The sequence below is a fragment of the Gavia stellata genome, unplaced genomic scaffold (genome assembly GCF_030936135.1).
Source record: "Gavia stellata isolate bGavSte3 unplaced genomic scaffold, bGavSte3.hap2 HAP2_SCAFFOLD_34, whole genome shotgun sequence".
NCBI classification, from domain to species: Eukaryota; Metazoa; Chordata; class Aves; order Gaviiformes; family Gaviidae; genus Gavia; species Gavia stellata.
The window spans coordinates 2,256,674-2,328,762 of record NW_026776320.1 but is presented as its reverse complement, the minus strand read 5'-3'; the positions used below and the strand labels follow the sequence as shown (position 1 = coordinate 2,328,762).

Genomic DNA, 72,089 nt, shown 5'->3' with positions numbered 1-72,089 from the left:
AAATTCCGTGTCCAAACCCCAGTAGCCGTTCATGCAAATGGCAAACAGACAAGAACAAGATAGTACTCCTCTTTGATCTTCTACAAATATACCCCTTTGATTCATATCTAAAGACAGAATAACAGAATGTTGTGCTGTACGTACAGGGCTCTTCTCTTTTTCAGGATAGATCTTTTTTACTTTTTCTGCACCTAGACAACAAGTTTCTGAGGAACTTACTAACTTGAGTACCTTCCGCCGTTTGAGATTGTCTTGCACATTCTGCTTCCTGTCATTTCGAGTTCCTCCTGTTCCTATTCCAGTCATTGCGCTGTGTTTTGGCAGCTGTTTTCTGACAATCTCCTTTGCCTCAGGAGCAGCAGAGGTATGCTGGTCTTTAAAAAAAAAAAAAAAAGTCTTACCTTCTGTGCATGTAGGTGAGCAGGCACTTCTTTATTGCAGTGCTGGACGCACAGGGGATCACTCCACCTAGTGTGCGTGCCTAGTTTCTCTGCTACAAAAGTTATATACAATCAAAGTATACATATTCATCATATTTCCAGGAAACAATTAACATATTCATACGATTTCCAAGAAATTGTTAATATATGTAAATGCTCGTGAGGCATGGGCCTCCAGGTACAGAGGTGGTCGTCTGACGTCCTCTGGTGGTCGTCCATAGTCTTCCTCATGGTGTCCTTTAGTTGAACCCCATCTTTGCGCATGCTCAGGTTGGTTGCAAAATTCCATTCTTGGAATCTTCTTAAGTTTTCCCCGGTTTACTGACCAGGCCTACAACTTATCCTTCTCTTGACAAGCAAATCCTACCTATTCACAGTGCTACATTGTTCATAGCTAGTTTATGATTAAATCGGGGTAGCTCATACCTAGTTACCCTTATACAGAATATATATATATATATAAAACTTTAGATCTTTTAATAATCACTTTCTAGCTTATAATTTTCTGTCAATTTCCATGCCTATGAATAATCAATGTTTATTTCTATTAATATCTATCGATTGGCATTCTTGATATTCATATAAAGATGGGAGGGTAAGGGGATTTTCAAGCAGCATCACTGGTGCATATCAGGTCACACTGTCACAGGACTCAAACAACACTTTTCTATTCAATTCTTCATCGTTCCATCTCGTTACTGTTAGTTCCTCAGTATGGAACAGTGACTCCCTGGTGAGGTTCCTATGGTTATTGTTTCTAACATAACAATCCTAACTTATTTATTTATTAATTAAATTTAGCCTTTTCTATATATCATATTTTGATTACAAATCAGAATATTTACAACAACTCTGTCCTGGGAGGGGGCCAGGGAATCCAGTTTGGACTGGGAATGATTCCAGCGTGTCCTGGGAGGGGGCCAGGGGATCCAGTTTGGACTGGGAATGATTCCAGCGTGTCCAGGGAGGGGGCCAGGGGATCCAGTTTGGACTGGGAATGATCTCAGACTGTCCTCTGAGGGGGCCAGGGGATGCAGTTTGGACTGGGAATGATCCCACTCTGTTGTGGGAAGTGGCGAGCAGATCCAGTTTGACTGGGAATGATCCCAGTCTGTCCTGGTAGGGGGCCAGGGGATCCACTTTGGACTGGGAATGATCCCAGTTTGTCCTGGGAGTGGGCCAGGGGATCCAGTTTGGACTGGGAATGATCCCGGTCTGTCCTGGGAGGGGGCCAGGAGATCCAGTTTGGACTGGGAATGATCCCAGTCTGTCATGGGAGGGGGCCAGGGGCTCCAGTTTGGACTGGGAATGATTCCAATCTGTCATGGGAGGGGGCCAGGGGATCCAGTTTGGACTGGGAATGATCTCACTCTGTCCTGGGAGGAGGCCAGGGGATCTAGTTTGGACTGGGACAGGGCCCACTCTGTACTGGGAGGGGGCCAGGGAATCCAGTTTGGACTGGGAATGATCCCAGTCTGTCCTGGGAGGGGGCCAGGGGATCCAGTTTGGACTGGGAATGATCCCATTCTGTCCTGGGAGGGGGCCAGGGTACACCGTTTGTACTGGGAATGATCCCAGTCTGTCCTGGGAGAGGGCCAGGGGATCCAGTTTTGACTGGGACAGAGCCCACTCTGTACCGGGAGGGGGCCAGGGGATCCAGTTTGGACTGGGAATGATTCCAGTCTGTCCTGGGAGGGGGCCAGCGGATCCAGTTTGTACTGGGACAGGGCCCAGTCTGTCTTGGGAGGGGGCCAGGGGCTCCAGCTGGAACTGGGGATGACTGCAGTCTGTACTGGGAGGGGACCAGCGGCTCCAGTTTGGACTGGGACAGGGCCCAGTCTCTCCTGGGAGGGGCTCAGGGGATCCAGTTTGGACTGGGAGAGGGCCCAGTCTGTCCTGGGAGCGGGCCAGTGGATCCAGTTTGGACTGGGAATGATCCCAGTCTGTCCTGGGAGGGGGCCAGGGGATCCAGTTTGGACTGGGACAGGGCCCAGTCTGTCCTGTGAGGGGGCCAGGGGATCCATTTTGGACTGGGAATTATTCTAGTCCATACTGGGAGGAAGCCAGGGTATGCGCTTTGGACTGGGAATGATCCCGCTCTGGACTGGGAGGGGGCCAGGGGATCCATTTTGGACTGGGAATGATCCCAGTGTGTCCTGGGAGGGGGCCAGGGGATCCAGTTTGGACTGGGACAGGGCCCAGTCTGTCCTGTGAGGGGGCCAGGGGATCCATTTTGGACTGGGAATGATCCCAGTCTCTCCTGGGAGGGGGCCAGGGGATCCAGTTTGGACTGGGAATGATCCCAGTCTGTCCTGGGAGCGGGCCAGGGTCTCCAGTTTGGACTGGGACAGGGCCCATTCTGTACTGGGAGCGGCCAGGGGCTCCAGTTGGAACTGGGAATGATCCCAGTCTGTCCTGGGAGGGGGGCAGGGGCTCTAGTTTGGACTGGGAATGATTCCAGTCGATACTGGGAGGAGGACACCGGATCCAGTTTGGTCTGGGAATGATCCCAAAATGGACTGGGAGGGGGCCACTGGATCCAGTTTGGACTGGGAATGATCCCAGTCAGGACTGGGAGGAGGACATTGGATCCAGTTTGGACTGGGAATGATCCCACTCTGTTGTGGGAAGTGGCCAGCAGATCCAGTTTGACTGGGAATGATCCCAGTCTGTCCTGGGAGGGGGCCAGGGGCTCCAATTTGGACTGGGACAGTTCCCAGTCTGTGCTGGGAAGCGGCCAGGGGATCCAGTTTGGACTGGGAATGATCCGAGTCTGTACTGAGAGGGGGCCAGGGAATGCAGTTTGGACTGGGACAGGGCACAGTCTGTACTCGGAGGGGGTCATGGGATACAGTTTGGAGTGGGACAGGTCCCAGCCTGTCCTGGGAGGGGCCCAGGGGATCCAGTTTGGACTGGGAATGATCCCAGCCTGTCCTGGGAGGGTGCGAGTGTATCCAGTTTGGACTGGGAATGATTCCAATCTGTCATGGGAGGGGGCCAGGGGATCCAGGTTGGACTGGGAATGATCCCAGTCTGTCCTGGGAGGGTGCCAGGGGATCCTGTTTGGACTGGGAATGACCCCAGTCTGTCCTGGGATGGGGCCAGGGGCTCCAGGTTGGACTGGGAATGATCCCACTCTGTCCTGGGAGGGGGCCAGGGGATCCAGTTTGGACTGGGACAGGGCCCAGTCTGTCCTGGGATGGTGCCAGGGGATCCAGTTTGGACAGGGAGAGGGCGCAGTCTGCCCTGGGAGGGGGCAATGGGATCCAGTTTGGAGTGGGATAGAGCCCAGTGTGTCCTAGGAGGGGGCCAGGGCATCCAGTTTGTACTGCGACAGGGCCCAGTCTGTCCTGGGAGGGGGCCAGGGGCTGCATTTGGAACTGGGGATGATTGCATTCTGTCCTGGGAGGGGACCAGGGGCTCCAGTTTGGACTGGGACAGGTCCCATTCTGTACTGGGACGGGGCCAGGGGATCCAGTTTGGTCTGGGACAGGGCCAAGTTTGTACGGGGAGGGGGCCAGGGGATCCAGTTTCGACTGGGAATGATCCCGTTCTGGACTGGGAGGGGGACAGGGGATCCATTTTGGACTGGGAATGATCCCAATCTGGAATGGGAGAGGGGCCAGGGGATCCAGTTCGGACTGGGAATGATCCCAGTCTGTCCTGGGAGGGGGCGAGGGGATCCAGTTTGGACTGGGAATGATCCCAGTCTGTCCTGGGAGGGGGCCAGGGGATCCAGATTGGACTGGGAATGATCCCAGTCTGTCCTGGGAGGGGGCTAGGGGGTCCAGTTTGGACTGGGAATGATTCCAGTCCATACTGGGAGGAGGACACTGGATCCAGTTTTGTCTGGGAATGATCCCAATCTGGACTGGGAGGGGGCCACCAGATCAAGTTTGGACTGGAATGATCCCAGTCAGGACTGGGAGGTGGATATTAGATCCAGTTTGGACTGGGAATGATCTCAGTCTGTACTGGGAGTGTGCCTTGGTATCCAGTTTGGACTGGGACAGGGCCCAGTCTGTCCTGGGAGGGGGCGAGGGGATTCAGTTTGAAGTGGGAATGATCCCAGTCGGTCTTTGGAGGCGGCCATGGGATACAGTTCGGAGTGGGATAGAGCCCAGTGTGTCCTAGGAAGGGGCCAGGGCATCCAGTTTGGACTGGGAATGATCCCGGTCTGTCCTGGGATGGGGCCAGGGGATCCAGTTTGGACTGGGACAGGGCCCACTCTGTACTGGCAGGGGCCAGGGGATCCAGTTTGGACTGGGACAGGGCCCAGTCTGCCCTCGGAGGAGGCCAGGGGATCCAGTTTGGACTGGGACAGGGACAAGTCTGTCCAGGGTGGGGGCCAAGGGATCCAGTTTGGAGTGGGACAGGGCCCAGTCTGTCCTGGGAGGGGGCCGTGGGATCCAGTTTGGAGTGGGACAGGTCCCAGTGTGTCCTAGGAGGGGGCCAGGGCATCCAGTTTGGACTGGGAATGATCCCAGTCTGTCCTGGGAGGGGGCCAGGAGATCCAGTTTGGACTGGGAATGATCCCAGTCTGTCCTGGGAGGGGGCCAGGGGATCCAGTTTGGACGGGGAATGATCCCAGTCTGTCCTGGGAGGGGGCCAGGGGATCCAGTTTGGACGGGGAATGATCCCAGTCTGTCCTGGGAGGGGGCCAGGAGATCCAGTTTGGACTGGGACAGGGCCCAGTCTGTGCTGGGAGGGGGCCAGGGGACTAAGTTTGGACTGGGAATTATTCTAGTCCATACTGGGAGGAAGCCAGGGTATGCACTTTGGACTGGGAATGATCCCGGTCTGGACTGGGAGGGGGCTATTGGATCCAGTTTGGACTGGGAATGATCCCACTCTGTACTGGGAGGGTGCCACGGGATCCTGTTTGGAATGGGATAGGGCCCAGTCTGTCCTGGGAGGGGGTAATGGGATTCAGTTTGGAGCGGGAATGGTCCCAGTCTGTTCTGGGAGGCGGCCATGGGATCCAGTTTGCACTGGGACAGGGCCCATTGTGTCCTGGGAGGGGGCAGGGGATCCAGTTGGGACTGGGAACGATCCCAGTTTGTCCTGGGAGTGGGCCAGGGGATCCAGTTTGGACTGGGACAGGGCCCAGTCTGTCCTGGAAGGGGCCAGGGGAACCATTTTGGACTGGAATGATTCTTGTCCATACTGGGAGGAAGCCAGGGTATGCACTTTGGACTGGGAATGATCCCGTTCTGGAGTGGGACGGGGCCATTGGATCCAGTTTGGACTTCGAACGATCCCACACTACTGGGAGGGGGCCAGGGGCTCCAGCTGGAACTGGGAATGATTGCAGTCTGTCCTGGGAGGGGGCCAGGGCATCCAGTTTGGACTGGGAATTATCCTGGTCTGTCCTGGGATGGAGCCAGGGGATCCAGTTTGGACTGGGAATGATCCCAGTCTGTCCTGGGAGGGGGCCAGTGGATCCACTTTGGACTGGGAATGATCCCAGTCTGTCCTGGGATGGGGCCAGGGGATCCAGTTTGGACTGGGAATGATCCCAATCTGTCCTCGGTGGGGACCAGGGGATCCAGTTTGGACTGGGACAGGGCCCACTCTGTCCAGTGAGGGGGCCAGGTGATCCAGCTGGGACTGGGAATGATTCCAATCTGTCCTGGGAGAGGGCCAGCGCATCCAGTTTGGACTGGGAATGATCCCAGTCTGTCCTGGGAGGGGGCCAGTGGTTCCAATCTGGAATGGGGCAGGGCCCAATCTGTACTGGGAGGGGGCCAGGGGATCCATTTTGGACTGGGAATGATTCTAGTCCATACTGGGAGGAAGCCAGGGTATGCACTTTGGACTGGGTATGATCCCGGTCTGGACTGGGAGGGGGCCATTGGATCCAGTTTGGACTGGGAATGATCCCACTCTGTACTGGGAAGTTGCCTGGGGATCCAGTTGGGATTGGGACAGGGCCCAGTGTGTCCTGGGAGGGGGCAATGGGATTCAGTTTGGAGTAGGAATGATCCCAGTCTGTCCTGGGAGGCGGTCATGGGATCCAGTTTTGAGTGGGATAGAGCCCAGTGTGTCCTAGGAGGGGGCCAGGGGATCCAGTTTGGAGTGGGACAAGGCCGACTCTGTAATGGGAGGGGCCAGGGGATCCAGTTTGGACTGGGACACGGCCCAGTCTGTCCTGGGAGTGGGCTAGGGGATCCAGTTTGGACTGGGAATGATCCCAATCTATCCTGGGAGGGGGCTAGAGGATCCAGTTTGGATTGCGACAGGGCCTATTTGTACTGGGAGCGGCCAGGGGCTCCGTTGGAACTGGGAATGATTGCAGTCTTTACTGGGAGTGGACCAGGGGCTCCAGTTTGGACTGGGACAGGTCCCAGTCTGTCCTTGGAGGGGGCCAGGGGATCCAGTTTGGACAGGGACAGGGCCCATTCTGTCCTGGGATGGGGCCAGGGGCTCCAGTTGGAACCTGGAATGATTGCAGTCTGTACTGGGAGGGTGCCAGGGTATCCAGTTTGGACTGGGAAAGGGCCAAGTCTGTACGGGGAGGGGGCCAGTGGATCGAGTTTGGACTGGGACAGGGCCCAGTCTTTCCGGGGAGGTGGCCAGGGGAAACAGTTTGGTGTGGGAATTATCCCAATCTGTCCTGGGAGGGGGCCTGGGGATCCCGTTGGAACTGGGAATAATTGCAGTCTGTACTGGGAGGGGACCAGAGTCTCCAGTTTGGACTGGGACTGGTCCCAGTCTGTCTTGGGAGGGGGCCAGGGGATCCAGTTTGGACTGGGAATGATCCCGGTCTGGACTGGGATGGGGCCAGGGGATCCAGTTTTGAATGGGAGTGATCCCAGTCTGTCCTGGGAGGGGGCCTGGGGATCCAGTTTGGACTAGGACAGGGCCCAGTCTGTCCTGGGAGTGGGCCAGGGGATCCAGTTTGGACTGGGAATGATCACAGTCTGTCTTGGGAGGGGGCCAGGGGATCCAATTTGGACTGGGACAGGGCCCATTCTGTAATGGGAGCGGCCAGGGGCTCCAGTTGGAACTGGGAATGATTGCAGTCTCTACTGGGAGTGGACCAGGGGCTCCAGTTTGGACTGGGACAGGTCACAGTCTGTCCTGGGAGGGGGCTAGGGGATCCATTTTGGAATGGGATTGATCCGTGTCTGTCCTCAGTGGGGGCCAGGGGATTCAGTTTGGACTGGGACAGGGCCCAGTCTGTCCTGGGAGGGGGCCAGGAGATCCAGTTTGAACTGGGAATGATCCCAGTCTGTCCTGGGAGAGGGACAGGGCATCCAGTTTGGACTGGGAATGATCCCAGTCTGTCCTGGGAGGGGGCCAGGGGATCCATTTTGGTCTGGGACAGGGCCAAGTCTGTACGGGGAGGGGGCCAGGGGATGCAGTTTGGACTGGGAATGATCCCGGTCTGGACTGGGAGGGGGCCAGGGGATCCAATTTGGACTGGGACAAGGCCTACTCTGTACTGGGAGGGGGCCAGGGGATCCAGTTTGGACTGGGAATTATCGCAGTCTGTGCTGGGAGGGGGCCAGGAGATCCATTTTGGACTGGGAATGATTCTTGTCCATACTGGGAAGAAGCCAGTGTATGCACTTTGGACTGGGAATGATCCCGGTATGGACAGGGAGGGGGCCAGGGGATCCAGTTTGGACTGGGAATGTTCCCACTCGGTACTGGCAGGGTGCCAGGGGATCCTCTTTGGACTGGGAGAGGGACCAGTCTGTCCTTGGAAATTGGTCAGGGGATCCAATTTGGACTTGGAATGATCCCAGTCTGTCCTGGGAGGGGGCCAGAGGATCCAGTTTGGACTGGGAACGATCACAATGTGTACTGGGACGGGGCCAGGGCATCCATTTTGGACTGGGAATGATCCCAGTCTGTCCTGGGAGGGGGCCAGGAGATCCAGTTTCGACTGGGAATGATCCCATTCTGTCCCGGGGGGGGGTGGGGCAGGGCATCCAGTTTGGACTGGGAATGATCCCAGTCTGTCCTGGGAGGGGGCCATGGGATCCAGTTTGGACTGGGAATGATCACAGTCTGTCCTGGGAGGGGGCCCGGGAATCCAGTTCAGACTGGGACAGGGCCCAGTCTGTCCTGGCAGGTGACACGCGGAAACAAACTTCACAACTCACACAGTTATAAAGCTGACATTGGTTTATTGCGGCGCCGGGTGCATGGGGGATTTCTCCTCCTAACATGCACACCGGGTTAAAATCATGACAGGTATTTAAAACAGTTAACAAAGTTAGTTACGCCTCCTGGTTCTACCCCTTAATTAACTCTTGGTTAATACTTTTCTTACTTCATCTGAAAGTTACAGTTCTCTTTTAATTCACCACACATGCTCAGAGAGTAGGGGGCTAAATTGGGTTGGGGCTTTTCTAGCTGGGAGGTGTGTTCCTTAGCATTAGAATGAGAATATAATGAGACAGGTTAACTCTAGGGCACTATTTTGGCAGTCTTTTCTATATTTCTACTATTCGTCCTTGTGCTAATCATTATTGCTAGTTAGCAGAGAGTCAGTGAAGACAATCTTTATCACAGAGAGTCAGTGCAGACAGTCTTTATCTCTAATATGTCTAAGTACCGGGTGCAGTTGTTACAAAGTATTTTCTCTACATTTTTCTTTCTTACTTTTAGCCCTTGTTTCTCACGATGCCCTGTAACATTGTAAAGTTCCCCCAGGATCTCGTAAAAATCCTCCAGGATACTATCTTTTTGAATGTGAGGTATTGTGGTTGAAGTTGTTATTTTTAATTAGCTTAAGCAGGAATGTGTTCATTACTTGTAAAACATGCTCTGGAAGCTAGGCAGTATGCAGAGCTGAAAAGTAAACCCTCATCAGAGAATGTTCTGAGGGCCCCACAAGCTGTACCACGCACTTTTCAGAGTACTAGAAGTTGGGAAACTATTTGTCAAAATCCATGAAATACTGCCCTCTTCGGATTAAATTTGGTCTAGAGGTAGCTGCACTTGCAAGGAAAGAAAAGAGATCTGAAGAAAGAATAAAGGGACAAAAGATGCGGCTTGGCAACTGGGTGAACCTTCTACAGCGGTTGTTCATTGGGGAACCTTCATAATTTCTGAGTGGCAAATACAGTGACCCCCATCAAAGCGAGAGATATGGGTAGCCTGAATAAGAGCAACACGCAATGTACCGGTGTATATTAGGATAATAGCGTAATGAAAAGAAAGGTGCCATGAAATGCAAGCAGCAGATGGATGCCTGAAAGTAAGCAGGCGGTGGTTCTTGGTGTAATTAAGCAATGGAACTTCTTGCTGCTCAGTTTTGTGCATACTAAGCTTTTGAAACGTTCAAAACCAAGGAATCCAAGCCCCCAAAAGAAAAGCCCATTGGAGAGCTTTCACACACAAAGACACATTCAGGAAGTCTCTGAGCTGCAAACTGCTGGGTGAGCATGCTGCAAAAGTACCACCATTTGCTTGCCTCTGTCTTATGCCCTTTCCTAGGTATTCTCCCCTGGCAGCTCTCACTGACTCACTTCTAGTACCTTCAGTGCTCACCTTAGTGAAGTATTCCTCCCTTAATGGCAAAACTGACTTGCACACTCGCCACTAGGTAAGGCATTTTGCAGACCTACAAGCAGAAGAGGGTTCAAAAATAAGATGAGTAAGATGCGCTCATACAGAAATTTGTACACGCTGAACCATTTGTCTGATTAGTTTGACTGTTTTTATGATAACTTCCTCACACAGAGTTGCACACAACTTTGTTTCAGCTGTAAGTCACCACACACTCTGAAAATCTGATTGCTTTTCAGACCTTTTACGAGAAAGATGGGCACAGCAGGATCTGAACCTTCACTGAGCATCTGCACAGCTGAGGGTCCAGGACATCGCTTTACCCTTTCACAAGATGAGGCCTAATCCTTCTCGCACGTCCTGCAACTTCTGCTGCAGAGATGAAAAGTGCTCTTGTTCATCCCTTCCTTTTTTTGACCCTTTGAGACTCCCGTGGAGAGAACTGAGGAAGTCATCCTTATGCTCCCATCCTGGTAAAACCCACAACTCCATTCAGCTTTCACACGTCTCAAACAAAATGGAAATCACCATCTAAGGAAACTGCTGCTTTCTCTCCACCATGGTGGACTGACGTGAATGCCACTTCCATTTTGACACAGTTTTACAAGTGAAAGAGTTCTTTAAAACGCTGTAATTCCTTCAAATGCATTGTAAAATACTTCTGGTATAGAACATCTTTAAATACGTTCAGTGTATGAACAACACAAATCTTTTTGTACTGAAATATTTTATTTGTATTTCTTTAATTAATGTTGAATTGTAAAAATACTTGTACGTAACAAAATTTAAAAATGTACAAATTGTGTCACATTTTAATACCTGTCAATTGCAGTGCGTTTTTGTGCAGAATGCATAAAACAAGATGATCTAGTATTAATGTACACAGTTCTTAATTGTATGCTATAAATTTAAGTGTATGCAAAACTCTTCACACTAGAAAGAAAAAAAAAAAATAAAGGAAGATTTTTTGGCAACCGATGGGTTCTGTTGTCACCAAGGGATGGACTGAGACGTCCCCGAGAGACAGACTGTGATGTCACCTAGTGACGGACTGTGATATTCCCAAGCGATGGATTGTGACCAGGCGTCCCCCACTGCTTATATCTGGGCGCCGAGTCGCACCCAGCCAGCTCGTGCCAGCACTCCAGCTGAGCGAGTTCGCGAGGTTTGGAGTGTTAAGCGAGGCCTTTGGTGCTGGTGTCGTGCTCAGGGAGTTGTTTGTTGCAGCTCTCCGTGTCCAACCCCAGAGCCGTCAAAGGATTTTCCCGGCCCTGCCAGCTTCAGGCAGCCGGGGCACCCAGGAGGCACCCTCACAGCAGCAGAGGTGAGCTGTGCGGGGACACCTCACCCTGGGGAGCTGGGAGGGTTTCCTTCTTGAGGGACCTGGGCATTTCTTCCACCCCTCGCCAGGCCACCCAATGACCGTGGCCTCTCTTCCTTTTCTAGTGTGACACCCGCTGCTGCAGCACCGGTGCGAGGGAGCCTCTTGACATCGCCAGCTCCCCCCAGCCCACCGCAGCACATAGAGAGCATGGCCACGGAGCTGGAGAACTGCTGTCCAATATGCCTGGACAGCTGGGACAATGCCGCCTATGTGATGCCATGCCTCCACCAATTCTGTTACGGGTGCATCCTGCGGTGGGCTGAGAGCAAGCCCGAGTGCCCCCTCTGCAAGAGGAGGATCCTCTCCATCGTGCACTCGGTGCGGGCAGACGACAACTTTGAGGAGCATGTTGTCCCACCTGTGGCTTCATCCGTCGTCAGCCACCAGGCAGGAGGAGTTCCTGGCCTTCCAGCTGCCCACAGCCCTGCAGCGACACGACCACAGCCTGTGGGGATGGTGTCCAGGGCTTCTCTGGGTGGCCTCCAGCCCAACACCTGGGCATCCCTTTTCCGGGACCACCCAGCTCTCCTCCAGCCCCTTCTGACCTGGGTGCGTCAGGAGCTGGGACGGATCTTTGGGAACCGGCGTTCGCTGGCGGCCATCGTGGAGGACCTTGTCATGCCCCTCCTGGTCCTCTTTGGGCTGGATGAAGACCTACTGGTCCAGCTGCTGGGGGCCTCCCTCCAAAGCCGTGCGGCAACATTTGTGCACCAACTTATTAATGTTGCTGTGCGATGGTGCAGTGGGGAAGCCCACCGTCTGCTGGGTCTGGAGGATGGCCATGCTGCCGGGGAGCGGGAGGGCAGCCCCGTGGCTGCCCCCAGCCCCGCTGCCTCCCGAGGAGGGTCTCCCACACCTGTCCCGGCCCCCTCCAGCAGCTCCGAGGGAACCAACGTGGACGACCTCCCCAGCACCTCAGCAGCTGCCCTTCGTGGGGGTCCTGGCAGCCCTCCCTCTGCCCCCGTTCCTATTCCTGGGGAGCAAGAAGAGCCCCCGGAGGATCCCGAGGAGGCCATGGCACATCCATCTACTCCCAGCCGGGGCAGGGACCACTCCCCTGGGGGGCCACGGCGACCCCCGAAGAGGAGGGCCGGCAGCCCCGAGGCTTCCTCTCTAGCCAAGAAGAGGCCACCCCGCCGGCAGCACTAGAAGAATGCCCCAGGCACTGCCGAAACCGGGGTGGGCCAGCAGCTGGGGCATGTGCCGGCCCTCAAGGGCTGCCAGCCCTCTAAGTCTAATTATCAGGCAGTAAAAGAAAATAAAGGCTTGAAAATTGCCAAAAAAGTCTTGGTGTTTCTCACAGTGCAGGTGGCGTTGCTATCCCCACCCGGGCTGCTTTCTCCCCCTTTTCCTGGGGCTATGCCCACCATTTCCTGGGTGGTCAAACACTGGAACAGTCCTTCTTAGAGCAGTAGTCGATGCCCCCTGCCTGTCAGTGCCCCAAAAAAAGACATTTGGACAGTGCCCTCCACATGCTTTAACTTTGGGTCAGCCCTCGACTGGTTGGGCAGTTGGACTAGATGATCATTGTAGGTCCCTTCTGACTGGAAATATTTCCTCTCCCCTCCCCTCCCCTTCTCCCCCCCCCCCCCTCCCCTCCCTCCCCCCTCCTAATAAATAGTGTAATCCTCCTCAGGAAGAAAAAGGAGCTAAAGGACCTGTTTGACCTTTCACTTACCATTTGAATCTCCGTCTTCAGAACTTGCTGCTATTTGGGAATCTGGCATTTCACTGTCCTCTCTTAGGTCTGAATGTTCAGAAAGCATGACACTCTTCTTTTCAGAAGCAGATTTAGCCACAAGGAGAACCCTCTCTCTTTCGTTTTCTGACCCAGATTTATTTTCATTCCCATTTTTCTGTCGTTCTTGAAGTACGCTTCCATTTTCTTCCATAGAAGAATCCTGTGTGGACTCAACTTCCGTGCAATCCATGTTAGAAACATGTTCTTCTGGAGACTCTTCCGCACTCTCTACTTCATTTTGGTCTTCTGGAACTTTATTCTCTTTATTGAACTAAAATTTCCTCCTCTTTGCTGCGATACTTGAAGACGCTTTGTTCTTTCTGCGTTTCCTTTTTGACATCTCTACAAAGAGATATCAGAAGAAGTAAGCCAAAACCTTACCAAAACAGTTCTTCCTTCAAAATCCAGCATCCTCATCTTACTTGACTTACAAGGAAAATTATCAAAGGAGCTCAGGTAACATTGTCTGTCTCCCTACATATGTCTAGAGAAAGAGTTGCAAATTAATGAGGTCAATTTGCTATTAGATTTTAAAAAGTCAGCTACAGAATTTCACTCACAAAACCATCAGCTTCAAGATTTTATGAGCAGAAAATTCTTACTTTAGATAGGAAGTATTACCAGAAAGCAAAGTTATTAGGTGAAGTTGCTTACTGTCTTACTACGTGAACTAATATAGATGAACAGAAAAGCATTTGGAGACGAGCCCTTCTTCAAATCGGTTATAAAGCTGTAAACTTCAGAAGCTAAACACATGTTGGGCAGAGTTAAAGAGACAATTTTAAGGGAATATTTGCTGGAGAAAAATTTGCCTGTGAAGACTTACACCTCACACGCTTTCTGTTAACCTTGTTTAAAACAAACTTAGCATTTTTGCCTTCCAGAAAAACCCACCGTTCTTTGTATCGACGGAGTACTGCACAAAGCGCATGGGTGAAGTCAATGGCAAAATTCCTAGTCCTGTTATGGAGACCAGGAAAGTTCACCCCATGTCATGCGTTTTAGCCGAAAGAGACCCAAGTCCCTTTGTTCTTTCATGTCCTTTTCACAGGAAAAGTGAGGAAATAATTGTCTTTCCTTTACATATCTATTATTATTGCTCCCCTATTTTTCTGCCCTTTCCCCCTTCAGCTGGAAATCACACTAAGAGGTGGCATAGATTTTAGCATTTGAGGGCAGGGAAGGGAAAAATACTGTTTCTCATAACTAAAAGCTAGTTGAGTATTCAGAAACTGCCATGTACAACATTTTTGACTTCAAGAGAGAGCAATTTAGGAGCCGTTAAACATCAGTTGGGTCATCAAGTCCAGTGTCTTACAATGTAAACCATCCAATGTACTTGAACTTCATAACTCTATCGAATGAATGACCTCTGGATTTATCTCACGTTTTGAAGCAAATTAAAAACACTGAACGCGTCTGGCACGAAGAACCAGGCATCACAGAAACCTGTTATGTCACAAAACCAGAGAAGGTATCAGTGACTTTAGCACCTTCTCCAGGAAAGTCTGAATAAAATGCAACTTGCCTTCAGAGCACGGTGTACTGGAATCTACAGGCGCTGCTGGCATCTTCATCTTTTCGTTACACTTTGGGTCTGTTTTCTCACAGCCAGGAACATAGTTCTGCTTTGGCATTACACGGTAGTAAGGCGGAGCATACTTTGAAGAGCTACAACCTTGCAACAAAGAACAGATAGCAAAGAATTGTGTCTTGCATTGTTGGTTACAAATACCGAGACAAGTCTTAAAATCATTAGCGTCAAAAACCATACCTCTTTTCTTGCGAGATTCTTGAATTTCTTCACAGCGTTGTTCAAAATCTTCATCCATTTCCTCTCTCACGATGGCATATGCAGTATCTCTCAAAGCACAAGCTCTGTGCCTAATGAGACGATCTGAAATTTTACAGTCAGAACTGAGTCTTTTCTACCAGCCGATGAAATCCTTTGTTTTGATTACTTATCGAAAGATTTTGCTCTTTTCATAGATAGGTTCTGAAGGGTTATCTCAGTGAATATTTTCAGCATAACAACATAAAAGTTAATCATTAAAGCAAAAGCACTAGTTACTGATCAACACTTCTATCACAATTTCTTGTCCAAGTAGTTTAATGCTCCAACATTTACAACCTGGCAAGAAATGCTCTCTGTGGATGTTTAAAATGATCTAATCCCAAGTCTACTGTCCACAGACGACGTTTATCAATTTATACATTTTTAATTTTTCCAAATTAGGGATCAAAACACATTCTTACCTCCAGGGTCTTTATCTGGGTTGTACTGTAAAGCATTGCTGCAGATTAGATCGATGTCTTTTAGAAAATCTCCTGCAGTTAGGTACTGGTGCAAGTCAATCTTCGAGAGAACTGCCGAAAGGTCCATGGGCTGTTTAATGACTGTGTCATAATCAGGTACCTACAAATGAAATATGCGTGTTCAGAGATTTAGCACAGTATCTACCAACATTAATTATTTTAATAACGTAAAATAAAGGACTTCTTCAAAACCCCAAATATTTATGACACATCCAAAGATATGGAAATTAACCAGTTAGTTGCTTGAAAATAGAAGGGCTATTTCAACTGGCTTTGAAGAGACAGACCAGAAGAGGGAAAAACAAGGAGCAGGGAGGTCAGAAGCACGTGTGGGGCAGAGAAGGGAGCAGACACCCAGGGTGGGATTCATTTCACTTTGCTTCAGAAAATCACAGCAAAGAAAGCTTTCTCAGTAGAGTCACCCGAGATTCTCTTTGTTGTTGGCGGGAAGAAAAAGGTGCAGGAATGCACCTTTGAAGTATCTGTCCTAGGCATCTACTTTTGCATGAGATAACTGGACCGAGAGGTGCCGATTTCTTTACTCAGACCATAAAAGGAGCCTAATGACTAGTAGAGATGAGGACATCTAGGTTTGTTTAGGTTATTTACATCTCAGAAACTAGAAGTAAAGGGAAAGACAAGTCAGTGGATGTTTAGGGGAACAGGACTTTGCTGAAATGCAAAGCTCTATTAAAACGACAGCTGACTTCGAAGTATATGCCCCTGGCTTAGACTTATTCAATACATTACATGAGAAAAAAAAAAGACAGAAGCGTATGGGAGGAAGAAGAAACCACACAGCCCTTATGGTTGATCTTATACGGAGGAGCCCCAGACGAAACAGAGAATAGAATCTTAGAATTTATTTTAAAAACTGCTGTTCTTACTCCTGTTCTCACAGAAACTACTGACAGTCAATTAAAGAGCTTTAGGCTTTATTAAAACAGTCCTGTAGATACTGTTTATAATTATAAAGAAAGAGATCTCTCTGCTTTTCAGTGCTGTAACATGCCTACATGTCAAAGCCTTTTCATGAGTGAACTGTGTTGGCAGTTGGTCTAACTGGCAGTCGGTCTAGATGGTCGTTATAGGTCCCTTCCAACTGAAATATTCTAAAGTTCTGAAGGCATTGCAGAAGGAACCTGGGGCTTTCAGTGAAACTCAAATAACAGACATTTGAGGGCCTCAAGGAGTCAGCAAAAGTAAAAGCAAACTTCCTGCTTCTTGAAAAATCAGAATAGTACGGTCCTAAAAACAAAGACAAACCTTCCTATAAAGAGCACACAAACTCTGAGAAATATAAACACGCAGAAATTATGAATACACGCAGATAAAATGGTATTACAGATCAACACTAATTTACCTCCTCTGGGTCGACAGGCTTTGTAAATGCTCTGAAACGTCTGTCACCGGCAAGTCTACGAGTCACATCCCTTAAGAAAATCCTAAGTTCATGCAATATATCCTCCTCCTGCTCCTCCAGCTGTCTTATTTCTTCCTCTGTCAGCTGTGGAGGCTTAGGCGGTGGTGCTACAGGCAGTACTTCCAATGTCTGCCAAGCTTAAAAGAATCAGAAACTTTTAGTCAATTTACGATACTCAAATACAAGCCTATGAAAAATTATTGATAGAAAATTACCACCAAAGCAAATGCTGTAGAGCTGTTAACTTACAGTTAGCAAAGTTTTCTATGTAGAATATCCTCACCTGTCTTAGTTTTTGATGCAGGAGGTTTAGCAGTTTGATTTACAATTAAGTCCTCAAAAAATGTTCTTCTTTCTTCCTCATTAGGCAACTGGATTTTGAACACTTCATCATCATTAATAAACAATTCTTTTATCTAAAGCACGAGGAGAAAAGATATTTCAGAAGTAAGGTCACACAAATTCATGTTCTGTTCCAAAAAGATGAGTGCCTTTCCAAATTAAACTGAATAATCAACTTGATAAGACAAACTGTGAAAAGGTATCTTCTTGGCCTTAAAAGGCTGGATTTTCATAGGTTAGCATGGCAAATTAAAGTATCTTCTCTAAGGAACACCTCTAGAGTTAAAGCTCAATGAAGGGACCCTATGATACACTGATAAAGTGCTGACATTCAGCACCTCCTAGACTGCTTATTTTGTATTTACCTGCCTTGCTGTCCTTTAGTTTGAATCTTTATGGCAGCTATCGAAGGAACAGGCAGGATTCAGGAGACAAGTGTGGGCTTTTTTGGTAAGGTGCTGTGGGTTTTTTTTAAATTAATTTAAATGAGGTGTCTAAAGCTGCACACTTCCAAGTTTTACTCCATTTTTCAATCTCTACTACCAGAAAGTATGGAAGGAATTTCAATACTTATTTTAGAAAGAATTTATTAACCGTAGAAGAATTTCTGTAGAAAGTTAAGCCCTTTCAAAGCATTTGATGATAAACACATCTAGGCAACTCCCTCTCTCCCCCCAGTAAATGAGACAAAATAACCAGAGCAGCATATTCACATTTTGAACACCTTCCTTTAATGCACACTCTCAGATACCTAGAAAGCTAAGCACATACTCTTACTGAATTTGGTTAAGAAATACAACTAAAAATAGATTTCCAAGTTACTTAAACAGAAGTTGGAACTTAGCTTTCTGATTTGTAAAGCTTTCACCGATATGAAGAAAGAAATTGAAATTTTTAATAAAGAATTTAAATTTGAAATTACATTCCATCATTAAGAGTGTGACCATCGTACTTTCTCTGTAAAACTATCTTTCACTTTTCAGTAAAAGTATCTTTTTCCCATGTACATTTCAAGCACCGTATATTCTTGACTAAGTACGTACCTAACAATCTTGAAGTCACTGGAATTATTGTCTGAAGTAAATGTTTATGTCTGTCTAATGAGCATGAGTGTGTGCGAAGGGGGAAAAAGTTGGGTCAAAGTCAATCTCTTTACTCAGAAAACACTTTAGGCAAATGCTTTCAAGCATTGTTTTGTCTAAGCAAATTTTAAGAGACCTGGTTAGGGTGCCTGAGTAATAACAGTATGAATTTGCTTAAGAGTGCACAGTACTCCAATGTTTAAAGGATTTATAAATTAACAAAAAACTGACTAAAAAAAGTAAGAAGAGTATCAACAGAAATACCTCTTCTGGGAGATCTGCATGACACACATCAGATGTTGCAAGCAGCAAAACTGGAGCAAATGCTGGAATGTTCTGCAGTAGTGTTTTAAAAGTAGCTCTCAATGTAGCTCCAGCAGCCTCCCACCACAAATGGATATGTGGAATATAAATGATACTTGGTGCTGTTCTTTGTGCTTCTCGCATCAACTGGTAAAATGAAAGCTTGGATAAGAAAACTAAACCATGTAGAACAGGCTAATAAATAACTACGTGTCAGTCAAACTGTCTTATGAAATAGGAGCACATGCAGCCAAAACATCAAAACAATCCAACAAAAAACAACTCCTTAACAATAAGGTAAAATTTTCACTTCACTCAAATATGGACATTGCTACACAGACAGAAACTGACCTGAATCTCTGCCTGATTTCAAAACTACTTAGGTGTAAGGTAATGCCTAAAGAGCCTTACAACTCAGCTGCTGTGGTGGTGTGCCTGAAAAAACAAGACTAACCCTTGAGCAAGATGTATTAGCCTGGGTAAATCACTACACGACTCTGACTGCACCATTTTCAATTCAGAGTGCGCACATATCCAAGTCACTCTGAAGCACAGTTTGAACAAGCAAAGACCTATGTGAAAAGATGAGGGCTGACACTGTGAAAGAAGCCTGGTTACAATTCATAACTTCACGTACATTTTATAAGAGGTGACCAGTCTGAATAGCTGCCTGAATAGCTAAATCACTCACAGCCTCTCATTATCAATCAGACCAGATTACGTGCTTCGGAAGACCACAAGCCATTGCCTACAGATGGTACCTCGATCACAGAAGAGGACATGCATCTACCACATGAGGGAAGCGGCAACAGTCCTTTCACATGACAAATTTCTCCGTGCACCCTTTCAGATTATCAATATTCAGGGAGTTCCTGTCACAAGATGGGAAGTGCACGTGGTATATCCGGGCAGTGACTACACATGCTAGTTATATGACCGCAGGTGCAACCATCACATAACACAAAAGGAATTGTTCCTCTTATGTGACAAATGAGTCTCCAGTCATGTAACATGTCCATCCTTACTTGTAGAGCTCTCAAATGCTGCTACTAAAGGTGAAAATATTTTAATACAGTGATGTCAAACAACGAAACGGATTTCCTGCCTAAAAGTAAAAAGGAAAACAGCACTAAATCTGCTTATGTTTAATCTATAGTATAAGAAAAACAAACGTAAGTGTTCCATGAATTTTAACGCTTTTACTGCATATCCTGCAGCAGTACAAGCTGTATATGTATATATAAAAAAAGAAACACTTCTTTTCCCCAAAAGCTTGATTGCCTTACAAATATAATGAAAATGAAGGTTACAAAAAGTGCATGACAGGCAGTCAGGCTGCTGCAGAGCCATCTACTGGGAGCACAGATTCTTAAGCAGCAATGAAAACAACTTTCTGGATCCCACCAAGATGGGGAGGACTTCTTGCTATAAAGAGGGGTTTATTAGCAGCACCTCCCAGCTTCCCAAGCTGCTAGCAGCATCCTCACTTTCCATTCCTTTGGAATGAAAGATATGGCCACATGTAACATCCTCATTTGATATCATTTGATCTAGCAGAAAAGTGGCTTTTCAGACAGAAGTAAACATAACAGCACATTCAAACCAGGCCACCTCCATTAACAATGAATTTTGCTTACTTTACTAGTTTATATACAGTTCATGAATCCTATGAGATTAAAGAGAAAAAAAGGTACCTGTGCACATGTTTCTTCCGATGATGTGATGCTAACAAACAAAACGGATAGGTCTAGTGTATAGACTGGAAACTTTTCCAGGGCATGTATTACTGCAGGTGCCAAATGAGAAGCTTGCCCGTATCCTGGCTCTCCAACTAGTAAGAACCGTGGCCTGCAAGATGTTGGCTGGTAATAAGCATTTCTAGAACAGGAAGAAGAAAACAAGTTTAAAAATGAGGTGATGAATAGGCACACAGATGATAAGGTTTTTTCCTATACACCTTTCTTTCTTTTTTTTTTTCCCTTTCGGTAAATACTCTCCATGTTCCAGCAAATAATAAGCTGGTCTGTGATCAGGAACACTGTCAAAGCCCATTTTCTTTTTAAAAAACTTGTACCATACCTCCCTTAAGAAATCCTGCCAATCCCCAGCATGTCTGCTGTTCCTTTGGCTGGGTTAAGTAACGGCTCTTAAATCATACAGGGGGACTGTCCAGCCAAATACACGTGTGACAACTCATCAGTAACCCGATATGGGGGAGAATAACAACTCTATCTCTCAGCACATGCCAATCTGGATCTCCTCACTGCCCGTAGACACTGATTTTCAGTAGGTCTTGAGTTTAAGTAGCTGTGAGATCTCTACATCTGTCTAGTTTAGCTGAAATTTGGCCATAGTTACTGGAGATAGTGGGAAGGAAGGAGTAGAACAACATTTCTAGAAAAAAATTAACGTGGGCACTGAAACACATTAGCTGTATCTGAAGAAGTACACAGATGGACTGGTTAAATTACAGCAGTACACTCAATATGTATTAAGATGTATATTTATTTTATTCAGTCATTCTAATGTTTCATCTTTGAATTGTCTATTAATTTCCTAGTAATCCTGCTTTACTAGCATGAAACACATTTGTGAAGAGCATTCGTTTTTTTCCACCACAATACTATTGTACCTTTGCTGGCTGAAGTCAAAGATCTAGAGACCTAACCAAGCTCAGCAGGTCAGAAGATTTTCTGGACAGCGCAGCAATAGAAAGTGAGAAAAATAACTGACCCACCAGTGACGACAATAATCTGTTTTTTCAACTGTCAGCTTATATGACTTCCACATTAAAATGTTAAAAAGTTAACATAAACTTAGTCGGTTAAAGGTACAAAATGCAGACATTGTGTTTTAACAAACCGTTTCTCAGTTCTGTTTCTGCTACATAATTCGCTGCTGGTTTAACAGTCTTGGAAATTAGAAGGGCAAAAGATGTCTACACGAATCTGTAGGGGTTTTTTAGCTAAAAGGACAGGCAGCACGTTTCTTTGGTCTTGAGTCTTTCAAGGAATGCCATGGATTAAATCAACACATTCTAATAGTCTGTGGACCACTTTGACTTAGGAAAAGAGGGCTGGGCCATTCAGTTTGATGGGTTATGGCAGTGTATTCCATTAGAACCTCAGTACCCAGCTGGATCTTCACGCTTACTTCTTGCAAATATTGATCACCCCCCCACACCCCTCCCCTCTACTTCTTCATCTACCACCCCTCACACCAAAACTGTTTACAGACACGGCCATCTGAATAATGCAAACATAAAGGGACAAATATGTACCTGCTAAAATTGAGGAATTTTTCCTTTTGTCTACCAGGCATTTTAGGAGTTGGCTTATCTTCAAAGATTGGTGGTGATTCCTCATCACTGTCAATCGCATAATTTCTTAAAATATGATTTAAACTGTCTGAAAGACAAGAGAGGTTTGTTAACTTTCCTGAATAGTCCATAGCTTGCTCTCACATTAATACAGCTTCTAAATCAGTGCTGGAGACCCCTTATATTGTATTTCTTCATTTGAGGGCACATGCAGAATGTTATTTTATGAAGAGTTTATCCTACCACAGATCTAAGGAGATTGCACAAGTCTCTACAAAGCTGTCCTACATCGCATGATTTGCATAAGGTATTCTCTCTCTGTTGGTGAAAACAATAGGAGGTTTCTTCCTTAGAATAAAGATGATTAGGAACTTCTGTAGTTCCTAGGCACCTGAAAAACCCAACAAGGCCACTTCTTTCTGGAGCAGGTTCCCCCACTGGATGTGGGGAAATTAAGTGAACATGGTGGCCACAGACTTCCCTTTGTCTAGGACTAGTGAGTCAGAATATACAGACCAACACATCTTCTAAATAAGGCTCCTCAAAGATCCCCGAAGGAAGAGATCATGAAAGGCCGACAACGGAGACGGGATGCAATTACCAATCCCTTAGCCTCTCTGCTTTTATATTGTTGGTGGGTTTCTGCCTCTTTTACCAATGCAAACAATCTACCAGCTCTACTGGGAGTAATACTGGTAGAATATTCTCCAGGGATTAGGATAATAACTAACTATTCATGGATCTCCGTTAATCAGGAGTGCAGCGAGTTTATCAATTTATTTGCTGTCACCAACCGACAGACAACTTGGTCAGGGCTGATGCAGTCAGGAGTGTGAGCTCACATACGCTATGCAAGCCAAGCCCCAGAGTATACGTTACTGAAACATTCTGATCTCATGTGCAGGCGTACAGTGTGATCCACAAACATTCAAATTAAGAGACTATGGTTAAAAATCACGATAGCTGTAACACTATTTAGCTTAAACCACTTATACTTGTATTGTGGTTCCGACATTCTTCACAGGAATTAGAAGCATTCATGTAAAAATGCCCTCTCCCCCCATTTAAACATTTATTTTGAAAGAGGTGCCTCACACATTAAACCTTAAATCCATCTCTACGAATGATAAACACGATATTAGCTACTGTCAGAAACAGGGTGCTCTAGGAGAGAATGCATAGTTCTCTCCTATGTATTGCGAGTCATTCACAGCTCCCATCCAGCACTTCAGTTTAGAATCCAGAATAAAAACTATGCACGATATTCCTGAAATAAAGGCGTGCATGTGCATATTATAAAATCCTACTGTCATTATGGCTGAGAGGTTTCTGTATGTTGATTGCACAAATCGGAAGTTTTTGCTTTGGCAGAAGTTTAAAGAAGCGGCTACTGTTGTTATACCTTGCTGTTGGTCCTTCTTTAGAGCAAGCTCTGCGTGGGGAAATACTCCCTGCAAGGCTTGTAAAATTCTTGCTAGTGTGTTTTCAAGCAGTGGTTTTGAAATAGGTGATAGTGCTCGCCCAGGTGAAGCCACAGCCCTCCGTGAAGCTGGAACAGTCTTCTGCATAGCCATGACAAAATCCTTCGCTGTTATTTTAATAGAAGCAATATCTAACTGCAGTTTCTCACTGCTTTTGTATATTTGAGGGTAGCGGCGGCGCAGAGCACAGAGGGCAGCTTCAGCACATAAGCATTTAATATCAGCACCACAGTATCCTAATAAACAAAACAAGAATGAAATGTTATGTCAGTCTCAGGCAACACAGAAGTCAAGGCCAAGGTTTCCAAAGTGCAACACTGAAAGACTTTGAATGCAGCTAAAAATTAACAGGCTAAGAGATAATCCAAAGCGTTACCGAACTGCAGAGAAGTTTTGTTATGTGGCTCACAGCCTGATACCCTGCGCTTATGAAGTGGCCTCCTAATCAGAACTTTAGTCCTGAGGAAGATGCCCCAAAGCTCTTTAATGTTCTGAGAGACAAGAAGAAAATGACAAGAAAAGAAGCATCTAACTTTGTTTGCTCCCAAGGCGTGTCAGCTGCCTCACTCTGCAGCAAGGCACAAGAGCTCGGGTGCTGCCTGGTACAAGCTCAGATTCCTTAGGACTCAGTCACGTGCAGTGACTGACTTTGTTTTCAAACTTACCAACACATTTTTCAGCTAGCTCTTCAAGAAACATGTCCAGTGGCTTAGGGGTCCAGTCTCGTGTGTGAATCTTGAAAATATCTTTTCTAGCCTGGAAACAAAATGGTTGCATTTTGGTTTGTCCTAAGTTTTCTCTTAAAAATAAAAAACAAAACACAAAACCACCTCACATTAACAAAAATACTTTTTCTCTCCAATTCAGCAAAATCTCATGCTGACAGGCTCATTAGTTCATCAAATTTGGTTTTCTGCCAGTTCATTCAAGGAAGACAGTCCTAGCACTACCTTTCAAATTGCTACAGTTACTACAAAGAACAATAATTATGACTCAAACTCCTGTCATTGATCCAGAAAATGTCAAATGTTGCCTGTCTTCGTGTCTGATCTTAGCAAGACTTTCATTTAAGTATTTCCTGGTACACAGATCAATTATGGCAGATTTCTAGAATTCTTCCACAGTAGGGAACCGTGTATTATATCCGTTTCATGGCACCTCCTCTCCTGTTCCTGAAAGCAGATAGAAACTGGAGGCAAATGTGTGTGTTAACTACACTGCTCAGTGCACTTTTATTAGCCTTCACTCCAATAAGCATTTTATCCTTTTTCCAAAAAGTGCTACTAAAAGAAAAAGCAATATCAGCGGTAGCCAGAGAAAAACCACAAAAACAGGGTTCCAGTTTTGCACACTATCGTCCCCCCAATATGTTTTTGTTGCTATATACCTATTTTTTCATTGCTTAGCTATTGCCATTGAACTAGAAGCTTCCCAAGCCCTGCACCTGTGCAGTGTACTTCACATCTTTGTCCAAGTCGCTGTTAACGAGTACCAGTAAGAATGTCAGATCCCCAAATACTTATAGGTAACGCCCAGGATACCCAGCCTGGGAACAGTCCAACACAGGTACGTCCACTATCCATTCATAAACCAAGAACTGAGAGCAAGAGTGCTTCAGGGTGAAAGTGCCTAATTGGATTAAATAAGTAAGCAAACATGAACCACTTTGGGAATGAAAAATCTTAAGTTGCTCCAGCACCAGCCTTGGTAAAAGTTGTTGTTAGCAAAAAGGCATTCTTGCGTGCACACCATTTCTGTCATTTTCCAGATGAGATAGCAGTAATTTATAGCTAATTCAGACATTGATCCTTACTTAAACATTTCAGTGACTAGCAGCATCCCCTTTTCTTGGCTGGTCACAGTGAAACCAAAATTAATTCTAGAACTACCTACTTGTTGAAATCATCTTAGTCATATATATTCAGTACCAGATCTGCCCTCCACAGCACAACGCAGCTCTCTCCAGACATCCCTCTTTTGTCCAAGTTGTACAACACTGATTTCGACTTTAACTGCTCCGTGATACTGCACTGTTATGTGATTTTGTTACAAAGAGGGACTTTGCCACATTAGCATTAGGGTTGAGTTTAAGTTCTGACCTCTTTATTTGGCAGGCTGAAGAGGAACTCTCGATCAAACCGTCCGGGTCTTCGTAAAGCAGGATCTATAGAATCCAGCCTGTTGGTGGCTCCAATTACCACAATCTCTCCTCTGCTGTCTAACCCATCCATAAGTGCCAGAAGTGTTGATACAATAGAGCTAACAGAAAAATGTAATTTTCATTCACTGGTTTAGTAAATTTTGTTACGTTTTACATGACCTTCTCCAATGACCACTCAAAAAGGACAAGCTTTTATTGATGAGATGCTCCTTCCTGAAAGACTCGTTTTAAGACATAAAAAACCAGACAAGGTAACACAGGTCTTGTGCTGCTCTCAAGCTTAGTGAATTGTTTTCAATTATTGTTTAAAAACCATCTGAAGTTTAGTAGCATTGAATTACTAGTTTTCAGGACAAATGAATGTGTCACATGAAGTTAAATAGGTTGTGGTCTTCTTTTCACAAAGATCTAGCAGCTTCTATGTAGGTACAAAAAATGTACTACCTATGGATTTCATCTTGTTCACAGGACCGCACAGGAGCAAGACCATCTATCTCATCAAAGAAAATAATTGAAGGTCGCATCTGGTAGGCCTAGAATGAAAACACAGGAATACTGACATAAGTAAATCAGCACAATTTTAAAGAGAGAAACGTCATGGTTGGAAAGTCACTGGAGCTAGATTTTTCCAACTAGCATCAGGGATCTCTACTAATTGAGCTAACGGAGTAAGTGGCACGAGTAACAGAAGACAGCAGCTATGTCAACCCACTGAGACTGGGTGACAGGAAACAAATCATACCAGTAGTTTTTACAGCTATTTGGCAACCACCGAGAACAGAGCCAGGACTTAATTCAATTACAGGTTCTGGAAGCAAGCTTCTGTTATGAATTTAAATGACCATGCTTGCAGCCTGCATCTGTTTCCCTCTGATCTAAAGCCACCGTCTCTTGCCTCTTGAAACCTTTTTTGTGGCTGTTTGATGTTTTTTTTTTTTGGGGGGGGGGTGTTGCTTTGCGAGGTTCTCTCATTTGTTTTATTAATCTTTCCCAATACATCTCAAGATTTCAAGCCCCTAAAAAACCCACTGAAAAAAGAAACACTGACAATCCCGTTTCAGTGGAAGGAACTGACAAAACCCAAAAAAGAGTGAGTTCTTAAAAATATTGACCACAGAAAACTACAGTTACAACTCGGACAGAACACATGGCACGTTTCCACCTTACCTGATCAAACAATAAACGAAGCTGTCGTTCAGATTCCCCCGCCCATTTACTCAGGCAGTCGGCACCTTTTCTCATAAAAAAGGCTATTCTCCTGTCACCTTGGCTACATTCATTAGCAAGTGCACGAGCAACCAGTGTCTTCCCAGTCCCTGGAGGGCCATAGAAGAGACAGCCTCTGCAATTAAAAATACCAAAGATTCACATAAGAAAAAAACATCATGGCAAAGTACCTATTACAACCCTCATCCCTACAACACACAACTCTTCTCTCTAGCTTACACTTCACGTGTAAGAGAGCGGTAACAGCTGAAGCGTGAGAAAAGTCAAACCAGATGGAAGTTTTGTGTTCCTACACAACTCAACAAGGCAGTAAACAACATGAATAAAGAGGATCATGCAGATGTACAGAACCTTGAGAAATGATCGTAGTGTCCCAGAACAACACTTCCAAAACTGCTGACAAACTAACAGGGGTGGTTACAGCACAGTGGAGCCAAACAAGAACAAACTTCAGCACAGAATCTAAGACTGGGCTAACTTATGAATCACCGGTTCATGCTTCAATGATACACGGCACATTCATTCTTGTTTTCACAAAAGGCAAGATTTGATAGTAAAGCATTTAATTCTCCCGTAAAAAGCTTTAAGTTAGTGGACTTGGTCTCCCATTGCTGATGATAAATGAGGAGGAAGTCTGAAGCTGGGATATATAAATATAGCCATCAGATAAATATAGCCATCAGATAAATATAGCCATCAGCTAGAAAAGCCAATACACTGCTGTTTCAAAAAGAATTTAAATGAATAAAGAAGCAAAACACAGATTTTGTTGTCGTTCTTTGTAATACTTTTAAAGTTACTGAAAGCAAAGGATTAAAAGTCGTATTTCAATATACCATGATTGAGTTTTGCTGACCAAGAATATGTAAAGCTAACTAATAATTTCATTTCATAACTAAGTACAACAAACGCTGCAAGGTTCTAGTTGCAAGTCCTATCAATTGTAAACTTGATACTTGAGCACTTGAAAAAAAAGAGAGTCGGTGGGAGAGACAACTGGACTTCCAAGAAACAAATTACAGTTGACTACCAGTAGGTAATTCCTTCTTCCTGCTTATAAACTAATGAAGTTGACTTGTACGTAGAACTCAAAACAAAAACACTCCAACCCTGCCTTTTAAAGGCAAGACACTTTCAAAGTATATTCTCCCCACACAGTACATCTTTGATCCTACATATATTCTGGATTCTATCCATTTTTAAGAAATTACTTTTTACTACTGCTAAAAAACCCCATCAACACTCCTGAAAATTTTGAAGCATGGAAACATATTGATACCTCAGTTGAATATTCTCATGAAAATGGGGGACCAGCAGGTCGAGGGAGGTGATTCTTCCCCTCTACTTCACTCTCATGAGACCCCCCCTGGAGTACTGCGTTCAGCTCTGGGGCCCCCCACGTAAGGACAGGGACCTGTTGGCGCAAGTCCAGAGGAGGGCCACAAAGATGATCAGAGGGCTGGAGCACCTCTCCTATGAAGACAGGCTGAGAGAGTTGGCATTGTTCAGCCTGGAGAAGTGAAGGCTCCGGGGAGACCTTAGAGCAGCCTTCCAGTACCCAAAAGGGGCCTACAGGAAAGCTGGAGAAGGACTTTTTGCAAGGGCATGTAGTGACAGGACAAGGGGTAATGGCTTTAAAACTGAAAGAGGGTGGATTGAGATCAGCTATAAGGAAGAAATTCTTCACCATGTGGGTGGTGAGGCACTGGAACAGGTTGCCCAGAGAAGCTGTGGACGCCCCAACCCTGGAAGTGTTCAAGGCCAGGTTGTATGGGGCTTTGAGCAACCTGCTCTAGTGGAAGGTGTCCCTGCCCATGGAAGAGGGTTGGAACTGGATGATCTTTAAGGTCCCTTCCAACCCAAACCATTCTATGATTCTATGAAACAATGTCTGTTACCTTGGAGGTTGAATTTTGAATCGCTCAAAGACTTCTGGGTAAAGCAAAGGAAAAACGACCATCTCTTTTAAAGCTGAAATGTGGTCAGAAAGACCACCCACACCATCAAACCGTACCTAAAGAGAAATTCAAAAGAACACATTTTATATGTTAAAGAAAGCTGCAACCTTGATAAGGTTCCATCAGAAATTGTATGTCAGCACAAAGGAAATGCTCTGGGCAATTTTCAAACTGCTTGAGAGAAAACTGTAAACCAAGGTAGCTGTAGACAGCACGTTATTGAAAGCTTTCATAAACACTGGAAACATCTCACTGACACAATGAACTAAAAATACTTACTGAACAATCTGTTTGCATTGGATCAACGTCAGCCAGACGTGCTCCAATTTTCATTCGATCCTTGTGAATTCCCTTCAAATCGTCTTTCCGAAAGTTTAGTGGAAGACACCTGATTTGAATTAAGGAGAAAGAGAAAAGCGCTTTCTAACTTAGGATGCAGCTAGAAGGTTTTTGCTTTTATAACAATGGCAAGTGAATGCAGAAAACCTTACAAATGAGCTTAAACTTCCTAAATAGTTAAATACGTGTTCAAATTGTTTTCTATTTAATGTCTGTGAGTAAATAAAGGAAAAAGGTCACTGCAGGCATTAAACTGGGTTTACTTCAACAACTCTTAGCACTTACGAATAGCCACACCAGTCAACACAGCACATACATGAATGCAAGCTCTCACTACTTAAAAATTAGATCAAATGTTCAAGGTTTTTATAGATTTAAGAACAAGCATTTGAGATTTGCAAAAATACACTGTTTTCAGGTTTATTTTCCCTCTCGGTGAGCACAGTAAAAAAAATCCATTTAAGCAAGAGAAAAATAAGAATTCTAAAGATCATAGTAAGACAACAGAAAGAAATTATGGCAGTTTATAATAGCACTTAAGTTGTTCTGCATGACAGCATTAAGTAATTTTCAGTTCACAGCCTTCCTCAGACAACAGGCTGCTTGTTCTTCTCTTAACTGTAATCTAAGTTTTGTACTGGTTTTCCATGACTATACATGCTGGAAAAAACATCCCACTGCTGTTACACTTGGCAAACCTTTCTGAAAACAATGTCCATTTGGGCTTCACAAAGAGAATTAAGCCATGGACAGACAGGCAGAAACACTGGGACTACTTCACTTTGGCTTTATCCAACTTTCCTCAGTATCTTAACTCAACCAAGCATTATAAGAACATTCATAAGCATGGAAGAAAAGTTAATTAAAAGTGAAGGCAGTTCTGATGCTAAGAAAATTCATTTAGAGGGCAAGTACATAAAAGATGCTCTGGTATGAAGACCTCTCTGCAACTGGCAATCCCAAAACAGAGACACCAGTGGCAAATTTCAACATTGGCTGTGCCCAAATTCTTTACACATGAAACACCTTCCAAATACATCCTCCCGCACATGCTCTCAGACCTGGAAGTCTTAAGCAGCCACAAGCACCTATTTCCAAAAAACAGGTTAAACAGTTTTGCTGCGAAGTACAAAGCCCCACACCTTACACAAATCAATGTATTAACAATAATTCACAGAATCACAGAATCACAGAATCACTACGGTTGGAAAAGACCTGTAAGATCATCAAGTCCAACCTGAAAAAAAAAAAAAAACCAAAAAAAAAAACCCACACACAAACAACCCACGCAAGCCAACCACCACACAACAACAACAAGGCACAACACACCAAAAACCAACCCACCCAACACCACACAGCACCATGTCCATCAAGCTACATCCCACAATGCCACATCCACACGCTCCTTGAATACCTCCAGGGAGGGTGACTCTACCACCTCCCTGGGCAGCCTATTCCAATGTTTCACTACTCTCTCGGTAAAGAACTTTTTCCTAATATCTAGCCTGAACGTCCCCTGGCGCAACTTGAGGCCATTTCCTCTAGTCCTGTCATTAGTCACTTGGGAGAAGAGACCAACACCCACCTCTCTGCAACCCCCTTTCAGGTAGCTGTAGAGAGCGATGAGGTCTCCCCTCAGCCTCCTCTTCTCCAGGCTAAACAACCCCAGCTCCCTCAGCCGCTCCTCATCAGACTTGTGTTCCAGACCCCTCACCAGCTTCGTCGCCCTTCTCTGGACATGCTCCAGCACCTCAATGTCTTTCTTGTAGTGAGGGGCCCAAAACTGAACACAGTATTCGAGGTGCGGCCTCACCAGCACCGAGTACAGAGGCATGATCACCTCCCTGCTCCTGCTGGCCACACCATTTCTGATACAAGCCAGGATGCCGTTGGCCTTCTTGGCCACCTGGGCACACTGCTGGCTCATATTCAGCCGGGTGTCGATCAACACCCCCAGGTCCTTTTCTGCGGGGGAGCTTTCCAGCCACTCATCCCCAAGCCTGTAGCGTTGCCTGGGGTTGTTGTGGCCCAAGTGTAGAACCCAGCACTTGGCCTTACTGAACTTCATCCGGTTGGCCTCAGCCCATCGATCCAGCCTGTCCAGATCCCTCTGCAGAGCCTTCCTACCCTCAAGCAGATCAACACTCCCTCCCAACTTGGTGTCGTCTGCAAACTTGCTGAGGGAGCACTCTATCCCCTCATCCAGATCATCAATGAAGACATTAAACAAGACTGGTCCCAAAACTGAGCCCTGGGGGACTCCGCTTGTGACCGGCCGCCAGCTGGATTTCACCCCATTCACTACAACTCTCTGGGCTCGGCCATCCAGCCAGTTTTTTACCCAGCGAAGAGTGTACCTGTCTAAACCACGGGCCGCCAGCTTCTCTAGGAGAATACTGTGGGGAACAGTGTCAAAGGCTTTGCTGAAGTCCAGGTAGACAACATCAACAGCCTTCCCCTCATCCACTAGGCGGGTCACCTGGTCATAGAAGGAGATCAGGTTGGTCAAGCAGGACCTGCCTTTCATGAACCCGTGCTGGCTTGGCCTGATCCCTTGGGTATTCTGCACGTGTCCCGTGAGCGCCCTCAAGATGAGCCTCTCCATAACCTTCCCCGGCACCGAGGTCAGGCTGACAGGCCTGTAGTTCCCCGGATCCTCCTTCCGACCCTTCTTGTAGATGGGCGTCACGTTGGCAAGCCTCCAGTCATCCGGGACCTCCCCCGTTGACCAGGACTGTTGATAAATGATGGAGAGCGGCTTGGCAAGCTCCTCCGCCAGCTCCCTCAGCACCCTTGGGTGGATGCCATCAGGCCCCATAGACTTATGAGTCTCCAGGTGGCATAGCAGGTCGTTAACTGCTTCCTCCTGGATCATGGGGAGCCTATTTTGCTCTCCATCCCTGTCATCCAGCTCAGGGAGACGGATACCCTGAGGATACCTGGTGTGGCTGTTAAAGACTGAGGCGAAGAAGGCATTAAGTACCTCAGCCTTTTCCTCATCCTTCGTGACAATGTTCCCCGCCGCATCCAGTAGAGGATGGAGATCCTCCTTGGCCCCCTTTTTGTTGTTAATGTATTTATAGAAGCTTTTTTTGTTGTCACTCACGACCGTGGCCAGGTTGAGCTCTAGCTGGGCTTTCGCCTTCCTAATTCCCTCCCTGCATGACCTAACGAGGTCCTTGTATTCCTCTTCACTTGCCTGCCCCTTTTTCCAGAGGTGGTAAGTTCTCTTTTTTTCCCCGAGCCTCAGCATAAGCTCCTTGTTCAGCCAGGCCGGCCGTCTTCCCCGCCGGCTCTTCTTACGGCACAGGGGCACTGCCTGCTCCTGCGAGCAGGACATACCAGTGCAGGCAGAGGACGAGGAGGAGACCCTACCTGATCAACGACCACGGAATGTTAGCAGAGGTTGCCAGTAACAACCCAGAAGTTCCAAGCTGCACCACCCTGTTGGAACTCTACTATGGAAGGCACCTGCAGCCCAGCAGTTGTCACACGGATGTACCGTATACGTAAGGGCACGTAGGGAAGTCTCAGCCTGACCACTGAATACATTTAGCTCTTGCTGCCAGGAATAACAATACCTTTTTCTGTTGTCAAAAGAAGGAGAAAGTCCCTAGCCAATATTATGCCATAGCAGAAAGGCTTGCTAGTAAGGCTCATTTTAGTAGCTTTGTAAGATCATGAAAAAAACCCACTTACTTTGTTATAAGTTTGTCGAACAAAACAGATTGATTTGTAATGGTGTAACGACTTTGTTGAAGTCTGCAGCTTCAGCGGACCTCCAAATCCCCGTTTTCTTCATGGACTTGTTGTGCAGCTTTTGCATCAGCTCCGGTCTTCAGTGTTCTGGTGACTACATTGCATTAATGTATAAAATATTTTGAGACAGAAAATACGTTAGTCCCTTTATTTCACCGTTGCTCTAGTAAAATGTAAAAAAATCTGCAGTGGCTTGATTTTTTCTTTAAATACTGAATTGGAAGTTATTGTCATCACCACAGCATTCAACTTAAATTAATTATGTTTAAACTACCTACCTAAAAGCATGACTTGTATAGCAATTTTTTAATAGACTGGGAAGCCAATCTGATGAAAACAAACACGCAGCTTTTGTTCCATGCAGGAAGCAAGTTCATTCCAGTTACTTCTTTCTGGAAAAGTGAAAGCAACAAATACCTCTCTCTAAGGTGTTTTTACTCCATTCATGTCAAATTGTATCGAATAGTTTTTTTAAAAAAATATTTATGTGGGAAGTCTCTTCTTAAGATGCGTGGTTTTAGTCCATTGTTTAAGCATGCATCACTCATTTTCTGCATCCTGACACAAAAGCTCTAGAAGATAAGAAACGTCTCAAGATAAACTCCCAAATAGCAAAGAACTCAAACGCTTGCCTGCTTTAAAAACGATCTGCCCAGTATTTACCACACAGCATCCTTTGCCACGGGTCTGTTACTTGCACTATCATTAAAACAGTTAAGAGAGGTCAGTGAGGAAGTAGTGCACAATTAGAACTTGAATTACTACACACAAAGCGCATTTCAGGCCCCTTCCTGCGTTCAGCCCATCCATGGCTGGCAGGACGCTGCCTGGAAATAACACATTTTCCCAGCTGCCAGCAAGCAGCCTCACAGCACCAAGCCTGCTTGTGTACTCAGCACAGTGATTCAGTTCCAAGGTGAATCACTGAACTTCAGTGACACCTTCCCCACATCAGCGGGTTTGTGCGCCTCATGACTGAATTACTTTTTAACTCAAATATTACCTCCTATTTGCAAGAACGATTTTCAATTAATTTGTGTCCTGCAGACTCCAGAAAATCCGTGTCACAAAGAAACCTGAGCTAAGGAACAGATTCTCAGGCACTAGTGCCTAAGAGCAGGCTGGAATTCAAGCTGTGTTCTCCCCAAGCCTGACAGGAATTAATAGCATATCCTTCTATTCTCACCTACCTCTTTCCTAAAACTCGTAGGAAATTCACTATCTTTTCACTATCTATTTTCACAACTTCAGCTGCTTTGGGTTGATAAGTTCAGCAGTTTTTGTGGCCAAGTTAAATAGATGGAGTGACCCAACACAATCCTTCTCAGAAACCAGAGTAAAAAGGAATCCTAGGGAGTTACCACTACTTACCTTCTTTATATTCTTATTTTTTTTTGGTCTGACTTTGGCTTTGCCAACCGCCTACATTAAGAAAGAGAACAGAGGAGAGAAAGAAGAAAAGAATTATTGTATTAGAATATTGTATAGAAGTCTTGTATTGTACTGTTCCCCATCAAGACTAGGAAACCTGACCAAGTTTGTAATCCAGTGCTCCACATCATGCAAAGAAAAGCCTGTGGACCACACTGAGGATTCAGGTCCCAAGTCTGCTGCGTACCATATGCAGACAGTTCGGTAAGGACGCAACTTTCCTAACCGGCTAATCTTGAAGTCTCAATAGTGCAAATAACATCTCAGTAACCAAAGCGGAGGAGAGATCTCAAAAGAGTTGGGAAAAGATGCACGTTTTTTATACAAGCAGAAGACTTTTACTAAGAAGAGTGATTCTCGTTCTAAGACACTGACACTGACATTAACATAATCATACTGCCCCGCAGATTTTTAGCTGTAGATTTATCATGACATGACTCATTGTGCATGCTTTCACTTTTCCTTTTAATTCTATGAATTGAACAGGGATTGGACATCTAGAAATACAATACCTCGTAAAGTGTCTTCAATTGACATTTTCACTTAATATTTCCATGCTTTTGTCAAAGCTAGAGTCTGAACAGGGCGGCATGTTTTTTCTCATTGATTTCAAACAGTGTCCACTGAAGCATTCAATTTTGCCAGAGGAAAATTCCTAGGGAAAGAAAGAAGGAAATAAGAACATATTAATCTGAACCATGTATGTTGAGCTAAGAAGGGAATTCTCCCTCCTTTAGGCAAGTTTATTCTGTAAGTCTCATGACTTGATAGTGGTGCAACTCATGGCAGGTAAGCCTTGAACCACTTCGGCACCAAGAAGTAGCCCTCAGAAAAAAAACCCAGCCAACCAGCTTTCAAAGCTAAAGCTCCTCTCTGCCACACCTTTCTTGTGGACAACTTGAGCTTAATAGCCTTTGAAAAAATTATTGCGGCAAAACCTTTCAGATAAACTTAGTGTTTCATGAAAAAAAACCCACCTTTTATTTCAACATTGGTTCAGAGAAGCAGCCAAGCTTGACCTTGCATGTCCTGGGATTAAAATCTAGTTAGGAGAGTTTTTCTCCTCTTTCCGTTCCATTTGTGACCTCATTTGGAGGGATATTAAAAGATTTCCTTCAGGAGGATGGCATTTATCCACAGGAAGCCAAAGGGAACTCAAGATACACTTCTTTTATTACCATTGATCTTGTTCACATTGGTATTTCTGCAAGGAGGATGAGTACTATCACTTCTACTATGTGAGGAAAGCTGTGATGACCATGAGAGGTGGCTTGTTCAATTTACAACCCAAGGTTTCATTAGGAATACCCCAAACTACATCTCACACTGAAAAAGGCAGAAAAACGACCAGATTCTTCTACTTCTTGACACTAACTTTACCAAGAGGTACTTCCATTAGTAGTTGATGGAGATGGTGACAGAAGCGTGAAGAATGTCACTACAGGAGGGCAGTGATGCATGCGTAAGGCCCATGCAGGGCCATGCAATGAGAGCTGTGGCCACCTGCTGCTGAGGGGTCAGCCCTGAGCCACAGAGCTGGGCAATCCTGTAACTGTCTGATGGTCTTCTCCTCAGTCAACCTTGAACAAGTCATCCCCACCGTTCACCTGACAACTTCTCATGATAAGACAGACCTTTTGCACGAGGAGGATTTCCATCACCTTTCCTTCATGGCTCGTTTTAAGGAGCACCTCCCTTCCAGCAGTCCTCTGGGCTGGTGGAGCAAGGCCTCATGAGACGCCTCCCGTAACTGGCTTTTGAATTGGGGCATCTGAGATGAAACCCCTGAAGACATTTTCTGCTTCTCAGATCCAGCACAGATGGATGTAACAAGACCTAAAGCTTAACAAGAGGCAGTCTGATATGTCAGAGTCACCCTTAACATTTTTCCTCTCAAAGGTTTAAGAAAGAAATCATAACAGAAAGCCTTTCAACTATTTTTCAATTTGACAGAGCCCTAGGTTTATTTGAAGAAGGCAGGGCTTTGTGCACACTCACACACAGGAGCATGTAAAGACTTAAACCAATACATTCAGTGTTCATCACTGAGACAACTAGAAAAAAAAGCCTAGACCAAGAAATAATGATGTTCTCTTACCTGCAAACACACTCAATAGTATTCCTACAGCTGGTATGACTATGGCTTTTCTATCATCCTATAAAATCTACAGGCACGCCTGGGAACTACCTAGAATGTTAGGTGACGTGATTAAAGGCTAATCTGCACAAACAAAAAGCAGCGAAGCACTGGCGGGCAGAGGCACCCCGGTAACTCAGCGCGGGGGGAACAGCCGGGCCCCACTCCTCACAAGGCCATGGGTCAGCCCAAGGCCTGGCTCCAGGGTGAGGGACCCCCCAGGGGCGTGGGCAGGAGAGGCCTCAGGGGTCACCTCACCTTGTAACAGGTTCTGGGTGTTCACTTCCAGCAAAAGCTGGAAGTTATAGTCATTTCTGCCCTGTTTTCATGAGAACTCTATTTCAGGAATATGACAATCAGCAAGTAAAGGAAGAGGTCATGTGTCAGCGGGGATGAACTTTTGGGGAGAGTTTAATCTGTGTTAGTTGTGGTGTAAGTTGTGAAAAATCACGACCACTAAATACTACAACTGTACTTTGACATAGAATGTTTATTTTCCATAAAAATCTGAAATTGAGCATCACATAAAATATTGCAATAAATATTACATAATATAATTAACAGACATTGAACTGAAGTCTACATGCAGTGCTTGCGCAGTATTTTGCTTCTGTTTCTGTCTGCCCATTTTATATTTTATTATTGCCTATGACATTATTCATCTACTCATTTATGCGTTCTAAAAGCAGAATCAGTATGATGATCTAAAGGAGTGAAATATTCAGCTAAGGTAAGATACTGGTGGCTTAGGCAAAAATAATTTGAATCGGTGAGAAGTGTAAAATAAAAATTTGCATGTGTGAGCACTGGAAGTAATATGAGCAGATGCAGCGCAGCTTACACAATGCACATAACTATTGTGGCTCTGTCTTATGAAGAGGTAAATTCTATCACATTAAGACTAATTTGATTATCTTGTGTTTTTAGAACAAATTATCTTGTGTTTTTAGAACAAATAGTGCATCCTGGCTTTTGTTGAAATGATTGCAGGAGTATACTTGACATTTACTTTCTGTATTGTAGTTTTATTTCACAGAATCACAGAATCACTACGGTTGGAAAAGACCTGTAAGATCATCAAGTCCAACCTGGGAAAAAAAAAAAAAAAAAAAAAAAAGCCAACCACCACACAACAACAACAAGCCACAACACACCAAAAACCAACCCACCCAACACCACACAGCACCATGTCCATCAAGCTACATGCCACAATGCCACATCCACACATATGCTTTATAAACGTATTTCACCGGAAACCACATTCTTGTATAGCTCTCTTGTCCAAGGAATATCGGAATGTGCAGGCTGATGCATGAAGTACAGAGGTTCAGCTATAATTTCTGGATTAAATCCTTCATTCACCAGATGCATTTTCTGATGCTTGAAAGTTGCAGTGATTTGCATAACATCCTAACAAAGAAGTAATTCAAGTAAAATGCAATGTTCCATTTCAGCCTGTGTCAGTGAAAATTGGATGCAATTACTGAGTAAAATGAATCATACCATTTTACTATGGAATGTCTTCAGTTAGACAGAATGATCTGATTCACAGGTACAGTGAAATCTCAGTCTAAATGCAGCATTTATTTCTTACTCATTTCTCTATCAAAGCCACATGCGAGCTTGGAAGTTTCTGTTTCAAAATAAGAATGTTCTTTAACTTTCATTGGTGCAGCTGATCACAAAATCTCTAGTTCATGGGACACTTGGCGATGCTCTGCAGAGAGCTGGCTGATTTTATGGTACTGGCTCTCCTCTCATTTCCAGCTGTTAAACTTCATTTAAGACATTAAATACAAATACGCTAAACGCCTTCCTGTGTTATTTTTCTGTGTAAGCATTTGCTGTACAGCAGTGACTCAAATGCCAATTCATGAACAAGTTGGTCTACACACGATAGTCAGTGTACGAGAGCAGAAGTGGTATATAAAATAATCTCATTTAAAAGGTGGCTTACATTAAGGGAAAAGCTCAAAACACACTGTTTTCAAGCACTGTTATTACTTGTACGGTGTTTTCAATGTAGCCAACATTTTCTTTCACTTCTCTTGCTGAAACAGGCCACTTTTCAGTTCTTGTTTTTCCGTCTTGATCTGTAATATGATCTGTAACATGCCTGATTTCCTCTTCACACTGCTACTCCATTTCCACAGCTCCCAGATCATTTAGTCTTTGGCTTCTGAGCTGAGACTGCTAATAAGTTTGCCAGCTCCTTCTCTCTTTTGGCAGCACTTAGGACAGGATCCACGCTTAGACCACCAAGTCATTTCACACAGGCACCGAATAGCTGCCAGATGGTAATAATGTTCAGTCATTACCAGGTGGGATTGCTTCAAACTGAATAGCTAGCATGAATGTGTCTTGGTAATTATTTAAAAAGTTGTAATGATAAGATTAAAAGTTCAATAAAGACAGGTACTAAATATTTTAAATGTGTGTTATGAATACAGATTGCTGAGATTTTCTGTTTAAATGATCCCTTGATGTTATTTTAATAAAGTCAGATTTTTCTACAAGGAAAGATGAGTTTTGGAAAAAAAAAAAAAAAACAAAACCAAAAAACCCCTAAAAACCTCAAACCAAACCAGAGCACAAATAATGCAAAACTGAAATCACTCCCTGCATGCTCTTAGAAACCTCTTCCTAATATCCTTCTGCAAACAAGAAATAAAGCTAGCAAAAGTCAAGTGAAAAACCTACTATCTCAGAGCCTCGGAGTACACTGGTTCTATGCATCATTGTCCCTGGGCCCCTGCTCTTCTTCTAGAGTCAAGTCAGGGAGGTTGAGAAGAACAACTCTCAGCCTGTCTGGTTTTCACAAAATCAGTCAACCATGGTTGCAAGTTATATTAGAAAGAGCCTACGTATGGACTGCTGAAAAATTTTCAAGATTGATTTGATCTTAAATCCAATTTTGCATGAGAATTTCATATTTTTGTTTGTCACTCTTGATTAGGATGAACTCTTTCTCAAGACACATCTGGTTTTTTCAGAAGGGACTGAATTATCTGTCCACTCAGAAAATTGTGAGTTCAGCATTCATCCTATTATCCTCCCCTAAGATGTTTTTTAAAGTAACGATATGTTTTTTTGTAATTTTGAGGGTTTTTTCTAAGATTGTTTTTATCTGCTTTAATAAGAATTTACACATGTGTAGATGTTCATCAGTTAGTACTGATAGTATCTTTGGTAGTAAGCTAGCTAAAAAAAGCTTTAGTCAGAGAACACATAAATGCAAACAGGTTTAATCGCTTCCACATATATAGACCCTAGAGCTCCATATAGATTTTCTCCATCTAATGGAACCATAAAGACAAGTCTGTTCCAAAGGTTTTTCCGAGAAGAGGGCACTGCTGTCCTGAGGCACCGTAGATAACCTATGCTAACTGCATTTGAAGATACATTTACTTAGTACAGTAACCTATTAGTGAAAAAATAGCTTTCCTCAATTCTTTAAACTATCTAAAAATTACACTTCTCTCTAAATGTATACTCTCTCTGTGTGCTTTCTCCGTTAGGTTCCCATCTTGTTCGCAGTCAAATTTGTGCCTTTCAGGCAATTTGTCAGTATTTAGGGAGAGGCAAAACTGCCGAATGCCTCTCGGCATCCCCTAACAGCACAAAACAGTCTGCTCAAACTTTCAGAAGATGTAATGTGGGGCCCTTTCCTGCTCTCTGCAGATGATACTCTCCTGACCTGTTGCAGAAGGTCATCCTGTGGGGAGTACACGAGGGGTGTATTCCTTGCACTTTTAAGGTGCCTTTTCCTATCCCTTTTGTGTTTTGGTTAGGCAGCAGCAGTCTTGGGATCAGTTGCTGTAGCCCAGCATGCCTGCCCATGCTGTTCCCTAAGAAACAAAGCACTGAAATGGCTTTTAAAACAGTCCAGGTGTATACTTAGCATACCAAAAACCAGCATCTGGGCAAGACTCTAAGGACAGGACAGGAGGACATACCTGAAAAAACACCTGGTTGCTAGCTCTCTACAAATAACCCCCCTTATCAGAATCCAAAGGGGAGGCTCCGTCGTTCTTCCTTTCCTTCCCTTTAATATAAAGAATCCAATTCTGTAGGTGTTACTCAAATATGTGACTCAAAAAGCTCCAACACAGATTTAGTTGACCTTCTTCTGAAGGTTAGTTAAAGCTTCCGCAATGCATTTGTCCCTTCTGACACTAAAAATCAAGCCTGACTGCCGAGATGCCTATGTGAATGCCCTTTTAGACTTTTGGTACAGGATACAAATATGATTCTAAGTTAAACCTGCAGAACATACGCAGTGGTATGAGCAATACGCAGACCTCAAGTCATGTTATGGTGGATCTATGTAACGATTGGCATCTGTTCTAAGCTTCAAAAACTAGGCATGTATCTTAGATATTGTTTGCAGACCGTAGAAGGTGATAAAAATGAGAAAATGACACAAGTCTATTGGTAGACATAATATTTGAGTTACTCACCAAACGGAGATACTTGCCAAACAACAGAATGTTACAGCATTCTCAAGTTAATGAAAATTCACTAGAAGGCAAAGATTGCCTAATTCAGTGCATCCACTGATGCCGAGAAGCACTCATGTGGTACAAGGGAAGAGTGAGCTTCAGAATATGCTGAGAAACTGCATCACACTGAGTAAATGCTAAGCAGGCAGATAGAGCTCTTAGATGAGTGATGATAGCGGCTTTTGGGAAACCTGTCAATGGGAGAAAAGCAAATAATTATAAATGTACTGCTTGCATTAATAATTTTGCTGCAAACAGAATTATGTTTGGAAGGTAGAGGGAGAATTGTCTTTTCTTCTGAGTCTTTGTCTGTCCCGTCCTTTAGTCTTTACCTCATGAGTACATCTCCTTAGTCTCTCAGCTTCTTTAGTCTTTCTGCCTGTAAGGCTATTAAATCCTCTCATCTGCTGTGTCTGTGGGAGAAAGTCCATACCCTTCACAGGCGAGTGCAGACCGACCGCGCACACAGTGTTCCCTCGCCACAAAGCGAGAATGGGAAAGCTTCTGAAGAGCCGCTGTGCTGCTCGGCTGCTATTTGCAATAGGAAAAACTTTTACAAAGTTGATTGGCTTGACAAGAGGAAGGATTCCCCTTTGCTTCCCAGGGAAGTAAGGTGAAGCTTCATTATTCAGGTCAGTCTCAGAGGAACACTTTTCTCCCAAGGCCCAAGCACTTGTACTGCCCATATTTCTTTTTAGTATAGACCTGTGAAATTCTGTCACTATGGAATCTGAGCAGCTGTTAGAGACTGACTTTATTGGCCTTATGTTTAAGAAATAAAGTTCAGCCATGGAATAGCTATGTGAAAGGTCACTAACTGGAATTACGCCCTTGTTATGCCAAGACAAAAATGGTTTAAAGTGTACTATGCTTTTAACTAAATGAATTTCTCCCTATCTTGGCTTAAAAATTCAAGTTCTGTCTTTTTGTGCACCTGTTTTGTTGCTAAATTTATACCAGCTAAATTTTCAGAGAGCTGCAGTTGTACTTTGTTAGCACACATCCTCACCTGTACTTCCCGATGTGAAGATACATGAAGCAGTGTTTCTTGTGTTACTGAAAACTTTACGGTGAGATGGAACGGGGTGATCTGGCACCTTGTCGAATTTGTCTGGCGTAGTGTGAAGATGCTGGAAAGGAGAGCTAGTGCTCATCAGCCAGACAGCAACATTATTTTCCAAGAGATGAAAAAGAAAGTCTTTCTCTGTTGATCCCAATCAATCTGCCAAGTTAAAGAATTTATATGCTTATTATTAAAATAAGAACAACTACAGACCCGATAAGCTGCATTGGAATGATAGACACTACTGCTGCGTACAGTGAACCTGCGTACAGCAGAACTAACCCATCTATTCGACAGTGGAAAAAAAAAATCATGGTTTAATGTCCCTCTATTTATCTTGTGGATTTAATTGTAGTAAGTAAAACTCCCTGTTCTAAAACAGACAAAAGACTAAAGCAGGCTACATGAAAGAGTTTTGGTCTTCAGAGTTGTTTCAGGATTAATTTAGGTTCACCCTTTTCACACTTGAATGTGCACAGGAAGGCCCACCAATTCCTTGTTTCAGAATTGTTTGAGCGAGGTACTGTCTATGGGGCAGAAACATTAAATACAAGCTAAAGAGAGGAGATGAAAGGAAAAACGTAGGATATATAGATGGAGAAGAAAAGGAGGGAATATTAGGAAAGAGTGACTCCTAAGAAAGAGTATGTGTCTCTCTGAGTGAGACTACAGGCATACAGTCAGCTGCAGTCCAGAAGCCATACTGCCATGACCTCCCCTATGCCTGGAATGACAAGCTTGATACCTGCTTTTGGCTGCAGTATCCTGGCGGTACCACCTCGCTTGCTTCTGATTACTGGACTTCAGGATTCTCCAAAACATTCACAAAGGCTACGTGCCCAGGAATTTATAACACACTCCATAAGAAGGAGCTGCTCAGGACAGTGAAGCATTTTCTTAAATCTAGACAAACTCAAGGCACGCTGGAGAAAATAATTATTCATACACTGATGAATAACTTGGGATTTAGCTGTAAATGCATACAACTCAGTTGTTCCCCATCTTACCCAGTGCATGCTTAATTGGCAGTCTCAGCAAAGCCTTTGTATTCTTCTTACAGTATCGACTAACGGTGAAGTTTTGGCATGGTTTGGTTTGGGGTTTTTTTGCCAAGGCCCTCTGTCAAAGTAAGAGGTAACTGCTTGCAATGTGACTGTGTTACTTCTCCTTTGCGTTCTTTTCACCAGGTTTCACAAAGGGGCATTTTGCTGCACGTGTATCCAGATTTGTATCTCTGCGTGGTCAGAAATAAACTTACTTGTTCCAATGAGTCGGTAGACTCTGGTGTATTTTCCCTGAAGGCAGGGAGGCAGGGGAAGTCCTGGAGAGAGAAAGAACACATGAAGCATTCAGTCAGTTAAAGAGCAGGTAAGACTCTCCAGAAATGTTCTGCAGTCCTAGGGAAATGTAAACAGCCCTGTGTGTGTTGGCCCCGACGTCAAGTTCATGTCCTACTTCTCTGAGGTATCTGAGATGTCCCTGAGATACCTGAGGTACATAGCCTTTAGGTAATTGCCCATGTAGTTAGTATTACAACGAGCCTAGAAGTGCGTACAAGACCAAGGATCTCTCATGCAGACTTTGAATAGTGATCCATCAGGCTGCCCAAATGTCCACTGTGGGAAAAAAAAATTTTCAGGATAGAGCTGGCCTTTTAATAGCCTTTTAATAGCCTTAGTGTTTTGAACAGGTGCTACATAACCTCTGCTCTGAAATTTGGAAAATTTGCAAATTGCAAGTTGCAAAATTTGCAAAATTGCAATTGAATTCAAGAAAATTGGTCACCAAACTCCCTGGCTTTGGTTTGTCGGGGTTTTTTGGTGCTATAGAGTCAGAAAGTGGGGAAACCCGGAGTTTTGTTTACTTACTCTCTCTGCTTTGCTCCTCTTTGTTTCTTTTCAGCTTTTCCTCTGCAGTCACAAGGATCAAAAACATTTCCTCGTAATGAAAACTGAGATTCTTAAGCATCTCTGGGTGTTCAGAGCCTGAGCTTGAAGTAAAACACAAAAGGCTAAGACAGTAGTCAACGGCATTGAAATGCACAATTAACTATCTTCCAGTATTTAGGCAACCACAGCACTAATGACAAACAGGAAGGCTTTCCAAACACAGTGAGCCCAAACATTCACTAAGAATTCAAGTGAAGGTTCTGTTTTCCAAGTCATCTGCCAGCTTTTTCAGTTACACAACATGCTACCCTTGCTAAAAGCAATCTAATCAGCAGGCAGCAAAAGTTCCGTTTTGAAGCTCACCCTACTGTCTCGTTAATAGGAATAGGTTAAGAAGTTTATCTGATTGAGGCAGAGAGGCACAGAAGACAGCTTCAGAGAAGTGTAAGGCAAGCAAAGAAAGGAAATAATCTAATCTGACTTCAGCTACATACAGTGGGTGTTGTTCTGTGTAAGTACTGAGAAATTACCTATAAAAGACATGAGAACATTATAATTTAGCTAAGTGTATAACCAGTGCTTTTTCCAGCATCTGAATGATAAGTAAACACATATTTTCTTACCAACTTTTTGATTTTGTACTTTGATTAGTGTCCTGTATTCGGTTAGATCCTTTCTGCCCCTGTGCATCACTCATAGGAAGGTTGCGTGGGTAATCTGAACATACTCATTTTATCCAAGCAGATGCTCTCCTGAAGCTCCACACCCGTAGTGTTTCACTGGTGACTGCATGCCCACACATACAGCTGAAGCCTCCTTTCTGTCTCCTGGATGTCCCAGGTCTCCTGTTCTGTAGTTCCTCAGCTTTGCAGCTATCTTCAAGCATCTGACTGAAAGGGAATCGGACGTTGCACCTTAGAACGCAGTGTGTTTGCTGACTGTATGGAGAGTGAATTGTTAAAAGCAAAAGCAGTCAATTACGCTCTGTTAGTTTATGTGCTTAAAAGGACCATAAGCAGCAAGGCAGAGCGTTGTACCAAAGGAAAGGACTACTCTGTTGAAACGACTGTTTCAGTGTAATGGAAGAAGTGTAGTGATGTTGCTGTGTACTCCTAACTCCAATACATTCAGTATACAGCAAATGTTTCCATAGCATTTCTCTCACATTGTCGTATGTTCTCTGCAGTAGGTACAAAGGCCTCATTAGGTTGAAGAGTATTTTCTGACAAACACATTTTTTAAGCTTAGTCATACAAACCTCGGAGGACAGTCTTGTTACAGACTGTAAATGCTGAAAAAGGACACTATACTATATGCCTCTGGCTGCCTAATGGGTTGAAGAAGTAGGCAATACTACATGAATACAGGAAGGCATATACACTGTTGGCTAACAACTTAAATCACACGGACTAAGCCTTTCATTTCTAAAAGTCAAAATCACAAGCTGAACAGCTTTTGAAAAAGGTTGCTAAATACACATGGGTGTGCTGCATTCCTGTTTGTGTACTATTTAATTTTTCATAAGAAGGATCTTCTATCACTGTATGAATGTTCTCTGAGGCATAATGATGGTGTTCGGATTTTAGAAAAGCTGTAGGCCATTACTTTTTTCCCTACAATTCATTTTACTGAATAATTAAGAGATTACATTATGTCACCTGATTAGAATATATTAATTAAGCTTAGAGACTTTGTTCCGTTCACATACTAAATATTTCATTTCATTTGCTGTGTTTGGAGGACATAATTCTGGGCCGGTCGTATGGTACATTGGCACATTATGGAAGGATTGGACTCTCACCCTGACTGGAGGAAAAGATTAAAGAAGCTGTAAAGGAGACCACATGACTATGGAGTAGGTTGTCTGAAAGCATGAATGGCCTGTCAGAGAGCAAGAAAAACAGGAAGCTAATGGCTAGGAGGGAGGGTCAGGCAGAGGAACGGTTTGGTTTATTTCTAATAATGGAAGTAGAGATGTGTGATTTTGCTGTTGCTGTTCCCTTGTGAAGAATGTATTTTAAAGGTGGGTTTTTCTGTCCTTGAAGGCAAGGACAACACTGGGAAGTACACACAAAGTGAGGTCAAGAAGACTGAACAGTCTCAGCTGAAATAAAAATGACAGGATCAGCAGAAGAGAGAGAAAACATTTATCCTAGAGCGTAATATGGTTACGGGTCTTTCCTAGCAGTCCTAGATTTCAGTCCATTTACTTAGTAGCAGAAACTGCACCTGTGTCATACATCCTGGTATGTGTCCTGAGGAACTCCCTGTTCCTACTTGGTGATGCTAATATACAGGATTTCATTTAGTCGGTATGTTAGAACATTTGTTTTATGTCTTGGTACACATACCAACTAATGAGCCCTCACGGGTTCATATGGAGTTATGGAAGTATTGCCAACCTGTATGAAAGATGGGAAAAGAGGAGTAGAAAGGTTGAATAAATTGCCCAGTATTACCTAATATGCCAGTAAGAGGGCCAAAATTGCAGCTCAACATGCTGTACTCTGCTCCAAGCAGCGCTACCTTGGGACCACCACTTTAAAAGAGTTCTGAAGTAACCATAAATTTGTATGTGAAAATACTGAGCTGAAGGAAATCACCACTAACAAAGGGAATCTGAGTCTCCCTGTAGTCAGTGGAGTTGTAGCTACCTAAGCCAATAAATAGAAACAGCAATGAGATGATGCTAAAGCATCTGCCCAGGCTGTTCTCTTGCTGATGGATGATTGTTTCTGCTGGTACATTGGAGAGTTTCAGATCTGAGTCCTTTATTACACTAATTAATTCCACATATTTTTGGTGCTTATGCATTTGATATTTAAACAAGACTATCGCTTTCCCCTCTTTTTTATCCAGCATATGTGTATGTCTCTAGGAAGTGCTTGCAGCTTGGAATGGCTCTGATTTCCTGTTTTTGAGCAAAAGCATGAAGCAGTAGAAAGTCAGTAGTAAGTCAAACACAGTACAGAACTTACCTTCTCCTATCACCGCTGCTTTTGCTGCACGTGTATTAACGCAGTGCAGGAGAGATCTAGGGTGGATGCTGAAGCTGAGAAAAGCCACCACACAGCCCAGCTTGGCCAGCCCGAAGCAGACGTAGATGAGGTCAGGTCCATTACCCATCAGCAGGGCCACTGTGTCGCCTTTTTTCAGATTCCCAGAGTGTAGGAAGACCTGCGCTACACTGCTGATCCTCCTGTCCGCATCCTGGTAGGTGTTCACCTTCCCTTCGGAGATGAGGAACAGCTTGTGGGGAATCTTTCCCACTCTCTGCATGAACAGGTCAATTATGGAGAGAATTCCACTGCTTGCCCACTTCTTTGCTCTTGCTTTTAAGCTCTTGCGCCTCAAGAAGTAGATCAGATCTTCCCAGAAAGATGGGAAAAAGGTCTTCAGAGACACAAGCAGCAACACTAGTCCTCCAGCAACTGTCAAAAGCCACGTGCATAGCCACGTGCAAAGTGACAGCCCCGTGCAAGCCCATATTATTTCCTGGGGGGGGGGGGGAATAATAGATTAGCTATTTCAGAGGTATAAAAGACATTACTATAATTAATAATGAGTTTTAAGACAGAGACTGGGAGTTAATAAGCTAATTACAATTCCACCATTTAATTTGAGAACTTTTAAAAATACCATATTGGAGTTCACCAGAATACAAAGGCCCAGAACAATATAAAAAAGAAAAAGGGAGTAAAGAGTGAAAAAGATTGTGCAGTTTGTCAGGGCAGAGGAGTTCATCCAGAGTAAAGAATGTGGCCAGGGTGACAGTAGAATGAAAAAGACACTGGCAATTAAAAACAAGTTGGAAGTTTAGAAATGTAAAAAGGATCCAAAAACCAAATGAAAGAAAACGAATTCAGGAAGCAATTTGACACATTTTTTTTTTTTTAAAACTTGGAGTCATAATTTTGTCTAGATTGTTTTTGTACCCTGGCAAATCCCCAAAAAGTTGGAAACAAACAGTTAATTCGTATGGTATCGTATGTGTATTATGGATGTATGCTAAGTATTGTGCATCTGTAAGATGCGCCCAACATGCTCTTCTTCGCTGCCTGCGTTGTTTTTGTGGTCCCATGGAATTTGAGACCATCATCTAATCCTCCACAGGTTTGAGCAGTCTGATGAACATGCACACGTTTCAGGCAATACACTGTGTACCTTCTCAGGTAGCCAGGTTTCACCTCAGGATTTTCTGGCATTTGCAATACATGGTGATTCATAACTTTGCATTATTTATCATTTTTTCAGTATTTAGAACAGCACCCTGAAGTCTCAAACAACATCATGCACAAGCACGTACTAAGATTTGGAAAAAAACCTTTCTAGCGTCAGTGTTATTAACTTTGTTAGCGTATTTCAGGCAACCAGTAATTGCCATCTCTTGAAACGGTCATCGAGGAGGACTTATGAAGATCACACAAGATCCCTACAATCTGATGTGCGTAACATCGACCGGTCTCCTTTTTGAAGTTTCAGCCATGATTACTACAAATACTTGAAACACCTTGTGTGACAATCTAGGATTCAGGAACACTTGAGCAGTCTGGGAGCCTTTTCTAAATGATGTGGCCTCCACTCTGCAGTTTAGAAATATTTTACTGACAAGCTGGACTTTTGGTATGTTCATCAAGATTGCTTACATTTTTAACAACATTCCGTGACTATACTAACTTGTGGACTTTTTTGCCGCAGGCAGGGTCTTGTATGTACCATAAAGCATAGGTAAAGTTGTGTGGGTAAAAGAGCAGGTAAGACTCTCCAGAAATGTTCTGCAGTCCTAGGGAAATGTAAACAGCCCTGTGTGTGTTGGCCCCGACGTCAAGTTCATGTCCTACTTCTCTGAGGTATCTGAGATGTCCCTGAGATACCTGAGATGTCCCTGAGATACCTGAGGTACATAGCCTTTAGGTAATTGCCCATGTAGTTAGTATTACAACGAGCCTAGAAGTGCGTACAAGACCAAGGATCTCTCATGCAGACTTTGAATAGTGATCCATCAGGCTGCCCAAATGTCCACTGTGGGAAAAAAAAATTTTCAGGATAGAGCTGGCCTTTTAATAGCCTTTTAATAGCCTTAGTGTTTTGAACAGGTGCTACATAACCTCTGCTCTGAAATTTGGAAAATTTGCAAATTGCAAGTTGCAAAATTTGCAAAATTGCAATTGAATTCAAGAAAATTGGTCACCAAACTCCCTGGCTTTGGTTTGTCGGGGTTTTTTGGTGCTATAGAGTCAGAAAGTGGGGAAACCCGGAGTTTTGTTTACTTACTCTCTCTGCTTTGCTCCTCTTTGTTTCTTTTCAGCTTTTCCTCTGCAGTCACAAGGATCAAAAACATTTCCTCGTAATGAAAACTGAGATTCTTAAGCATCTCTGGGTGTTCAGAGCCTGAGCTTGAAGTAAAACACAAAAGGCTAAGACAGTAGTCAACGGCATTGAAATGCACAATTAACTATCTTCCAGTATTTAGGCAACCACAGCACTAATGACAAACAGGAAGGCTTTCCAAACACAGTGAGCCCAAACATTCACTAAGAATTCAAGTGAAGGTTCTGTTTTCCAAGTCATCTGCCAGCTTTTTCAGTTACACAACATGCTACCCTTGCTAAAAGCAATCTAATCAGCAGGCAGCAAAAGTTCCGTTTTGAAGCTCACCCTACTGTCTCGTTAATAGGAATAGGTTAAGAAGTTTATCTGATTGAGGCAGAGAGGCACAGAAGACAGCTTCAGAGAAGTGTAAGGCAAGCAAAGAAAGGAAATAATCTAATCTGACTTCAGCTACATACAGTGGACGTTGTTCTGTGTAAGTACTGAGAAATTACCTATAAAAGACATGAGAACATTATAATTTAGCTAAGTGTATAACCAGTGCTTTTTCCAGCATCTGAATGATAAGTAAACAGATATTTTCTTACCAACTTTTTGATTTTGTACTTTGATTAGTGTCCTGTATTCGGTTAGATCCTTTCTGCCCCTGTGCATCACTCATAGGAAGGTTGCGTGGGTAATCTGAACATACTCAGTTTATCCAAGCAGATGCTCTCCTGAAGCTCCACACCCGTAGTGTTTCACTGGTGACTGCATGCCCACACATACAGCTGAAGCCTCCTTTCTGTCTCCTGGATGTCCCAGGTCTCCTGTTCTGTAGTTCCTCAGCTTTGCAGCTATCTTCAAGCATCTGACTGAAAGGGAATCGGACGTTGCACCTTAGAACGCAGTGTGTTTGCTGACTGTATGGAGAGTGAATTGTTAAAAGCAAAAGCAGTCAATTACGCTCTGTTAGTTTATGTGCTTAAAAGGACCATAAGCAGCAAGGCAGAGCGTTGTACCAAAGGAAAGGACTACTCTGTTGAAACGACTGTTTCAGTGTAATGGAAGAAGTGTAGTGATGTTGCTGTGTACTCCTAACTCCAATACATTCAGTATACAGCAAATGTTTCCATAGCATTTCTCTCACATTGTCGTATGTTCTCTGCAGTAGGTACAAAGGCCTCATTAGGTTGAAGAGTATTTTCTGACAAACACATTTTTTAAGCTTAGTCATACAAACCTCGGAGGACAGTCTTGTTACAGACTGTAAATGCTGAAAAAGGACACTATACTATATGCCTCTGGCTGCCTAATGGGTTGAAGAAGTAGGCAATACTACATGAATACAGGAAGGCATATACACTGTTGGCTAACAACTTAAATCACACGGACTAAGCCTTTCATTTCTAAAAGTCAAAATCACAAGCTGAACAGCTTTTGAAAAAGGTTGCTAAATACACATGGGTGTGCTGCATTCCTGTTTGTGTACTATTTAATTTTTCATAAGAAGGATCTTCTATCACTGTATGAATGTTCTCTGAGGCATAATGATGGTGTTCGGATTTTAGAAAAGCTGTAGGCCATTACTTTTTTCCCTACAATTCATTTTACTGAATAATTAAGAGATTACATTATGTCACCTGATTAGAATATATTAATTAAGCTTAGAGACTTTGTTCCGTTCACATACTAAATATTTCATTTCATTTGCTGTGTTTGGAGGACATAATTCTGGGCCGGTCGTATGGTACATTGGCACATTATGGAAGGATTGGACTCTCACCCTGACTGGAGGAAAAGATTAAAGAAGCTGTAAAGGAGACCACATGACTATGGAGTAGGTTGTCTGAAAGCATGAATGGCCTGTCAGAGAGCAAGAAAAACAGGAAGCTAATGGCTAGGAGGGAGGGTCAGGCAGAGGAACGGTTTGGTTTATTTCTAATAATGGAAGTAGAGATGTGTGATTTTGCTGTTGCTGTTCCCTTGTGAAGAATGTATTTTAAAGGTGGGTTTTTCTGTCCTTGAAGGCAAGGACAACACTGGGAAGTACACACAAAGTGAGGTCAAGAAGACTGAACAGTCTCAGCTGAAATAAAAACGACAGGATCAGCAGAAGAGAGAGAAAACATTTATCCTAGAGCGTAATATGGTTACGGGTCTTTCCTAGCAGTCCTAGATTTCAGTCCATTTACTTAGTAGCAGAAACTGCACCTGTGTCATACATCCTGGTATGTGTCCTGAGGAACTCCCTGTTCCTACTTGGTGATGCTAATATACAGGATTTCATTTAGTCGGTATGTTAGAACATTTGTTTTATGTCTTGGTACACATACCAACTAATGAGCCCTCACGGGTTCATATGGAGTTATGGAAGTATTGCCAACCTGTATGAAAGATGGGAAAAGAGGAGTAGAAAGGTTGAATAAATTGCCCAGTATTACCTAATACGCCAGTAAGAGGGCCAAAATTGCAGCTCAACATGCTGTACTCTGCTCCAAGCAGCGCTACCTTGGGACCACCACTTTAAAAGAGTTCTGAAGTAACCATAAATTTGTATGTGAAAATACTGAGCTGAAGGAAATCACCACTAACAAAGGGAATCTGAGTCTCCCTGTAGTCAGTGGAGTTGTAGCTACCTAAGCCAATAAATAGAAACAGCAATGAGATGATGCTAAAGCATCTGCCCAGGCTGTTCTCTTGCTGATGGATGATTGTTTCTGCTGGTACATTGGAGAGTTTCAGATCTGAGTCCTTTATTACACTAATTAATTCCACATATTTTTGGTGCTTATGCATTTGATATTTAAACAAGACTATCGCTTTCCCCTCTTTTTTATCCAGCATATGTGTATGTCTCTAGGAAGTGCTTGCAGCTTGGAATGGCTCTGATTTCCTGTTTTTGAGCAAAAGCATGAAGCAGTAGAAAGTCAGTAGTAAGTCAAACACAGTACAGAACTTACCTTCTCCTATCACCGCTGCTTTTGCTGCACGTGTATTAACGCAGTGCAGGAGAGATCTAGGGTGGATGCTGAAGCTGAGAAAAGCCACCACACAGCCCAGCTTGGCCAGCCCGAAGCAGACGTAGATGAGGTCAGGTCCATTACCCATCAGCAGGGCCACTGTGTCGCCTTTTTTCAGATTCCCAGAGTGTAGGAAGACCTGCGCTACCCTGCTGATCCTCCTGTCCGCATCCTGGTAGGTGTTCACCTTCCCTTCGGAGATGAGGAACAGCTTGTGGGGAATCTTTCCCACTCTCTGCATGAACAGGTCAATTATGGAGAGAATTCCACTGCTTGCCCACTTCTTTGCTCTTGCTTTTAAGCTCTTGCGCCTCAAGAAGTAGATCAGATCTTCCCAGAAAGATGGGAAAAAGGTCTTCAGAGACACAAGCAGCAACACTAGTCCTCCAGCAACTGTCAAAAGCCACGTGCATAGCCACGTGCAAAGTGACAGCCCCGTGCAAGCCCATATTATTTCCTGGGGGGGGGGGGGGGGGGAATAATAGATTAGCTATTTCAGAGGTATAAAAGACATTACTATAATTAATAATGAGTTTTAAGACAGAGACTGGGAGTTAATAAGCTAATTACAATTCCACCATTTAATTTGAGAACTTTTAAAAATACCATATTGGAGTTCACCAGAATACAAAGGCCCAGAACAATATAAAAAAGAAAAAGGGAGTAAAGAGTGAAAAAGATTGTGCAGTTTGTCAGGGCAGAGGAGTTCATCCAGAGTAAAGAATGTGGCCAGGGTGACAGTAGAATGAAAAAGACACTGGCAATTAAAAACAAGTTGGAAGTTTAGAAATGTAAAAAGGATCCAAAAACCAAATGAAAGAAAACGAATTCAGGAAGCAATTTGACACATTTTTTTTTTTTTAAAACTTGGAGTCATAATTTTGTCTAGATTGTTTTTGTACCCTGGCAAATCCCCAAAAAGTTGGAAACAAACAGTTAATTCGTATGGTATCGTATGTGTATTATGGATGTATGCTAAGTATTGTGCATCTGTAAGATGCGCCCAACATGCTCTTCTTCGCTGCCTGCGTTGTTTTTGTGGTCCCATGGAATTTGAGACCATCATCTAATCCTCCACAGGTTTGAGCAGTCTGATGAACATGCACACGTTTCAGGCAATACACTGTGTACCTTCTCAGGTAGCCAGGTTTCACCTCAGGATTTTCTGGCATTTGCAATACATGGTGATTCATAACTTTGCATTATTTATCATTTTTTCAGTATTTAGAACAGCACCCTGAAGTCTCAAACAACATCATGCACAAGCACGTACTAAGATTTGGAAAAAAACCTTTCTAGCGTCAGTGTTATTAACTTTGTTAGCGTATTTCAGGCAACCAGTAATTGCCATCTCTTGAAACGGTCATCGAGGAGGACTTATGAAGATCACACAAGATCCCTACAATCTGATGTGCGTAACATCGACCGGTCTCCTTTTTGAAGTTTCAGCCATGATTACTACAAATGCTTGAAACACCTTGTGTGACAATCTAGGATTCAGGAACACTTGAGCAGTCTGGGAGCCTTTTCTAAATGATGTGGCCTCCACTCTGCAGTTTAGAAATATTTTACTGACAAGCTGGACTTTTGGTATGTTCATCAAGATTGCTTACATTTTTAACAACATTCCGTGACTATACTAACTTGTGGACTTTTTTGCCGCAGGCAGGGTCTTGTATGTACCATAAAGCATAGGTAAAGTTGTGTGGGTAAAAGAGCAGGTAAGACTCTCCAGAAATGTTCTGCAGTCCTAGGGAAATGTAAACAGCCCTGTGTGTGTTGGCCCCGACGTCAAGTTCATGTCCTACTTCTCTGAGGTATCTGAGATGTCCCTGAGATACCTGAGATGTCCCTGAGATACCTGAGGTACATAGCCTTTAGGTAATTGCCCATGTAGTTAGTATTACAACGAGCCTAGAAGTGCGTACAAGACCAAGGATCTCTCATGCAGACTTTGAATAGTGATCCATCAGGCTGCCCAAATGTCCACTGTGGGAAAAAAAAATTTTCAGGATAGAGCTGGCCTTTTAATAGCCTTTTAATAGCCTTAGTGTTTTGAACAGGTGCTACATAACCTCTGCTCTGAAATTTGGAAAATTTGCAAATTGCAAGTTGCAAAATTTGCAAAATTGCAATTGAATTCAAGAAAATTGGTCACCAAACTCCCTGGCTTTGGTTTGTCGGGGTTTTTTGGTGCTATAGAGTCAGAAAGTGGGGAAACCCGGAGTTTTGTTTACTTACTCTCTCTGCTTTGCTCCTCTTTGTTTCTTTTCAGCTTTTCCTCTGCAGTCACAAGGATCAAAAACATTTCCTCGTAATGAAAACTGAGATTCTTAAGCATCTCTGGGTGTTCAGAGCCTGAGCTTGAAGTAAAACACAAAAGGCTAAGACAGTAGTCAACGGCATTGAAATGCACAATTAACTATCTTCCAGTATTTAGGCAACCACAGCACTAATGACAAACAGGAAGGCTTTCCAAACACAGTGAGCCCAAACATTCACTAAGAATTCAAGTGAAGGTTCTGTTTTCCAAGTCATCTGCCAGCTTTTTCAGTTACACAACATGCTACCCTTGCTAAAAGCAATCTAATCAGCAGGCAGCAAAAGTTCCGTTTTGAAGCTCACCCTACTGTCTCGTTAATAGGAATAGGTTAAGAAGTTTATCTGATTGAGGCAGAGAGGCACAGAAGACAGCTTCAGAGAAGTGTAAGGCAAGCAAAGAAAGGAAATAATCTAATCTGACTTCAGCTACATACAGTGGACGTTGTTCTGTGTAAGTACTGAGAAATTACCTATAAAAGACATGAGAACATTATAATTTAGCTAAGTGTATAACCAGTGCTTTTTCCAGCATCTGAATGATAAGTAAACAGATATTTTCTTACCAACTTTTTGATTTTGTACTTTGATTAGTGTCCTGTATTCGGTTAGATCCTTTCTGCCCCTGTGCATCACTCATAGGAAGGTTGCGTGGGTAATCTGAACATACTCAGTTTATCCAAGCAGATGCTCTCCTGAAGCTCCACACCCGTAGTGTTTCACTGGTGACTGCATGCCCACACATACAGCTGAAGCCTCCTTTCTGTCTCCTGGATGTCCCAGGTCTCCTGTTCTGTAGTTCCTCAGCTTTGCAGCTATCTTCAAGCATCTGACTGAAAGGGAATCAGACGTTGCACCTTAGAACGCAGTGTGTTTGCTGACTGTATGGAGAGTGAATTGTTAAAAGCAAAAGCAGTCAATTACGCTCTGTTAGTTTATGTGCTTAAAAGGACCATAAGCAGCAAGGCAGAGCGTTGTACCAAAGGAAAGGACTACTCTGTTGAAACGACTGTTTCAGTGTAATGGAAGAAGTGTAGTGATGTTGCTGTGTACTCCTAACTCCAATACATTCAGTATACAGCAAATGTTTCCATAGCATTTCTCTCACATTGTCGTATGTTCTCTGCAGTAGGTACAAAGGCCTCATTAGGTTGAAGAGTATTTTCTGACAAACACATTTTTTAAGCTTAGTCATACAAACCTCGGAGGACAGTCTTGTTACAGACTGTAAATGCTGAAAAAGGACACTATACTATATGCCTCTGGCTGCCTAATGGGTTGAAGAAGTAGGCAATACTACATGAATACAGGAAGGCATATACACTGTTGGCTAACAACTTAAATCACACGGACTAAGCCTTTCATTTCTAAAAGTCAAAATCACAAGCTGAACAGCTTTTGAAAAAGGTTGCTAAATACACATGGGTGTGCTGCATTCCTGTTTGTGTACTATTTAATTTTTCATAAGAAGGATCTTCTATCACTGTATGAATGTTCTCTGAGGCATAATGATGGTGTTCGGATTTTAGAAAAGCTGTAGGCCATTACTTTTTTCCCTACAATTCATTTTACTGAATAATTAAGAGATTACATTATGTCACCTGATTAGAATATATTAATTAAGCTTAGAGACTTTGTTCCGTTCACATACTAAATATTTCATTTCATTTGCTGTGTTTGGAGGACATAATTCTGGGCCGGTCGTATGGTACATTGGCACATTATGGAAGGATTGGACTCTCACCCTGACTGGAGGAAAAGATTAAAGAAGCTGTAAAGGAGACCACATGACTATGGAGTAGGTTGTCTGAAAGCATGAATGGCCTGTCAGAGAGCAAGAAAAACAGGAAGCTAATGGCTAGGAGGGAGGGTCAGGCAGAGGAACGGTTTGGTTTATTTCTAATAATGGAAGTAGAGATGTGTGATTTTGCTGTTGCTGTTCCCTTGTGAAGAATGTATTTTAAAGGTGGGTTTTTCTGTCCTTGAAGGCAAGGACAACACTGGGAAGTACACACAAAGTGAGGTCAAGAAGACTGAACAGTCTCAGCTGAAATAAAAACGACAGGATCAGCAGAAGAGAGAGAAAACATTTATCCTAGAGCGTAATATGGTTACGGGTCTTTCCTAGCAGTCCTAGATTTCAGTCCATTTACTTAGTAGCAGAAACTGCACCTGTGTCATACATCCTGGTATGTGTCCTGAGGAACTCCCTGTTCCTACTTGGTGATGCTAATATACAGGATTTCATTTAGTCGGTATGTTAGAACATTTGTTTTATGTCTTGGTACACATACCAACTAATGAGCCCTCACGGGTTCATATGGAGTTATGGAAGTATTGCCAACCTGTATGAAAGATGGGAAAAGAGGAGTAGAAAGGTTGAATAAATTGCCCAGTATTACCTAATACGCCAGTAAGAGGGCCAAAATTGCAGCTCAACATGCTGTACTCTGCTCCAAGCAGCGCTACCTTGGGACCACCACTTTAAAAGAGTTCTGAAGTAACCATAAATTTGTATGTGAAAATACTGAGCTGAAGGAAATCACCACTAACAAAGGGAATCTGAGTCTCCCTGTAGTCAGTGGAGTTGTAGCTACCTAAGCCAATAAATAGAAACAGCAATGAGATGATGCTAAAGCATCTGCCCAGGCTGTTCTCTTGCTGATGGATGATTGTTTCTGCTGGTACATTGGAGAGTTTCAGATCTGAGTCCTTTATTACACTAATTAATTCCACATATTTTTGGTGCTTATGCATTTGATATTTAAACAAGACTATCGCTTTCCCCTCTTTTTTATCCAGCATATGTGTATGTCTCTAGGAAGTGCTTGCAGCTTGGAATGGCTCTGATTTCCTGTTTTTGAGCAAAAGCATGAAGCAGTAGAAAGTCAGTAGTAAGTCAAACACAGTACAGAACTTACCTTCTCCTATCACCGCTGCTTTTGCTGCACGTGTATTAACGCAGTGCAGGAGAGATCTAGGGTGGATGCTGAAGCTGAGAAAAGCCACCACACAGCCCAGCTTGGCCAGCCCGAAGCAGACGTAGATGAGGTCAGGTCCATTACCCATCAGCAGGGCCACTGTGTCGCCTTTTTTCAGATTCCCAGAGTGTAGGAAGACCTGCGCTACCCTGCTGATCCTCCTGTCCGCATCCTGGTAGGTGTTCACCTTCCCTTCGGAGATGAGGAACAGCTTGTGGGGAATCTTTCCCACTCTCTGCATGAACAGGTCAATTATGGAGAGAATTCCACTGCTTGCCCACTTCTTTGCTCTTGCTTTTAAGCTCTTGCGCCTCAAGAAGTAGATCAGATCTTCCCAGAAAGATGGGAAAAAGGTCTTCAGAGACACAAGCAGCAACACTAGTCCTCCAGCAACTGTCAAAAGCCACGTGCATAGCCACGTGCAAAGTGACAGCCCCGTGCAAGCCCATATTATTTCCTGGGGGGGGGGGGAGAATAATAGATTAGCTATTTCAGAGGTATAAAAGACATTACTATAATTAATAATGAGTTTTAAGACAGAGACTGGGAGTTAATAAGCTAATTACAATTCCACCATTTAATTTGAGAACTTTTAAAAATACCATATTGGAGTTCACCAGAATACAAAGGCCCAGAACAATATAAAAAAGAAAAAGGGAGTAAAGAGTGAAAAAGATTGTGCAGTTTGTCAGGGCAGAGGAGTTCATCCAGAGTAAAGAATGTGGCCAGGGTGACAGTAGAATGAAAAAGACACTGGCAATTAAAAACAAGTTGGAAGTTTAGAAATGTAAAAAGGATCCAAAAACCAAATGAAAGAAAACGAATTCAGGAAGCAATTTGACACATTTTTTTTTTTTTAAAACTTGGAGTCATAATTTTGTCTAGATTGTTTTTGTACCCTGGCAAATCCCCAAAAAGTTGGAAACAAACAGTTAATTCGTATGGTATCGTATGTGTATTATGGATGTATGCTAAGTATTGTGCATCTGTAAGATGCGCCCAACATGCTCTTCTTCGCTGCCTGCGTTGTTTTTGTGGTCCCATGGAATTTGAGACCATCATCTAATCCTCCACAGGTTTGAGCAGTCTGATGAACATGCACACGTTTCAGGCAATACACTGTGTACCTTCTCAGGTAGCCAGGTTTCACCTCAGGATTTTCTGGCATTTGCAATACATGGTGATTCATAACTTTGCATTATTTATCATTTTTTCAGTATTTAGAACAGCACCCTGAAGTCTCAAACAACATCATGCACAAGCACGTACTAAGATTTGGAAAAAAACCTTTCTAGCGTCAGTGTTATTAACTTTGTTAGCGTATTTCAGGCAACCAGTAATTGCCATCTCTTGAAACGGTCATCGAGGAGGACTTATGAAGATCACACAAGATCCCTACAATCTGATGTGCGTAACATCGACCGGTCTCCTTTTTGAAGTTTCAGCCATGATTACTACAAATACTTGAAACACCTTGTGTGACAATCTAGGATTCAGGAACACTTGAGCAGTCTGGGAGCCTTTTCTAAATGATGTGGCCTCCACTCTGCAGTTTAGAAATATTTTACTGACAAGCTGGACTTTTGGTATGTTCATCAAGATTGCTTACATTTTTAACAACATTCCGTGACTATACTAACTTGTGGACTTTTTTGCCGCAGGCAGGGTCTTGTATGTACCATAAAGCATAGGTAAAGTTGTGTGGGTAAAAGAGCAGGTAAGACTCTCCAGAAATGTTCTGCAGTCCCAGGGAAATGTAAACAGCCCTGTGTGTGTTGGCCCCGACGTCAAGTTCATGTCCTACTTCTCTGAGGTACCTGAGATGTCCCTGAGATACCTGAGGTACATAGCCTTTAGGTAATTGCCCATGTAGTTAGTATTACAACGAGCCTAGAAGTGCGTACAAGACCAAGGATCTCTCATGCAGACTTTGAATAGTGATCCATCAGGCTGCCCAAATGTCCACTGTGGGAAAAAAAAATTTTCAGGATAGAGCTAGCCTTTTAATAACCTTTTAATAGCCTTAGTGTTTTGAACAGGTGCTACATAACCTCTGCTCTGAAATTTGGAAAATTTGCAAATTGCAAGTTGCAAAATTTGCAAAATTGCAATTGAATTCAAGAAAATTGGTCACCAAACTCCCTGGCTTTGGTTTGTCGGGGTTTTTTGGTGCTATAGAGTCAGAAAGTGGGGAAACCCGGAGTTTTGTTTACTTACTCTCTCTGCTTTGCTCCTCTTTGTTTCTTTTCAGCTTTTCCTCTGCAGTCACAAGGATCAAAAACATTTCCTCGTAATGAAAACTGAGATTCTTAAGCATCTCTGGGTGTTCAGAGCTTGAGCTTGAAGTAAATCTTTTTACTTCCAAAAAAGTAGGTGCCCCCCAGGACCTCCAGGGCTGTTTCTGCTTTCCAGCCAGGCAGCCTGCCGCAGGTGCTGGTGCCGGGGGTTGTCCCTCCCCAGGTGCAGGGCTTTGCGCTTCCCCTTGCTGCAGTTCTTGGGGCTGATGCCTTGGCAGGGTACGACCCCAGGTTGATGCAGAGAGCAGCACCATTGGTGACTCGGCGCAGGAGGAGGGATTTGGGTGCCGCCGTAGGGAGGCTGCCCCGGGCAGCGCAGGCTGGTAGGAGAGCGGAGCCCCGCGACGTGGGGCAGAGGGTGCGGTGAGGAGGAGGACGGGCCTGGGGTGATGAGCGATGGGGCACGGGCTGGCCCTGGAGACCCCCCGGCTGGAAACATCTGTCCGGGGACCAGCTGCAGAGATGCAGGCCTGGAGCTGGGCCGCACTTGCCTGCGGGCAGTTTATTTGGATTGATAGATCTGGGGCCGTCTGATGGACTTGCAGGCCGGCTGGCGCCCCAGCTGCTGGCCCGGCCCTGGTTTCGGCAGCTCCTGGGGCCTGGTCCTAGTTGGGCCGGTGGGGTGGCCTCTTGGGTGGCTGGCAAGAGTCCGGGGAGCTGCCGGCCCTCCTTTTCGGGGCTCGCCGAGGCCCTCCAGGGGAGCGGTCCCTGCCCCGGCTGGGAGTGGAGGGACCTGCCCCAGCCTCACCCGCATCCTCCTGCGGCTCTTCCTGCTCCCCGTGGGTGGGAACGGGGGCGTCGGGGGGGCTGCTGGGACCCCCACGAAGAGCAGCGCTTGAGGTGCCGGGGCGCTCCTCTTCGCCGGCTCCCGCAGGGCTGCCGGAGGGGCCTGGGCCAGGGGCAGGAGACCCCCTTCGGGAGGCAGCAGGCCGAGGGGCAGCCGCAGGGCTGCCCTCCCGCTCCTCGACGGCATGGCCGTCCTCGAGGCCCAGCAGGCGGTGGGCCTCCCTGCTGCAGCGCTGCACGGCGACGTTGATCAGCTGGTGTACGAACGTCGCCGCGCGCTCGTGGAGGCTGGCCTGCAGCAGCCGGACCAGGACCCCTTCGTCCAGCCCAAAGAAGCCCAGGACAGAGAGGGTGAGGTCCTCCAGCACAGCTGCCGTTGAGGGCTCCTCCGCAAAGATCAGCCCCAGCTGCTGTTGCAGCCAGGGCAGAAAGCGCTGGAGGAGAGCTGGGTGCTCGTCGAAGAGGGAGGCCCAGGTGTCGGGCTGGAGGCCGCCCACTGGAGGCCTGGGCCCCGACTCCACCGCCCGCGGCTGGGGTGTGACAGGGCGCGGGGGGCTCTGGGTGGCTGGCTGCCCGGGCGCTCCTCCTGCCTGGCGGGTGCTAACCAATGGTGATGCCGACCCAGATGGTGTGATGATGACCTCTTCGAAGTCATCATCTGCCCGCACCGAGTGCACGATGGACTGCACTCTCCTCTTGCAGAGGGGGCACTCGGGCTTGCTCTGAGCCCACCGCAGGATGCACCCGTAACAGAACTGGTGGAGGCACGGCATCACGTAGGCAGCATCATCCCAGCTGTCCAGGCATACTGGACAGCGGTCGCCTACCTCCATGGCCATGCTCTCCACTCACTGCGGTGGGCGGGGGGAGCCGGGGGTGAGGAACTGCTCCCTCCCTTTGGCGCTGCAGCAGCGGGTGTTGTGCTGGAAAAGGAAGAGAGGCCACGGTCATTGGGTGGCCCGGCGAGGGGTGGAAGAAATGCCCAGGTCCCTCAAGAAGGAAACCCTCCCAGCTCCCCAGGGTGAGGTTTCCCCACCCAGCTCACCGCTGCTGCTTCGAGCGCGTCTCCTGGGTGCCCCGGCTGCCTAAAGCTGGCAGGGCCAGGGATAATCTGCTGACGGCTCTGGGGTCAGGCACAGAGAGCTGCACGCAACAGCTCCCCAGTCAGGACACCAGCTCCAAGGCCTCGCTCAGCACTCCAGCCTCACAAGCTGCTCAGCTGGAGTGTGGGCATGAGCCAGCTCAGTGGGACTCAGTGCCCGCATAGGAGCAGCGAGGGTCGCCTGGTCACCATCGCTAGGTGACACAGCCCATCCGTTGCTGACAACAGAACCCATCGCTCGGGGACTCGGTGACATCAGGGTTTTCTCCTCTTTTTCTGCCCTAGCTGGAGGGCACAAGGGTGATCCCCTTTGCTCAGCACCCACCAGGCCTCATGCGGGCACTACATCCCACGTGGGGTCCCGGAGACACGTTGACAGAGCAGAGGGGCTCAGGGGAGGCAAGGAGGGTCTGTGGGGCTGGGGCTGGTTCAGCATGGAGCAGAGGTGGCATCGGGGCACCTCACAGCACACCCCGGTGCCTATGGGGAAGGTATCAAGGGGATGGGGACAGGCTCTTCCCAGCACTGCCTGGTGGGAGGGTGAGAGATGGCGGCACCTCCTGAAACAAGAGAGGTTCAAGCTGGAGGTAAGGGATCAAAACCAAAATCCCTGTGAGGATCATGAAGCACTGGAGTGGGTTGCCCAGAGACGAGGGCAGGATCCCTGAGCCTGCAAATCAGCCTTCAAGACCTGAGTGGCCACAACCCAGAGCATCCAGATCTATATTCGTTGTCGACCCTGCCCTGAGCCAGTGCAATTCTGTTCTCAGCATGGCGTCCGATGAAATGCCGAGAGACCAAGGACTGGTTTTTAATACTGTTCCTCCCTGGTTTCAGGGGAGCTGCCACAAGGCACCATACGTGCCAGCAACTCATCTGGGCCCCATGAAACTCTGGTGAGGGTGAATTTTGGCCTCTGAGTTTCCTATGATATCCGATAGTGGTCAGAACTTCAAAAGTGCAGATGTTCCCAAATGAAACATCGCAAAGCTGACGTCCTTAAAGAATAAGACAGCCGCTTAAATTGCATGGCATATATTTCAGGAATGGCCTTGGGAAACACGGACACTTTCTTCTTCCCATCTCCCCTAGCAGCTAGTGCTGGAATATTTTGTGGAACATTTTAGGCAGCCACATGTCATCTACATATACGTTCCATAATGTAACGTCTCAATATCCCAGTGTAGTCTATAAGCATAGCAGCTCACGCCACAGTACAAAAGCAAACCAAACTGCTTGATGTTTTGGTTTAGCCTGACAACATTTGGCCACAAAACATCTTGTTCATGCTTTTGGAACTAGTCATTCTAACATGCCATAGAAGACCTTCTTAAGTGCCCACTTCATGAAGAAATGTAGCTAAGTGCAAGGTAGTATTTCTTTCTTGTAGGTCATATTAATAAATGAGTGTAGCAGTCACTGTAAGTGATCCAAACCATGCCACTGAGGTTGGCTCCTTTGCAAGTAAGCTTTTATACCACGTCTACTGTATTGGGTTTGCGTGGCAGTGCTTTGGTAGCGGGGGGGGCTACAGGGGTGGCTTCTGTGAGAAGCTGCTAGAAGCTTCTCCTATGTCTGATAGAGCCAATGCCAGCCGACTCCAAGACGGATCTGCCACTGGCTAAGGCTGAGCTAATCAGCAACAGTGGTAGCGCCTCTGTGATAACATATTTAAGAAGGGGGAAAAAACTGGGAAGCGGCAGCCGGAGAAGAGAGGAGTGAGAATATGTGAGAGAAACAACTCTGCAGACACCAAGGTCACTGAAGAAGGAGGGGGAGGAGAGGCTCCAGGCGCCGGAGCAGAGATTCCCCTGCAGCCCGTGATGAAGACCATGGTGAGGCAGGTTGTCCCCCTGCAGCCCATGGAGGTCCACGGTGGAGCAGATATCCACCTGCAGCCCGTGGAGGATCCCACGCTGGAGCAGGGGGATGCCTGAAGGAGGCTGTGATCCTGTGGGAAGCCCATGCTGGAGCAGGCTCCTGGCAGGACCTGTGGAGCCGTAGAGAGAGGAGCCCACACTGGAGCAGGTTTGCTGGCAGGACTTGCGATCCCGCGGGGGACCCATGCTGGAGCAGTCTGTTCCTGAAGGACTGCACCCTGTGGAACAGACCCACGCTGGAGCAGTTCGTGAAGAACTGCAGCCTGTGGGAAGAACCCACGTTGGAGAAGTTCGTGGAGAACTGTCTCCTGTGGGAGGGACCCCACGCTGGAGCAGGGGAAGAGTGTGAGGAGGAAGGAGCGGCAGAAACAACGTGTGATGAACTGACCGCAACCCCCATTCCCCGTCCCCCTGCGCCGCTCGGGGGGAGAGGTAGAAAATCGGGAGTGAAGTTGAGCCCGGGAAGAAGGGAGGGGTGGGGGGAAGGTGTTGTTTTTTTAAGATTTGGTTTTACTTCTCATTATCCTACTCTGATTTTGATTGGTAATAAATTAAACTAATTTCCCCAAGTTAAGTCTGTTTTGCCCATGATGGTAATTGGTGAGTGATCTCCCTATGTCCTTATCTCGACCTACGAGCCTTTTCTTCATATTTTCTCTCTCCTGTCCAGCTGAGGAAGGGGAGTGAGTGAGCAGCTGTGTGGTGATTAGTCCGGCTGGGCTTAAACCACGACATCTACTCTAAAAATTCTGGGATGTAGATTCTGCTCTCACTCGCAACAGGGTACCTACCTAAGGACACAATGGAGCATGTAACTCGCAATGTTACTTGCCAAAAAATCCTTTTTTTTTTTTTCCTTCTAGTGTGAAGAGTTTTGCATACACTTAAATTTATAGCATACAATTAAGAACTGTGTACATTAATACTAGATCATCTTGTTTTATGCATTCTGCACAAAAACGCACTGCAATTGACAGGTATTAAAATGTGACACAATTTGTACATTTTTAAATTTTGTTACGTACAAGTATTTTTACAATTCAACATTAATTAAAGAAATACAAATAAAATATTTCAGTACAAAAAGATTTGTGTTGTTCATACACTGAACGTATTTAAAGATGTTCTATACCAGAAGTATTTTACAATGCATTTGAAGGAATTACAGCGTTTTAAAGAACTCTTTCACTTGTAAAACTGTGTCAAAATGGAAGTGGCATCCACGTCAGTCCACCATGGTGGAGAGAAAGCAGCAGTTTCCTTAGATGGTGATTTCCATTTTGTTTGAGACGTGTGAAAGCTGAATGGAGTTGTGGGTTTTACCAGGATGGGAGCATAAGGATGACTTCCTCAGTTCTCTCCACGGGAGTCTCAAAGGGTCAAAAAAAGGAAGGGATGAACAAGAGCACTTTTCATCTCTGCAGCAGAAGTTGCAGGATGTGCGAGAAGGATTAGGCCTCATCTTGTGAAAGGGTAAAGCGATGTCCTGGACCCTCAGCTGTGCAGATGCTCAATGAAGGTTCAGATCCTGCTGTGCCCATCTTTCTCGTAAAAGGTCTGAAAAGCAATCAGATTTTCAGAGTGTGTGGTGACTTACAGCTGGAACAATGTTGTGTGCAACTCTGTGTGAGGAAGTTATCATAAAAACAGTCAAACTAATCAGACAAATGGTTCAGCGTGTACAAATTTCTGTATGAGCGCGTCTTACTCATCTTATTTTTGAACCCTTTTCTGCTTGTAGGTCTGCAAAATGCCTTACCTAGTGGCGAGTGTGCAAGTCAGTTTTGCCATTAATGGAGGAATACTTCACTAAGGTGAGCACTGAAGGTACTAGAAGTGAGTCAGTGAGAGCTGCCAGGGGAGAATACCTAGGAAAGGGCATAAGACAGAGGCAAGCAAATGGTGGTACTTTTGCAGCATGCTCACCCAGCAGTTTGCAGCCCAGAGACTTCCTGAATGTGTCTTTGTGTGTGAAAGCTCTCCAATGTGCTTTTCTTTTGGGGGCTTGGATTCCTTGGTTTTGAACGTTTCAAAAGCTTAGTATGCACAAAACTGAGCAGCAAGAAGTTCCATTGCTTAATTACACCAAGAACCACCGCCTGCTTACTTTCAGGCATCCATCTGCTGCTTGCATTTCATGGCACCTTTCTTTTCATTACGCTATTATCCTAAAATACACCGGTACATTGCGTGTTGCTCTTATTCAGGCTACCCATATCTCTCGCTTTGATGGGGGTCACTGTATTTGCCACTCAGAAATTATGAAGGTTCCCCAATGAACAACCGCTGTAGAAGGTTCACCCAGTTGCCAAGCCGCATCTTTTGTCCCTTTATTCTTTCTTCAGATCTCTTTTCTTTCCTTGCAAGTGCAGCTACCCCTAGACCAAATTTAATCCGAAGAGGGCAGTATTTCATCGATTTTGACAAATAGTTTCCCAACTTCTAGTACTCTGAAAAGTGCGTGGTACAGCTTGTGGGGCCCTCAGAACATTCTCTGATGAGGGTTTACTTTTCAGCTCTGCATACTGCCTAGCTTCCAGAGCATGTTTTACAAGTAATGAACACATTCCTGCTTAAGCTAATTAAAAATAAGAACTTCAACCACAATACCTCACATTCAAAAAGAGAGTATCCTGGAGGATTTTTACTAGATCCTGGGGGAACTTTACAATGTTACAGGGCATCGTGAGAAACAAGGGTTAAAAGTAAGAAAGAAAAATGTAGAGAAGATACTTTGTAAGAACTGCACCGGGTACTTAGACATATTTGAGATAAAGACTGTCTCCACTGATTCTCTGATGATAAAGATTGTCTTCACTGACTCTCTGCTAACTAGCAATAATGATTAGCGCAAGGACGAATCGTAGAAATATAGAAAAGACTGCCAAAATAGTGCCCTAGAGTTAACTTGTCTCATTATAATCTCATTCTAATGATAAGGAACACACCTCCCAGCTAGAAAAGCCCCAACCCAATTAAGCCCCCTACTCTCTGAGCATGCGTGGTGAATTAAAAGAGAACTGTAACTTTAAGATGAAGTAAGAAAAGTATTAACCAAGAGTTAATTAAGGGGTAGAACGAGGAGGCGTAACTAACTTTGTTAACTGTTTTAAATACCTGTCATGATTTTAACCCGGTGTGCATGTTAGGAGGAGAAATCCCCTTGCACCCGGCGCTGCAATAAACCAATGTCAGCTTTATAACTCTGTGTGAGTTGTGAAGTTTGTTTCCGCGTGTCACCTGCCAGGACAGACTGGGCCCTGTCCCAGTCCGAACTGGATGCCCTGGCCCCCTCCCAGGACAGACTGCGATCATTCCAAGTCCAAACTGGATGCCCTGGCCCCCTCCCAGGACAGACTGGGATCATTCCCAGTCCAAACTGGATCCCCTGGCCCCTCTCCCATTCCAGACTGGGATCATTCCCAGTCCAAACTGGATCCCCTGGCCCCCTCCCAGTACAGATTTCGCCCTATCCCAGTCCAAACTGGATCCCTGGCCCCCTCCCAGGACAGTCTGGGCCCTGTCCCAGTGCAAATTGGAGCCCCTGGCACCCTCCCAGTACAGACTGCAATGATTCCCAGTTCCATCTGGAGCCCCTGGCCCCATCCCAGGACAGAATGGGCCCTTTCCCAGTCCAAACGGGATCCCCTGGCCCCCTCCCAGGACAGATTGGGATCTTTCCCAGTCCAAACTTGATCCCCTGGCCCCCTCCCAGGAAAGACTGGGATCATTCCCAGTCCAAACTGGATTCCCTTGCCCCCTCCCAGGACAGACTGGGATCATTCCCAGTCCAAACTGGATCCCCTGGCCCACTCCTAGGACAGACTGGGCCCTGTCCCAGTCCAAACTGGATCCCCAGGCCCCCTCCCAGGACAGACTGGGATCACTCCCAGTCAAAACTGGAGCCCCTGGCCCCCTCCCAGTACAGTCCGGGATCATTCCCAGTCCAAACTGGGTCCCCTGCCCCCTCCCCGTAGAGACTTGGCCCTGTCCCAGTCCAAACTGGATCCCCTGGCCCCCTCCCAGGACAGACTGGGACCAGTCCCAGTCCAAACTGGAGCCTCTGGTCCCCTCCCAGTACAGAGTACAATTATTCCCAGTTCCAACTGGAGCCCCAGGCCCCCTCCCAGGACAGAATAGACCCTGTCCCAGTCCAAACTGGATCCCCTGACCCCCGCCCAGGACAGATTGGGATCATTCCAAGTCCAAACTGGATCCCCTGGCACCTTCCCAGTCCAGACCGGGATCATTTCCAGTCCAAAGTGCATACCCTGGCTTCCTCCCAGTATGGACTAGAATCATTCCCAGTCCAAAATGGATCCCCTGGCCCCCTCCCAGGACAGACTGGGCCCTGTCCCAGTCCAAACTTAATCCCCTGGCCCCCTCCCAGTACAGATTGGGCCCTGCCCCAGTCCAGATTGGAAGCCCTGGCCCCCTCCTAGGACAGGCTCGGATCATTCCCAGTCCAAACTGGATGCCCTGGCCCTCTCGCAGGACAGACTGGGATCGTTCCCAGTCCAAACTGGATCACCTGGCCCCCTCCCTGAACAGAGTGGGCCCTGTCTCACTCCAAACTGGATCCCTGGCCCCCACCGAGGACAGACACGGATCATTCCCAGTCCAAAATGGATCCCCTGGCCCCCTTCCAGGACAGACTGGGCCCTGTCCCAGTCCAAACCCAAGCCCTTGGCCCCCTCCCAGTACAGACTGCAATCATTCCCAGTTCCAACTGGAGCCTCTGGCCGCTCCCAGTACAGAATGGGCCCTGTCCCAGTCCAAACTAGATCCCCTGGCCCCCTACCAGGACAGATTGGGATTATTCCCAGTCCAAAATGGATCCCCTGGCCCCCTACCAGGACAGACTGGGCCCTGTCCCAGTCCAAACTGGATGCCCTGGCCCCCTCCCAGGACAGATTGGGATCACTCCAGGTCAAAACTGGATCCCCTGGCCCCCTCCCAGTCCAGACCGGGATCATTCCAGTCCAAACTGGATCCCCTGGCCCAAGCCCGTACAGAATTGGCCCTGTCCCAGTCCAAACTGGATCCCCTGGCCCCCACCAAGGACAGACTGGGATCATTCCCAATCCAAACTGGATCCCCTGGCCCCCTCCGAGGACAGACTGGGATCATTCCCAGTGCAAACTGGATCCCTTGGCCCCCTCCCAGTATGGACTGGAATCATTCCCAGTCCAAACTGGATCCTCTAGCCCCCTCCCAGTCCAGACCGGGATCATTCGCAGTCCAAACTGGACCCCCTGGCCCCCTCCCAGGGCAGACTGGGATCATTCCCAGTCGAAAAAGGATCCCCTAGCCCACACCCAGGACAGACTGGGCCCTGTCCCAGTCCAAACTGGATCCCCTGGCCCCCTCCCAGGACAGACTGGGATCATTCCCAGTCCACACTTGATCCCCTGCCCCCTCTCCCATTCCAGACTGGGATCATGCCCAGTCCTAACTAGATCCCCTGGCCCGCTCCCTGGACAGACTGGGCCCTGTCCCAGTCCAAAATGGATGCCCTGGCCACCTCCCAGGACAGACTGGGCCCTTTCCCAGTGCAAACTGGAGCCCCTGACACCCTCCCAGTACAGACTGCAATCATTCCCAGTTCCAACTGGAGACCCTTGCCCCATCCCACGACAGAATGGGCCCTGTCCCAGTCCAAACTGGATCCCCTGGCCCCTTCCCAGGACAGACTGGGATCATTCCCAATCCAAACTGGATCCAATGTCCCCCTCCCAGTCCTGACTGGGATAATTCCCAGTCCAAACTGGATCCGGTGGCCCCCTCCCAGTCCAGAATGGGATCATTCCCAGACCAAACTGGATCCGGTGTCGTCCTCCCAGTATGGACTGCAATCATTCCCAGTCAAAACTGGACCCCCTGGCCCCCTCCCAGGACAGACTGGGATCATTCCCAGTCCAAACTGGATCCCCTGGCCCCCTCCCAGGACAGACTGGGATCATTCCCAGTCCAGACTGGATCCCCTGGCCCCCTCCCAGGACAGACTGGGATCATTCCCAGTCCAAACTGGATCCCCTGGCCCCACTCCCATTCCAGACTGGGATCATTCCAAGTCCAAAATGGATCCCCTGGCCCCCTCCCAGTCCAGAACGGGATCATTCCCAGTCCAAACTGGATCCCCTGCCGCCTCCCCGTACAATCTTGGCCCTGTCCCAATCCAAACTGGATCCCCTGGCCCTTCCCCGTACAGACTTGGCACTGTCCCAGTCCAAACTGGATCCACTGGCCCACTTCCAGGACAGACTGGGATCATTCCCAGTTCAAACTGGATCCCCTGGCCCCCTCCCAGGACACACTGCGCTGTATCCCACTCCAAACTGCATCCCATGGCCGCCTCCCAGGACAGACTAGGACCAGTCCCAGTCCAAACTGAATCCCATTGCCCCCTCCCAGGACAGACTGGGCCCTGTCCCAGTCCAAACTGTATCCCGTGGCACCCTCCCAGTACAGAGTGGGATCATTCCCAGTCCAAACTGGATCCAATAGCCCCCTCCCAGTCCAGACCTGGATCATTCCCAGTCCAAAGTGCATACCCTGGCTTCCTCCCAGTATGGACTAGAATCATTCCCAGTCCAAAATGGATCCCCTAGCCCCCTCACAGGACAGACTGGTCCCTGTCCCAGTCCAAACTTAATCCCCTGGCCCCCTCCCAGTACAGATTGGGCCCTTCCCCAGTACAGAATGGATCCCCTGGCCCCCACCGAGGACAGACACGGATCATTCCCAGTCCAAACTGGATCCCCTGGCCCCCTCCCAGGACAGGCTCGGATCATTCCCAGTCCAAACTGGATCCACTGGCCCCCTCCCAGGACAGACTGCAATCATTCCCAGTTCCAACTGGAGCCCCTGGCCGCTCCCAGTACAGAATGCGCCCTGTCCCAGTCCAAACTGGATCCCCTGGCCCCCTCCCAGGACAGGCTGGGACCTGTCCCACTCCAAACTGTATCCCATGGCCCCCTCCCAGTACAGACTGTGCCCTGTCTCAGTCCAAACTGCATTCCCTGGCCCCCTCTCAGTACAGACTCAGATCATTCCCAGTCCAAACTGGTCCCCCTGGCCCCCTCCCAGGACAGAGAGGCCCTGTCCCAGTCCAAATTGGATCCCCTGGCCCCCTCCCTGGACACGCTGGAATCATTCCCAGTCCAAACTGGATCCCCTGGCCCCCTCCCTGGCTAGACTGGGATCATTCCCAGTCCAAACTGGATTCCCTGGCCCCCTCCCAGGACAGAGTTTTTGTAAATATTCTGATTTTTAATCAAAATATGATATATAGAAAAGGTTAAATTTAATTAATAAATAAATAAGTTAGGTTTGTTAAGTTAGAAACAATAACCATAGGAACCTCACCAGGGAGTTGCCGTTCCATACTAAGGAACTAACAGTAACGAGATGGAACGATGAAGAATTGAATAGAAAAGTTTTGTTTGAGTCCTGTGACAGTGTGACCTGATAGGCACCAGTGGTGCTGCTTGAAAATCCCCTTACCCTCCCATCTTTATATGAATATCAAGAATGCCAATCGATAGATATTAATAGAAATAACCATTGATTATTCATAGGCATGGAAATTGACAGAAAATTATAAGCTAGAAAGTGATTATTAAAAGATCTAAAGTTTTTTATATATATATATATTCTGTATAAGGGTAACTAGGTATGAGCTATCCCTGATTTAATCATAAACTAGCTATGAACAATGTAGCATTGTGAATAGGTAGGATTTGCTTGTCAAGAGAATGATAAGTTGTAGGCCTGGTCAGTAAACCGGCGAAAACTTAAGAAGATTCCACGAATAGGATTTTGCAACCAACCTGAGCATGCACAAAGATGGAGTTCAACTAAAGGACACCATGAGGAAGACTATGGACGACCACCAGAGGATGTCAGACGACCACCTCTGTACCTGGAGGCCCATGCCTCAAAAGCATTTACATATATTAATGAGTTCTCGGAAATTGTATGAGTATGTTAATTGTTTCTTGGAAATATGATGAATATGTATACTTTGATTGTATATAACTTTTGTAGCAGAGAAACTAGGCACGCACACTAGGTGGAGTGATCCCCTGGGCATCCAGCACTGCAATAAAGAAGTGCCTGCTCACCTACATGCACAGAAGGTAAGACTTTTTTTTTTTTTTTTAAAGACCGGCATACCTCTGCTGCTCCTGAGACAAAGGAGATTGTCAGAAAACAGCTGCCAAAACACAGCGCAATGACCGGAATAGGAACAGGAGGAACTCGAAATGACAGGAAGCAGAATGTGCAAGACAATCTCAAACGGCGGAAGGTACTCAAGTTAGTAAGTGCCTCGGAAACTTGTTGTCTAGGTGCAGAAAAAGTAAAAAAGATCTATCCTGAAAAAGAGAAGAGCCCTGTACGTACAGCACAATATTCTGTTATTCTGTCTTTAGATACGAATCAAAGGGGTATATTTGTAGAAGATCAAAGAGGAGTACTATCTTGTTCTTGTCTGTTTGCCATTTGCATGAAGGGATACTGGGGTTTGGACACGGAATTTTCCCTGCAAACAAGACCTTTACTGAAT

At 45.5% G+C, this 72,089-nt stretch overlaps 1 protein-coding gene across 1 annotated transcript; it reads right to left on the bottom strand.

The window, feature by feature from the left end:
- Positions 1-13,726: 13,726 nt before the first annotated feature.
- Positions 13,727-61,377, bottom strand: LOC132320859 (ATPase family AAA domain-containing protein 2-like). Its single transcript, XM_059834483.1, has 19 exons — positions 61,366-61,377; positions 61,144-61,233; positions 60,713-60,948; positions 28,982-29,090; positions 28,643-28,758; positions 26,685-26,859; positions 25,962-26,050; positions 25,456-25,615; positions 24,022-24,112; positions 23,136-23,592; positions 20,251-20,434; positions 18,518-18,703; positions 17,113-17,245; positions 16,770-16,966; positions 15,347-15,506; positions 14,865-14,987; positions 14,619-14,768; positions 13,985-14,050; positions 13,727-13,836 (listed from the first exon to the last, which is right to left on the bottom strand). Exons 1-19 carry the CDS (start codon positions 61,375-61,377, stop codon positions 13,727-13,729), a joined length of 2,844 nt encoding a protein of 947 aa, XP_059690466.1.
- Between the last annotated feature and the right edge of the window lie 10,712 nt (positions 61,378-72,089).

What these genes read in the sequence shown, in the direction of transcription:
- LOC132320859 (XM_059834483.1), bottom strand. An exon ending in GACGGCCATGCCGTCGAGGA is followed by an intron (nt 29,091 to 60,712) that starts GCGGGAGGGCAG and finishes AATTCAAATCAG; the next exon opens with GTGTCTTCCACTAAACTTTC. An exon ending in CGGAAGAAACATGTGCACAG is followed by an intron (nt 18,704 to 20,250) that starts GTACCTTTTTTT and finishes TCATTTTACCAG; the next exon opens with TTGATGCGAGAAGCACAAAG.